General features: G+C 45.2%; 2 protein-coding genes across 3 annotated transcripts; one reads left to right on the top strand and one right to left on the bottom strand.

Moving 5' to 3' along the window:
• Positions 1-10357: 10357 nt before the first annotated feature.
• On the top strand, positions 10358-18304 carry LOC146342958 (vomeronasal type-2 receptor 26-like). The gene is made up of 4 exons (XM_084808096.1): positions 10358-10648; positions 13239-13460; positions 15063-15189; positions 17394-18304. Exons 1-4 carry the CDS (start codon positions 10358-10360, stop codon positions 18302-18304), a joined length of 1551 nt encoding a protein of 516 aa, XP_084664222.1.
• Positions 18305-28297: 9993 nt separating this feature from the next.
• On the bottom strand, positions 28298-51616 carry LOC146342957 (T cell receptor beta chain MC.7.G5-like). 2 transcript variants are annotated; one of them, XM_084806400.1, is made up of 9 exons: positions 51362-51616; positions 43670-44005; positions 43227-43253; positions 42141-42167; positions 41539-41565; positions 38224-38250; positions 34642-34668; positions 31116-31222; positions 28298-29196 (listed from the first exon to the last, which is right to left on the bottom strand). In XM_084806400.1, exons 1-9 carry the CDS (start codon positions 51399-51401, stop codon positions 29185-29187), a joined length of 630 nt encoding a protein of 209 aa, XP_084662526.1. In that variant the 5' UTR covers positions 51402-51616; the 3' UTR covers positions 28298-29184. The 2 variants fall into 2 exon arrangements, with proteins under 2 accessions (XP_084662526.1, XP_084662525.1); XM_084806399.1 differs by lacking the exon at positions 51362-51616 and adding an exon at positions 50153-50785.
• Positions 51617-59201: the final 7585 nt, after the last annotated feature.

Raw genomic sequence — 59201 nt, 5'->3', positions numbered from 1 at the left:
TGTACCCAAAACATACTGAAGTGCAAAAGGAACAAAGTTGCTACAATCCCTTTCTACACTAACTCTGAGATCATTTAACGGGTCGCACAATTAGATCGCTGTTGGAGAGGGACAGACTTAGTTTGAATCCACCATTGCCTTTTCTCTCTCAGGCCAACTAGGGATGTATGAAAGTTCCGCCATGGATCTCGGGGAAGACGAATGCCAGCGCATTCGGCCTCCCGAAATCGGTGGCGGAACGGCCCGCCACTCCCCCGCCACCCCCCCCGGGATGCGACTTACCTTCTTGGTGGTGGTGGCTCCAGCGGCGACTCCAGCGGCGGCTGCAGCAGTGGTTCGGCGGCAGCGGCTGCGGCGGCTGGTCTTCCGACCAGCTGCCGCCCGCGCCATTTCCAAGTTAAAAAACAAAACAAAACCTGATAGGCTATGTAAAGATTTACGTAGCCTATCATGGCTAGGTTTTAAAAAACACCGTGATAGGCTATGTAAATGTTTACATAGCCTATCATGGCTGACTTAAAAACAAAACAAAACGCGCATACGCAAATGGACGGGGACAGAGGGGGGAGGCGCTCCTGGACGGATCCTGGACGGGGGGGGAGGCGCTCCATTCCTCCCCCCCGGAATCCTGGCCAGCTGGCTGTGCTCTGCAGCGATTCTGCGGACATCCGACGCTGGCTAGCAGGGACAGAAATGGCGCTACGCTATTTGCATTCCCCTTATTTTCGCCGTCTTAGTCTACGTAAATGTTTAAGACGGTAAAAAGAAGGAATGCAAATGGCGGCGGCCATAGCCGCCACCATTTGCGTACGCGTTTTTGTTTTTTTTAAAACCCACCCCCAACCATGATAGGCTACGTAAAGATTTACGTAGCCTATCACGTCTTTTTTTTTCTTTTTTTTTTAAACTTAGCATTTTGGGGTGGGCTTGGGTAATCTTAGAAATGTGATGTTTTTAATGTTGAATTTTATTGTATGAACTCTTTTTATTGTTGTACATCGCCCTGAGTGGTTGGGTGACCAGCCAGATGGGCCATTAATAAATTAAATAAATAAATAAATAAATTCTATGTGGAGAGAACTGCCATGGCTATGAGGGGGCTGGGGAGGAGTGGGGAAGCACTGTTGCTGGGCTCCAACCTTGGAGCCCTGGTTCTAACCTCGGATCCCAGAAACTGTAATATCCATATCCTATGTCCCTCAGATGCTTTCTAGGGGACAATGGATTGTGCCCTAGGTTAATGGTACTTAGAAATTGTTGCATAGCAACTCCCAAGATGAAGAAATATAAGCAAGTGCTAAATGTTCCTAGGGATGAATGAGACATTCATTTCAGTTCTTTTCTGTTTGCCATTTGCCCTGCTTGCACCTCCCCAAACCAGATGTGAGTTCATTCCGTGGTCAGACCATACATTCCGGAGCTTGCAAGGCTGTTCACAGGGGGTGGGGGGGATGCATTCAAAGAATTTCTATATTGTTAAATATGCATTGAAAATGCAAACTTTTAAAATGCACAAAATGCCCTTGAATCAATAGTAGAAAAGTGTGTTGCCTTGAGTGGGCCCCCAAGTATGCCCCCAGGCACTTTGCGATTTTCATGTGAAAACCAAACCACAAAAGGGTCAGAATTTGATGCAGACTAAGTTTTGAGGTGGAACTTGCAGAACCTGGGTTTGGCTGATTGCGACATTCTTAGATGCCCTGTTAGGTTAGGTAAGCAATCATGTCAGAAGGTATGGTGGATAATTCGTATGCATGGCTCTACCCAGCTCTTCTACTCTTGGCTGGCAACCTCTTCCCCATTCCCAGATTTGGATATGCACTAAGTGACTGCAGAGACAATAGCAGAATGCAATGAAGGGTCTGTCGTCATGTTTTATCTTGTTCTGTGTTACGTGGGACTTTTGTCCCTAATCAGCATCACTGTGGCTTTTCCAGCCAGGAAGTTGCCAGACAGTTTTAATGAAGCCAAGTTGATCACCTTCAGTATGCTGGTATTCTGCAGTGTTTGGTTGTCTTTTGTTTCAACCTACCTGAGCACCAAGTAGGGGTGGACGAAAGTCCCTTACCTTTCACGGAAGCTTGTTCGCGGTGGGGGGGAGGCGCTTTGCTGCTCCCCCCACGAAGTTCAGGCCGGGGGGGAGGCTTCCCGCCTCGCCCCGGTCGAAATTCAGGCCGGGCAAGAGGCTTCCCGCCTTGCCCGGCCGCGAACTCGAAAGATTTTTTTTTTAAAAAAAAGGCCCCCGTGATAGGCTACGTGACAATTAACGTAGCCTATCACGGCTAGATCTGCAAAGTCAGCCGTGATAGGCTACGTTAATCGTCACGTAGCCTATCAAGGTGACTTAAAAAAAAAAAAGCGCGTACGCTAATGGCGGCCCCCATAGGGAGCAGCCATTCACGTTCCTTATTTGGTCGCTGTAGTCTATGTAAATCTTTACGTAGACTACAGCGACCAAATTAGGAACGGGAATGGCGGCTCCGTATGGGGGCCGCCATTATCCGTACGGGCTTTTTTTTTTTTTTAAGTCACCCGTCATAGGCTACGTGACGATTTACATAGCCTATCACGGGTGACTTTGCAAATCTAGCAGTGATAGGCTACGTTAATCGTCACGTAGCCTATCAGGGGGCGTTGTTTTCTTTTCTTTTCTTGGAACGGCGGCGGCGGCAGCCGGTCGAAAGACCGGCTGCCGCTCCCGCCCCGCACGAACACCCGCCGAACCGCCGGCCGGACCCGGGGTGCGGGGGGCAGGGGGGGTGCGGAGGATTTCTCTCTGAAACTTGTTTGGGGGGCCGAACACGTTGGCGCTCGGCCCCCCGAAGTTTCAGGGAGAAATTCTCCGCCATCCCTAGCACCAAGGGAAAATACACGGTAGCTGCTGAGATCTTCTCTATCTTAGCCTCCAGTGCTGGGTTACTGGGTTGCATCTTTCCCCCCAAATGTTACATTATTCTGATGAGGCCGGACTTGAACAACAAGGACCAGCTAATAAGGAGAAAAAATAGAGGAATCTAAAAACCCCGATGTGTATTTTTGTCTTCTGGCATGGAGATGGTAGGCCCACTCTAGGATCCAGCTGGGACACCATACATGCCCATCTCAGTTTCATATCACTGAAGAATGGAGAATATGGGTGCTTCTAGACAAGGCTTGTATTATGCATTTCAAGAGAGGTAAAGAAGGAACTGATCTCTAAACTATTTCCACAGAACTCATTAAACGCTCACAGTGGGGTGCATTTATGCAATGGCCAAAAGGTAGGGGTTACAGATGAAAAACAAGGATGACCATACCCAAAACGTACTGAAGTGCAAAAGGAACAAAGTTGCTACAGTCCCTTTCTATACTAACTCTGGGATCATTTAAAGTGTCACATAATTCCATCAGCGTGGGAGAGGGACAGACTGAGATTGAATCCACCATTGCCTTTTCTCTGTCAGGCCAACTGCCTTCTCCCAACTGACATGCCCCAAACTGACAATTCCCAACAGTCAGTCAGGCTGTGCTCTCTGCCCCTCCCCTCCATGAATCAATCATGGCTGTGATCTCCCTAATCCATAGCCTAATCCACAGCCTAACTCACAGCTGCTCAGGCCCAGCTGACAAACCTGCCACATCACTTTGGTTCACCTGGTTGTTGCTGAATGGCAACACACTTGAGTCCATTGTAATGGGACTGCTGAGTCTTTCAATAGTCCCTGCTTGCCTGTGTCTCTAAGCTGGCAAACGGAGGGCTTCTTTTCCCCTGAGAGAGGGGCTAGCAGGAGGGGGAAGACAAAGACAGATTAGATTTTACAGTCTGGGTCCTCAACTCTGTGGTCCAGCCACCTGGCGTTTCACCCCTCTCGGGGTGGCTTTGGGGAGAACAAGTGAAGGAGGCTAGGACATGCAGAAAGCAACCTCCATGGTGTCCTCCCCTGCCCGCCCCCAACAACCACCCCATGTTGACATCTCTGCACTGCTTTTACGAGCACGGAGACACATTCTGTTTGGAGAGAACTGCCATGGCTACAAGGGAGCTGGGGAGGATGGGGGAACCACTGTTGCTGGGCTCCAAGCTTGGAGCCCTGGTTCCAATGTTGGTTCCCAGACACCAAAATATCATATATCCCCCAGATGTTTCCTAGGGGACATTGTATTGCGGCCTATTTTAATCATACCAGAAAAATGATGCATATCAAATGACGACTGCAGGAGATGTGTGATAAGTCCCGAGATAAAGAAATATGAGGAAGTGCTAAATGTTCTTAGGGATGCATGAGGAATTCATTTCAGCTCATTTCTGTTCAGCATTTGCCCTGCTTGCACCTCCCAAAACCAAATGTGAGCACAACCTGTGGTCAGAGCTCATACATTCCTGAGCTTACAAGGCTGTTCACAGGGGTTGTTGGGGTTGGGATGCATTCAAAGAATGACTATTCTATTACAAGATGCATTGAAAATGCAGACTTTTAAAATGGCCCAAATGCCCTTGAATCAATAGTCCAAGATGGTGTTCTTTTGAGTGTGCCCCCAAGGATGCCCCCAAACACTTTGCAATGTTCATGTGAAACAAAAACACAAGAATGGTCAGAATCTGATGCAGACCAAGCCTTGAGGTGGAACTTGGAGAACCTGGGTTTCGCTGATTTCGACATTCCTATATGCCCTGTTAGGCGGACAATCATCTCAGAAGGTATGGTGAATAATTGGTATGCATGGCTCTATCCAGCTGTTCATGAACGTACAGATGGATTTGCTGGGGAGAATGGGGACATATTGTTTTGTGGACTGCCCAAAGATCAGTATATAAATTCAATAAATAAATACATTACATGAATTCATGATGTGCAAATGAGTGACCACAGACTTAAAAAGAAAGAAAGAATGAAATGGTATATTCCGTTTAAGTAAAATTGGAGCTCTGCCTTAGAGGGATTACTCAAAGACCACCTAATTGTCTGAGACACACACACAGATACACACACTTCCCCTGTTCATACTACTATCAGACTGGCTCTGTGCCACTTTGATCCCTGGCAGAGTAATGTCTGGCTCTGTCTGCAGCTGTCAGGGAGCTCAGCTGGAGAGAATATTCATTCTTGGAAGCATCACCTTAGACAGAGGTCCTGCTCTGGAAGGCCGAGCCATACATTTTTATACCAGGTGGAACCACTGTTGCATCCGCTCACAACCTATTCCAGCTGTTTCGTTGGTGCCTGGTGGACACAGCTCTGATAATAGCCAGCGCTGATAGAATAACCAGAGACATGGCAGGTCAGCCAAAAGGATACGCCGGCGTCTGCTGTTCTTACACCATACCCAGGCAACCAAATTTCAGAGGGAGACCTGGTAGAACGAAAACCCAGTTTACTCCGTGTTCAGTGAAGTTTGCAAAATTCCCTCCCCCCACGGGCGGATTCCCAAGGACCGGAAGGTAGGGAATCCGCCCAACGCTAGTTAGGCCTCATCTGCGGTACTTTGTCTAGTTCTGGGCACCGCACTTGAAGCAGGCTGCAGACAACCTGGAAAAAGTTTCAGAGGAGGGCAACAAAGATGATCAGGGAACTGGAAACAAAGCCCTATGAGGACAGACTGACAGAACTGGGCATGTTTAGCCTTGAGAAGAGAAGACTGAGGGGAGATATGATAGTGCTGTTCAAGTACTTGGAAGGTTGTCACAGAGAAGAAGACCAGCGTCTGCTCTGGATCATCCCAGAGTGCAGGGCACGGAATCATGGGCTCACGTTTCAGGAAGCCAGATTCTGGCTGAACATCAGGAGAAACTTCCTGACTGTTAGAGCAATACGATAATGGAACTAATGACCTAGGGATGTAGTGGGCTCTCCCACACTGGAGGCATTCCAGATGAGGCTGGAAAGCCTTCTGTCGGGGATGCTCTGACTTGGATTGCTCCATTGAGCAGGGGGTTGGACTCGATGGCCTTGTAGGCCCCTTCCAACCCCACTATTCTATAATTCTATGATTCTATGAACTTGAATGCCTCCAGTGTGGGAGGGGGGGGAGAGTCCACCTAGTTAATTGGTTCCACTGTCCACAGCATCAGCTTGCCATACCAAACGCACACACGCACCCCTGCGCGCGCGCGCACACACACAAAACAAAACAAAAACCATTCAGCTTTTTCTATTTCTCATTTCCATGTGGTCATGGCCACTAGCTTAGATGGCTGTGAAAAAGGACTTCACAAAAACATAGAGGAAAGATTGATCCACATCTACTAGCCAATTAAACCCTCCATATTCAGAGGCAGTATGCCTCTGAATGTAAGATACTGGAGACCAAACAGGGGAGGACGGTTGTTTCGATAGGGTAGGTGGACTTTGGGTCTGATTCTGTTGTAGACATGTATTCTACTCAAATGTATTTCATTTGAAATGAAAGAATTTCATTTCAAAATCATAAGAAATTTCCCTGGGCTTGTCCCTGAACATGAATGGGAGTGCATTTGGGGGAAAGTTCTCACATTCCCGAGCATGTGATGGTGTTTGAAAAATGCTTTTTCATGCTTTGGGTCAATGGAGGGAAGTGTGGACTATTGGAAAATGCTCACAGAAATATACACTTTTCCCATTTGAAATGCGCCTTTTTGGAATGAAAACAACGATGGCAACAAATAAAGATGTATGACACAGCAAAAGTTGTTTTCTCCAAAGTTCTCCTAATTTCCTGTTGAAACTGACTCCAAATAAACTCCATATCACATTATGAGAATTGTCTTTTGTTCTTGAATGAAAACCCCATACGTAGACTCATGCATATATTTTCCAAATATATGCAGCAACGGTGTGCATCTTTGAAAAGTACACATTCTTCTCCCATGCATTAAAGCATATTTGTTTACATTTTTCAAAAGCACGCATATTTCATGGGCATTTTATAAATTTACACATGCTGTTGAACGCCTTTTTTTTTCCTGTTTGCCCCTTACTTGCATTCCCAGCTTGAAAATGTGCAGACTTTGACCACTGATTGTGTCCAAACCCATTTTTGGTGTAGGGATGTATGGAGCCCCTACCTTTCGTTCCAGAGGGGGGTGTCTGGGGGGGGGAGGCGATCCGTTCCTCCCCCCCAGAATCCTCTGGAGTGTCTCCACATCAGCTTGATTCTGCGGTGCAGCAGTCCAGTTCCAACCGCAGCCAATACGGCAATGGCAGCCGCCCTTCACCATTTTACTTGGAGAAAGACAGCCTCAAATGGGGTGGTGGATGGCTCTGCAGCCATGAAGCCCTGAGTTTTACCTAATTCCAGCCATTTACGGCTCTATTTACGTAAAACTCAGGGTTTATGGCTGCAAGTGGCATCCACTACACCATTTGCGGCTGTCTTTCTCCAAGCAAAATGGTAATGGCAGCCGCCATTGTCGTATGGCTGAGGATCCGGAGCAGGAGTACCAGTCCTCGGGGGATCCTCGGGAGACGGAGGTGAGGGGTGCCATTCCGCTGCAGATTCTGGAGGCCGGATTCCAAAGAATCTGGCCTCATTTGTGTCCGCAGCAGAATTCTCCACCATCCCTAGTTTGGTGTGGAAGGTCTGAACTGGCTTAGTCCTGAGAAAAAATTAAGCCAAACACATATCTCATACTTCCCGAGTCACAAATGAAATTGGGAGTGGGTGAACTGAGGTTCGAAGTAGTGTTTGGGGAAGGTCATTGAGCTCAAGCAGCCCTGGTTCTCCCTTCCCTATCCTGCAGTAGAGTCAGAGTGGCTAAAAAAGGACAGGTCTCCTGGCCTTTTAACAGTTGCATGGAAGAGGGAATTTCAGCAGCTATAGCTCACTTCACAAATTACACCTGCTGGACAGAAATAGCCTAACTGCAGTTCTCCAGGCTCTGATAACCTCTCGTCTAATACCAGAACCAAGGTGCTGCTATTAACGTTCAATGCCCTAAAGCATATGCAGCCAGGTTATCAGAAGGATTGTCTCCTCCCACATGTACAAGCCTGGACACTAAGATCATCTTCAGGGGTCCTACTCCAGGAGCCCTTGCCAAAGGAAGTGTGGTGGGGGGCTACCAGGAAGAGGGCCTTTTCTGTTGTGGCACCCTGGCTGCGGAATGAGCTCCCTAGAGAGGTTTGCCTGGCACCAACGTTGTGCTGTTTCATTTGCCAGGTGAAGATCTTTTTATTTTCCCAACATTTTAGCATCCAGTTTTAGCAACAACTTTGCTGTTAAAAGTCTTTTAACGTTGCTGTGGCACTGGGGGAGGGAGGGTTTAACCCCCCCATGCAGAATTGGTGGCAGAAATCCCCACTCACCCCCTGATTGGACAAAACGTGGTGATGCAAAAGTCCATAAATTATTACCGGCAAAAAGAAGGAAAGAAAGACAGAGGGAAATTATTGTTATCATAATGAACATGATGGATTGAAAGGAGAAGCAGCTCAAAAGGAGGACTGCCAGTTTTAGGGTAAATCTGTCTTCCATCGGTCCAGTTTCCATCTAGGGCTTAGCTCTGCTTTTGGTGTTGCCCATGGTTATTCCCTTGATCCCATCCTTGAGTCGTAGCCACACAAGGGAGCAGAGGAGGAAAGAAATGTTTACTGTGGTGCCCCAGGGAGGTCGAGCTTTGCAGAGGGAATTATCTCCCCTGTCATTACCTGAAAGGAACTGATTCCTCATAACAATCTACAAGCAAGTTGAAAGAGGTACAATCCTCCCACTTGTGTCACGGAGAGCTGCAGTGAGGAGCAAGAGGTGGGCTGGACTCCGTCAGTTTGCACTCATACAGTGCCCCCCCTTCATTGTCTACTCCAGGCCTCAAGCTGTGTATCATTCAAGCCATGCCCCACCCCCCGCCCCAATCTTATGGATGGGTGTCAAGAAGTTATAATATGTTAAAGACAAGGCTTCTCTTTACGTAGAGCATTGGCACAGCTGGCTGCCATCCACTGCTGCTTCCTTAGATGAGGTCGCTGCCAGCAAGAAGGCTGCAGCAGGAGAGCACAGCAGTGTCTGCACCCAGAGAGAAGTCCTTGTCTCGGATGGAGATGATGTTGGTGAGGCTCTGGATTCTGCTGCCTCACATGGCACACAACGCAGACACTATGAACTGCCCTAAAAGTGATCCCCTCCCTGTGCCACATGGATGGTTTCAGCCAGGGGACCTCCTCGTTGGTGGGATCTCCTCACAGATCCTCTTTCTTTCCTATGATGTTTCCTTCAAGGAACACCCTTCTCAGGAACCAGGCTTTGATCTTCCAATGTAAGGGGATCTTCTTCTTCCTCTTCTTCTTCTTCTTCTTCTTCTTCTTCTTCTTCTTCTTCTTCTTCTTCTTCTTCTTCTTCTTCTTCCCTCCTCAATGTTTTAAATATTAACAAGATGGAGTCTTATTAAACAGCCACTTGTGTGCAATGGTCTTAATACAGATCATTGCAGCTGATGTCGGCTGTCCATAAAAAGAGAGAGAGAGAGAGAAACATAGGCTCCTTTGTTTAGCAACACATTCAGTTTGGCCATAGTGATCTGTTTTTCGTGGGGTTTTAGTTCTTCGCTATTGGTTCATTAATGGACCTACAGCAGACTCAGTGTTGAAGAGTTATGCGGGATTACGTTGGATCGCAACAAAGTCCCATCTAGTCCTGCATTCTGCTTACACGGTGACCACTCAGGTGCCTCTGGGAAAGCCACAAGGAGGACATGAGTGCAACAGCACCCTCCCACCCATGTTCCACAGGAAGTGGTGCAACTTCTTTCCCATGTAATAGGGCTCAATCGTTCTCCAGAACATTGTCTTCTCAATGGACTTATTACTATATTATTATCCCCAATATTGCGAATTGCTTAGGTGTACATGTATGTGCACAAACTGAATGTGAGAGATAGTGGGTTGAAAAGGGCACCTAAGGGAGTGTGCGGAAGAGGCATGTGAAGCCCAGCTCACTGTAACCAACAAAGAAAAAACCTAGAAGAGTTAAGGCACTTTTAAATTTACTCATGCCCCCCAAAGCAAAGAAACAGTGTCAGAACTGCTTGCCTTACCTTCCACGTCATGGAAGCAGTACGTCCATGTTCTTCTTCCCTGCAAGGGTGAAATTCCTTTAAAAACCAGGACCCCAGACACAGAAAAGTCCCATGCTGTCCTGCTTCATGTGTATATAGGACAACTGTTTTTAATTCAGTCAGCTCTCTCTCTCTCTCTCTCTCTCTGGATCTCCGTCTCTCTCTCTCTGTCTGGATCTGTTTCTCCAATAATGAGGGCTCCCCCTGTCCCAATTTTAGAAAGTTACTCGTCAAGTTGTACTTTAATAGTCCGGAATCTGTATGGTGCCAGATAGAACTTCTAAATGGTATAATAACCCTACACATTGTAACAATTCAAATGTGAAAGCAGTGTATAACTCTCTTTGCAGCATGACAACGAAGTTCTACCAGCATACCCTGGCCTTGGCATTTGCAATAAATAAAATCAATGAGAATCCCAAGATTTTGGCCAATGTAACACTGGGTTTCCACATCTATGACAGCTACTACCAGGAGAGGATGACATATCGTACCACTCTCGATCTGCTTTTCAAATCACACAGATTTGTCCCCAACTATGCCTGTGGCACCCAGAAAAATCTAATGTCCATTATCGGGGGACTTGCCTCCGATATCTCCTTCCATATGGCAGACATCTTAAGTCTCTTCAAGATTGCACAGGTAAGACCTTTGCATGGGGCAGTGGGAATTCACAGATCAGACATGTAACTCAAGATTCTCTTGATATTCTGGGAGTGAGTATATGGGTCACTGAGTAGGAGAGAGCTGACTGAGTGGAAAACAAGCCACATGTAAAACAGGCTCAGAGAGCTGGAAGAAGAGAAAACAGACTAGACTAAGGGATTTGTAAGAAATTATTGCTCATGAATGTTTCCCAGAAACTGCATCCACATTTCAATCTGAAGAGGGCTTGACATTTAATACACTATTTTTAACTGAAACTGGGAATTCAAATGGGGAATTTACCTCATCCAATATTAAAAGAGGAACATGCAGGTACGTATGCAGTCAGATATTTATATATAATATCTGTTCATTTCCTTTTAGCTCACATATGGGTCATTTGCCCCAGAAGAAATTGAGGTAACACAGTTCCCTTGCTTTTATCGCATGGCCTCAAATGAAAACCTTCAGTACATGGGGATTATTTCATTACTTCGTCATTTTGGATGGGCCTGTTTTGGACTCCTTATTGTGGATGATGACAGTGGAGATCATTTCTTGCAGGTCATGGAGCCATTGCTTTCCAAGAATGGCATTTGTTCAGCTTTCAGTGAAAGAATGCCAAACCAAGGTCATTTTCATGCCTTTCATGAACTTGATATCAGGGCCCAACGTATTTATGTACCTTTCATGGATACGAAAGCTAGAACATTTGTTGTCTATGGTGAAACTATAACTCTGATGTGGCTCATCGCTTTAATCATTGTAGCAGATCCTGATTATAAGGAAGACACATCTGTTGGAAAGGTGTGGGTCATGACAGCCCAGGTTGATTTTTCAGTAAACAGCCTGTTACAGAGTGGGTATTTTGAGATATTTGAAGGTACCATTTTCTTTGCAGTTCACTCCAATAAAACCTCCAGACTTCCAGGCATATCTTCAGAACTTGAGACTTTACAGTACAGAGGGAGATGGCTTTATCAAGGATTTCTGGGAGCAAGCATTCAACTGTTCAATTCCAAATTCCAAGGTGCCAGTGAATGTTGATAAAACATGTACTGGGGAGGAGAAGCTAGATTTCCTTCCTGCAGCCATTTTTGAAATGCGCATGTCTGGCCACAGTTACAGTGTCTATAATGCTGTCTATGCTGTGGCACATGCTTTACACAACTTGTATTCAACTAGATCCAACCACCAAGCAAAGATACGGGGTAACTGGCTTGAATTTCAAGAAGTCCAACCCTGGAAGGTAATGTCTTCATAATAAAATGTGTTTATTTTCATGAATGGTTTTGCACAAGGAGAGAGAGACAGCATCCAACCTCCTCCACTATGAAAAGGTGAATCAAAGCGCAGTCCCAACAAGATGGAAGAACTGTTGGTGTGTGGGTGGGTTGTTGCATGGTCTGTCCAGAGAGATGGTTTTCAACTTGTTTTCCCTTGGGTTAAATGCCCCCTAAAGAGTCAGCTGCACAGTTGGGGTGTTCAGTGATGCAGCTCTGTACTAGTGGTATATGCATCATCAGTGACATGGAACATTTTTCTCCCTCGAGAATTGGTGCACCTGCTACCACCGCAACCACTCCTGTATAAAGAAAGCCTAACCATAGCTATCATGAAAACAGATAGCTAAGGAGCACCTAGTCCTAACTAGTAGAATAATCAGTTTCACACAGAGGCCAACAAGATGCATCCAGGCAGAACATTTGTGATAGTAGAGGTAGCGTAAAGCCATCATTACTATTAGTCATTGATAGACGTATCCTCCTTGAGTTTGTCTAATCTGCTTCCAAAGCCATCTAAGGGTGCAATCCTAGGTATGTTTAGACAGGGGAAAAATTCTTGAAACTCCTAGCATTGACTTTTTTCTCTCTAGAAATGCATAGGATCATGTTCATGTCCAGACATGTGCAAGCCTAGACACTTCCTCCCCGTCCACCCCCAGGGAGGTTCACCTGGATAATGCTTATCCTGCAGGTGAAGACCTTTTTACCCCGAAGGGTTTTAATTTCGGAGATATATATATATATATATATATATATATATATATATATATATATATGCTGTGATCATTTGTAGTGCTTTCTTTTATGGTTCTCTGCTGTTGAATGATTATTCTAACATTTAGATCTCTTGCCCAAGTTTGCAAGTTTTCCTGTTTGCTCCTCATCCCCCTTTCCATTCATGTCATGTCCTTTTGCAAGCTGGAGGAGATGTTCTGTGTCATTTGTTATTGTTCTCATGTGAGCCATTGGAGGAGTGTGGGGGACAAAACCTTTAAAAAGAATGACACGATGTAAACTGCCTCGGATATTTTTAACTGAATGGTGTTATGAAAATAACAGATAAAATTGTGCAGCAAACATTATATTAGACAGTGATCCCTACTGAGAAAAGAACAGAATGTATCAATTTTATATACTTCGCTACTTAAAATTACCTGCGTTTGCATGCAGTGTATTGGCCAGCTGAAGCTTGATAAAATTGGATCAGCACTGAGAAATATGTTGTTGTTGCTGTTGTGGTTCAATTTAGTCATGGAGTCTCAAGAATGCCTTGTTACCCCTCCCTTTTTTCTTTCAATTAGCTCCACCCATTTCTTCAAGGAGTTTCATTTAACAACTCAGCTGGAGAAACTGTGTCCTTCAATGAAAACAGAGAAATGGGAGCTGGATTAGATATAACTAACATGGTTATGTTCCCAAACAAATCCTTTCATAAAGTGAAAATTGGAAGGTTAGATCCCAGCGAAGAACAGGGATTCATCATTAATGATGATATAATTGTGTGGAACAGGCGTTTTAACGAGGTGCGGATTATAGGATGCAGTAACAAGGAATGACTGCATAAATGGACTCTGTCATGGGGGGTTAGGCTCTGAAATAATTCTAGTTTGTGTTATGTTGAAGACACTGTTGTTGTTGTTCAGTCATTCAGTCATGTCCGACTCTCCGTGACCCCATGGACCATAGCACGCCAGGCCTTCCTGTCCTGCGCTTTCTCCCGCAGCGTGCTCAAGTCCATATTCATTGCATCAGTGATGCTATCCAGCCATCTCATCCTCTGCCATCCCCTTTTCCTTTTGCCTTCAGTCTTTCCCAGCATCAGGGTCTTTTCCAGGGAGTTTTCTCTTCGCATTAGGTGGCCAAAATATTTGAGCTTCAGCTTCAGTATCTGTCCTTCCAATGAGCACTCAGGGTTGATTTCCTTTAGGATGGACTGATTTGACCTCCTTGCAGTCCAGGGGACTCGTAAGAGTCTTCTCCAGCACCACAGTTCGAAAACATTAATTCTTCAGCCCTCAGCCTTCCTTATAGTCCAGCTCTCACAGCCATACATTACTACTGGGAAAACCATAGCTTTGATTAGACGGACCTTTGTCAGCAAGGTGATGTCTCTGCTTCTTACTATACTATCTAGGTTTGCCATTAGCTTTCCTCCCAAGGAGCAAGCGTCTTTTAATTTCATGGCTACAGTCATCATCTGCAGTGATCTTGGAGCCCAAGAAAATAAAATCTGTCACTGCTTCCATTTCTTCCCCTTCCATATGCCAGGAAGTGATGGGGCCAGATGCCATGATCTTCATTTTTTAATGTTGAGTTTCAAACCAGCTTTTGCACTCTCCTCTTTCACCCTCAACAAGAGGCTCTTTAGATCCTCTTCGCTTTCTGCCATTAGGGTGGTAACATCTGCGTATCTGAGGTTGTTGATAATTCTCCTGCCCGGCAATCTTAATTCTGACCTGTGATTCATCCAACCCAGCATTTCTCATGATGTACTCTGCATATAAGTTAAATAAGCAGGGCAACAATATGGAGCCTTGTCGTACTCCTTTCCCAAATTTGAACCAATTGGTTGTTCCATGTCTGGTTCTTACTGTTGCTTCTTGACTCTCATACAGGTTTCTCAGGAGACAGGTAAGGTGGTCTGGTACCCCCACCTCTTTCAGAATTTGCCACAGTTTGTTGTGGTCCACACAATAAAAGGCTTTAACGTAGTCAATGAAGCAGAAATAGACGTTTTTCTGGAATTCTCTTGCTTTCTCCATGATCCAGCGTAAGTTGGCGATTTGATGTCTAGTTCCTCTGCCTCTTCAAAACCCAGCTTGTACTTCCGGTAGTTCTCGGTTCGTATACTGCTGAAGCCTAGCTTGTAGGATTTTGAGCATAACCTTGCTGGCATGGGAATTGAGCACAATTGTACGGTAGTTTGACCACTCTTTGCATACAAAATCAAAGTGCCGATTATCTGTATTATGTACATCAATTGAAAACAATTATGTATTTTCTCTACACCTGGAAAATGGTAAATATTTCCTACGTCTTCTTAATATTTCTTTGGGCTGTGAGGGAGCCAGTTAATTTGTACCTGTGGACCAAAAATGAACTGTGTGCGTCTTGTTTATGGATAGGTGTGTCCCCTCTCTGTGTGCAGCGACTCCTGCCAGGCTGGAAAATGGAAAAAAAGTAAGGAAGGGGAAAAATTCCACTGCTTTGATTGTGTTACATGCCCAGAAGGGAAGATTTCAGACCAAAAGGGTAGGTGATAAGAGGGGTGATATATTCCAACATACAGCATTAATTCAGATCATCGCTTATGAAGTGAACATTTACTATGATTTGCAAGTGACCATTTAGAGGGGCAGTGGTCTTTATCACCCTAAGGAGGATTTCAGGGAAAGAGATCATGAGAAGTACAGTAATGTCTGTAGGTACAGACACAGGCCTGCTCCACACATAAGGCTAAGCTGTGGTGTGGTTTGTTGAAATTTGTCTTGTCGTTGTTTCTGCACCATCCCCACAAACAAAGCATGGTTTAATAATCAGGGATAAATCACAAATAGAAGCTATGGTTACTGTTGCCTTAGAAAGACTGACTGGTTTCAATAATGGCTGATTGTGATGCCTGAAGCCAGAACTGTGGCTTTTCCCTGGCTTGTTTGCACTTCTGTCTGCCCTGAAACAGAGGCACCCAGCAAGAGCAGCTTGAAGATGAAACTGCTCTGAAGGTGGGCAAAATTGGCAGGAGAGAAAGAAACCAGAAGCAGGGAAAACAAGCTAAAGTTTGTCTGCTCATCCGCAGGACAATTCATGGCTAAAACAACAAACCATGTTTAACACAAACCACAACCTAGTTTTATGTGCAAACACAGCCTCGGTCTGCCAATGAGTAAGAATCATCCCCCCTGTTGTTGTTGTTGTTGTTGTTGTTGAAGAAGAAGAAATGCATTTCCAGTGTACATAAGAAACTGGAATCTCTTCACAACTTTAAATTAGGGCGGATTCTGTTGACGTCATCCCATATGGCAGGCACAGGTGGCGCTGACATCCAGCTTCGTGTACAGAAGTCCTTGTATGCAGCCCCCTCATGCTGACATTTGCCATGGTGCTCCAAGTACTTTGCATGCCATGCTTGGAATGGTGTTCAGTAATCAGCCAAATGCAAAGTTCTCTAAAGACTGTCACCTTGCACATTTGTTCAGCGATTCACCCCACCTAAAGTTTATTGACTTTTACTACCTGTGAAACATGATGTAAAGAAAAGAAACATTGCACATCATTAGGCTTAATGATCTTAAACAAGTTTAAATGCTTTAAATCATGTCAAGAAGATAAACAGTGAAGCCAGCTAATTAGGGATGTACGAAAGTCACTTACCTGAACCTGAAAGTTGATTCGCGGTGGGGGGGAGGCGCTCTGTCCCTCCCCCCAAAATTATGGTTGGGGGGGAGGAGCCCCATCCCTCCCCCCAAAAATTCTGACTGGGGGGGAGGCACCCCGTCCCTCCGGCCGCGAATGCTGTCCTGCCGGGACGCAAATGGCAGCGGCCATAGCCGCCGCCGTTTCCGTCCCTGCAGTCAGCCGTGATAGGCTGTGTAAATGTTTACGTAGCCTATCACGGCTGAGTAAAAAACAACAACAACCGCGCGTACGCAAATGGCGGCGCCCAAGTGTGCCGCCATTTGCGTTCCTTATTTTGGCACGTGTAGTCTACGTAAACATTAATGTAGACTATGGCGAAAATAAGGGGAACTCTATTTGCATTCCCCTTATTTTCGCCGTAGTCTACGTAAATGTTTACGTAGACTACACGTGCCAAAATAAGGAAAGCAAATCGTGGCGCCCATGGGCGCCGCCATTTGCGTACATGCGGGTGGTTTTTTTTTTTCACTCAGCCATGATAGGCTACGTAAATATTTACGTAGCCTATCATGGTGTTTTTTAAAAATCTAGCCGTGATATGCTACGTAAAGCTTTACGTAGCCTATCACGTTTCTTTTTTAACTTGGAAATGGCGGTGGCGGCGGCAGCTGGTCAGAAGACTGGACGCCGCAGCTGCTGCTGCTGCTGCCGCCGCACTGCTGCCTCACCGCCACCAGAGCTACTACCGCCAGGGACATTTGCACAAGGTAAGTCCCATCACGGGGGCGGGGCAGGGGGCAAACCATTTCTCCACAAATTTCGGGGGGCCGAATGCGCTGGCATTCGGCCTCCTCGGATTCATGGAGAAATTCTCTGACATCCCTACAGCTAATACCATTGCTGATTTGGCTTCTAATAGGAATGAACAGCAGCATAGTTAGAAAATTCTATAGTCCCTTTACCAAGGTCATGTAGACAGAGGGAACTGAGGAGATAACAGTCAGCATCAGGTCATTCAAACCTCAAGGGCAATAACAACAGTGCTTCCAATGAACACGTTCATTTCAACTGAAATGGAACCACTTCCCTTTCCCACCCAGATATGGATGACTGTTTCCAATGCGAAGATCATCAATATCCCAACAAGAACCACAATCAGTGTATTCCAAAGATTATCGTTTTTCTGTCCTATGAAGAATCCTTAGGGATCTCTTTAGCCTGTGTTGCTGTTTTTTTTAGCCTCATCACAGCCTTGGTGCTGAGAATGTTTATTAAACACAGAGTTACTCCCATAGTCAAAGCCAACAACCGGGACCTCACCTACATTCTCCTCATCTCCCTCCTGCTCTGCTTCCTCTCTGCTTTGCTGTTCCTTGGACAACCTGGGAAAGTGACCTGCCTGCTCCGACAACCAGCTTTCGGCATCATCTTCTCAGTGGCTGTTTCTTCTGTGTTGGCTAAGACCATCACTGCGGTTGTAGCTTTCATGGCCACCAAACCTGGGTCCCGCATGAGGAAGTGGGTGGGGAAACGAGTGTCTGACTCCATCGTTCTTTCATGCTCCCTTATTCAAACCGGTGTTTGTGCTGTGTGGCTGGCAACCTCTTCCCCATTCCCAGATTTGGACATGCACTCAGTGACTGAAGAGACAATAGCACAATGCAATGAGGGGTCTGTTGTCATGTTTTATCTTGTTCTGAGCTACATGGGACTTTTGTCCCTAATCAGCATCACTGTGGCTTTTCCAGCCAGGAAGTTGCCAGACAGTTTTAACGAAGCCAAGTTTATCACCTTCAGTATGCTGGTGTTTTGCAGTGTTTGGTTGTCTTTTGTTCTGACCTACCTGAGCACCAAAGGAAAATACATGGTAGCTGTCGAGATCTTCTCTATCTTAGCCTCCAGTGCTGGGTTACTGGGTTGTATCTTTCCCCCCAAATGTTACATTATTCTGATGCGGCCGGACTTGAACAACAAGGACCAGCTAATAAGGAGAAAAAATGGAGGAATCTGAAAACCCTGATGCATATGTGTCTTCTCGAATGGAGATGGTAGGCCCATTCCAGGATCCAGCCTAGGACACCATACATGCCAATCTCAAAGAAATTTCCATATCTCAAACAAATCAACTAGCATGCCACAGTTCCATATCACTAAAGAATGGAGGACAAGGGTGCTTCTAGACAAGGCTTGTATTGTGCATTTCGGGAGAGGTCAACAAGGAATTGATTTCCACAGGACTCTTTAAACACTCATAAGGGGGCTCATTTATGCAATGGACAAAAGGCAAGGGTTACCAATAGAAAACAAGGATTAATGTACCCAAAACATACTGAAGTGCAAAAGGGGAAAAAAAATTGCTACAATCCCTTTCTACACTAACTCTGGGATCATTTAAAGGGTAGCTAATTAGATCGTCATGGGAGAGGGACAGACACCATTGCCTTTTCTCTGTCAGGCCAACTTCCTTCTCCCAACTGATATGCCCCAAACTGACTATTCCCAACTGTCAGTCAGGCTGTGCTCTCTCTCCCTCCCCTCTATGATTCAATCATAGAGAAATGGCCTCCCTTTTAATTCACAGCTCCTCAGGCCCAGCTGACAAATCTGCCACATCCCTTTGTTACACCTACATCTTTGCTGAATGGCAACACACTTGAGTCCATTGTAATAAGACCACTCAGTCTTCCAATATCGCTGCTTGACCTGTGTTTCTGAGCTGGAAAAGGGAGGCCTTTTTTTCCTTGAGATATTGTCCAGTAGGAGAGGGAAGACAAAGACAAAGAAAGGACTCTACACTCTGGTGCAGGTCTGAGAGCTGGTGAAGAAGCCATGGGGACTGCAAAGTAGAAGATCCTTCCTAGCGCTTCGAAAGCAGAGGTTTGTTGGCTTTGTTGCTGCACAAACTGACTGTGTGGGTAAAGCCCTGGAAAAGAAAAGCCTAACATTTTCCTCATGCTGTATTAACTGTAAAGCACTTCGAGTACGCTGTATATGGAAAAGTGGTATACAAATAAAGTGTCAGATTGACTGACACGTGCCCATGCCCAGTCCTTCTAACTTACCTAAGTTCTTGGAGGGCCCAATCCTCTCCCTGAAGTTAGAAGCTGCGAACTATCCAATGCAGGGTGGCCTTTCCTGGCTATGGAATGAGCTCCCTAGAGAGGTTTTACTGGAACCTACATTGTGCTCTTTCAGGTGCCAGGTGAAGACCCTTTTTAAAATTTTTCCAGCATGTTAGCATTTTAGTGTTATAGTCATAGAATAGCAGGGTTGGGGGGGGGGGGCTATATAAGACCATCGAGTCCAAACCCCTGCTCAGTGCAGGAGTCCCAAGTCAGAGCATCCCTGACAAATGGCTGTCAGTCTTTTACAACCAGTCTTTTAGCTCTGCTCTTTTAAATCTGTTACTGTATTTTAAATCTCTGCATTGTTGCTAGGTTTTATTCTGCTTGTATTTTTATACTGTAGTTTTAAGTTTTAAGATTGTATACTGCATTTCTTCTGTACTTTGTGATTTTAATTTTTGTGAACCACCTTGAGAACTTCGGCTATTGGACGGTATAGCAATCTAATGAAAAGATCAGTAAATAAATAAATACATAAATAAATAAATTCACTCTTCCACACAACTGTTACAGGTGCAGAGCCCTTTCTTGTTTTGCATCCAGCCAGCCTCTTAGAGGTCTTTTCTAAATTCAATCAAAGGCTTCATATGCTAAATTCCTGCATGCCATGCCGCTCTTAAAAGCGAAGGAACGGAGCTAGTAAAAGAGATGATAACCCTGATTGTGCATAAAGGGTTTTTTTTCCCCTGTCTTTCTTTTCTATTTATAGTCTGAGCTGCTAAACAAGGCCATTAAAAAATCTTAGTAAAGCATGTGAGAAAGAACTGAGCACTTGACTGCAACTTCAGACATGTTCACTAGGGGACAGTGTAAGAAGGTGTGCGAATGCAACAAAGAGAACTTGGTTAAGAAATGTGTAGACTGTAATGGCATGGAAGGAGAATTCCAAATGTGGGAGCAGGTCAAAGAAAAGTTTTCACATCAAGCATGTTGTGTTTCCCTTTTTTTCCCTTTGGTTTGCAGTAGGCATATCATGCAAGAAAATTGGCTCACTCATTTCATCTGCATCTGGGTATGTTAGCAATATGCGGCTTTGAGTATATAATATGTTGGAAGTGTTGTTGGGGCATCATCCTGAGCTTGTGTAATGTAGAGTGTGAGGCAGAAATCTGTGGTGCATTCAGTGGTCTGAGGCAAATGGCCATATTCTCTCTCAGTTGCTGCTCTGTAACATGCAGATAATGACACAGAATTACAGGCTTACCTTACAAGGAGGCTGTATGCATTGCTGAGATAATGAAGATGTGCCATTTGGGCTGCTTAAAATCTTCTATAGAAATAATATCACAGAGGTAGGGTCTGTTCACATGTTACTGCTACCCATTGTTGCTACCAAAAAGTCCTTTGTCACGGCAGGTAGTTAAGTTTAAAAATCCTCTCCTGTGTTTGTCAGTCTAAATAAAGGTAGAGATTGCATATCAGTAACCTATAACTCTTGAGGAAACCGTTGCTGGTGTAGGAACTCTGCACTTATTTCAATCGACACACACACACACACACACTAGAGGCATCTTAACCTTCCTCCCTGCCGCATGGATCATGGATCTGAGTAAGAGCTTTCAGAGGTATCTGGAAAAGAAACACAATGTGTAAATTGTTCTTCAAATAAATAACCAGAATTACTATTTCTTATTGATTCATTTACTTTTCCTCGTTTACATGGAGGGAAAAAACCTCAGTAAACTTCTAAAAACATCATAACTTGTCAAACCAAGGCAATGAATAACAAAGAGGTCACATTGCTTACTTGCTCTGTGTTGGGGTTTCCCGCCAGATTGAAAACTCAAAGTGGAAACAGAGGGGAGTCTCTAAGACGGTGGAAAGTGGTACAAGATTGTGATGCATGTTTCTTTTGCCCTGCTACTGTCTCTGGTCAAACAAGTATTGAAATGTGTGTGGGGGGCTGGGATGCAAAAACTCTCTGACATACAACCATAGAAGAGCTCTGCTGGATCGGGTCAAAGGTCCATCTGGTTCAGCTTCCTATTTCAAATAGTAGCCATCAAGACACCTCCAGGAAATTCCCAAAGAGGGCATGAAGGCCCTCTCTCCCTTCTTACTTGTCTCCCAGCTTCTAGTATTCAGAGGTATAGTGCTCTTGAACATGAAGGTTCAATTAGTTATCATGGCTATTGTGACCATAGTAGGATTTTTTTTAAAAAAAATGGTGTGCACATCACAACCAATATTGACTGTATTAGGCCTCCTTGTATCTATTGTCTGTCTTTACCCCCGATAAAAATGTCTGGGAAAAAGAACCAATCCCATAAAGCAAGGGTGAGTGACTTGGGGGCAGGGGTCTGGGGGCCAATTTCTCCTCCCCCCAATCCAGTGGGGACTGCACCCACACTCTTCTACTAAAATACCATTGGATTTTGGTGGCCTGATGGTGGAAAGAAAAGGACAAAAGCTGCATTTCCTCTTTAAAACAAGGCATGTAAGAAGCATACACCGTGCCCCCGGAGAGCACGTTTTTGCATTAAAACAAGGCACATTCTCCTTGCACACATTATTTTAAAGGGAAAATGCACCTTTTTCTCACCACTGGGTGCTGTCAAAATTTGGCAGTAAGGTGGCCATTTGGGGGAGGTGGGGGCTGCAGAAAAGGATGAGGGAACTATATGTGGCTTTCAAGCTAAATGTTGTCCACCACCACTGCAATTGCAATTGCAGAATTGCAAGTAAATAAAAGTTAAACAAAGTGAATCCATAAACAATTGATCATTAACAATATATTGCCACATGGAAATGATCATTAGTTTTTCATTAAAGCACTGAAGAGGGAGAGTGAGGTACCCACCCCCCGAGATATGTCTCTCTACTAGAGTTGCTGCTGAAATTTCAGTAAATGTGAAATTCAAAGCTAATTTGGACTCCTCATATGAAACATCTGAATAATTTTGAGGGAAGCCAAAATATGTGCATTAAGTCTAGTGATATGATATATCCCATAGAAGTGTAATAATCCTAACTGTGGGTTGGATCCAGATTCAGTCATGCTTAGAGTAGACCCATAGCAACCAATGGGAGAAAGATTCAATTGATTGTCATGTGTCTACTCTAAGCATGACTAACGGCACAATCCTATGCATGTATAGCCAGAAAAATGTCCTACAACTCCCAGCATTCCCCAGCCAGCATGGGAGATGCTGGGAGTTGTAGGACTTTTTTTCTATCTAAACATGCACAGGATTGCTCCTTAAATCTGGATCCAACATTATACTAACAGATTTTGCTTTATGTAGTGGATCATAGGTGATGCTTCTCCGAGCATTCTCTAGATACCAGAGGTGGGGGTACAGGAGCCAGGTAGCAGCACTCCTCTGGATCCAGCCCCAATCTCTACTGGTACAAGCAAATTCCTGGAGATCAGATTAAGATTCTTGCCTATTCAGTAAGTGCAGGATCCTCAACGAATTTGAGGCCAACCCACATCAAAGCTACAAGACCTGAAAGGGAAGATTATTTCATCCTGTTTTGAACATCAACTCTCAGAAGCCTCTCCCAGCATGATGGCCAGTGGTCAGGAATGCTGGGAGTTGAAATTCAACTCATCTGGAGATCTACTTTCTACACACTCTTGCTCTAGATATACTAATAGACCAGACTGCACAATTTATAGCATCACAGATGCTGAGAATGCCAGCAATTTTGCCCTCAAAGAGGGCAAACAAGTTACAGTAGGACATCAACAATGATTTCACACCTCCCTGAGGGCCCTGGAAAGGGCCACTTATCACAAGGAAAAGATCCACTGGACAATGTTCTGAGGACACAATGGGAGGGCAGAATTATTGTTTCTTTGCCACTGTTACTGACACAAACCTGTGTTCAGATGAATCATAGAATCATAGAATAGCAGGGTTGGAGGGGGCCTATAAGATCATCAGTCCACCCCCCTGCTCAATGCAGAAATCCAAGTCAGAGCATCCCTGACAAGTGGCTGTCCATCTTCATCTTGAATGCCTCTAGCATGGGAGAGCCTACTACCTCCCTAGGTCATTGGTTCCATTGTTGTATTGCTCAGGAAGTTTTCCCTGCGGTTCAGCTGGAATCTGGCTTCCTGTAACTTGAGCCCATTATTCTGTGCCCTGCACTCTGGGATGCTCAAGAGGAGATCCTGGCCTTCCTCTCTGTGGCAACCTTTCAAGTACTTGAAGAGCACTATCATATATCCCCTCAGGCCTCTCTTCTCAAGGCTACACATGCCCTGTTCTTTCAGTCTCTCTTCACAGGGCTTTGTTTTCAGTCCCCTGATCATCTTCGTTGAAATTCAGTCCCCTGATCATCTTCGTTGTCCCACAGAGTGACAAGGGCTTTGACAGGAGACTTGGACATGTCAGCTGGAAGATCTCCAAGAATTCTCAGGAATTCTTTGGTCTCTGAGGGTGAACCACCCAATAGGTGGTCCTTTCAGGAGAAAACAGTGGCCTGCCTGGACAGGAAGAGTTGCCCTGGATCCTAAAGGTATACCTAAAGACAGCTTTGGCTATGGGGCAGTATAGAAATGTCAATTTATTTATTTATTTATTTATTTATTTATTTATTTCATTTCTATACCGCCCAATAACCGAAGCTCTCTGGGCGGTTCACAAAAACTAAAACCAAACAACACACAATAAAACAATTTAAAATATATAGAACATTAAAACCACAATATAACAATACAACCACAATAAAACCTAGCAGCAGTACAGGAGTTTAAAATACAGATTTAAAACAGCAAAGATAAAAATTTAGAAAGCTAAAATGCCTGGGAAAATAAAAAGGTCTTCACCTGGCGCCGAAAAGAGTACAATGTAGGCGCCAGGTGAACCTCACTAGGGAGCTCATTCCAGAGCCGGGGTGCCACAGCAGAAAAAGCCCTCCTCCTAGTAGCCACCCGCCTCTCTTCCTTTGGCAGGGGCTCACGGAGAAGGGCTGCTGCTGATGATCTTAAGGTCCGGGCAGGCACATATGGGAGGAGGCGATCCTTCAGGTAACCTGGCCCCAAGCCGTTAAGGGCTTTGAATGTTAACACCAGCACTTTGAATCGGGCCCGGAAATGGACTGGCAGCCAGTGCAGCTGGAAAAGTACTGGCGTAATATGAGCTCGCAGGCCAGTCCCTGTTAACAATCTTGCTGCCCTATTTTGGACCAGCTGAAGTTTCCGGACCGTTTTCAAAGGCAGCCCCACGTATAACGCATTGCAGTAATCCAGACGAGAAGTTATCAGAGCATGGATAACTGTAGCTAGGCTATCTCTGTCCAGATAAGGGCGTAGTTGGTATACCAGCCTAAGCTGATAAAAAGTGCTCCGTGCCACTGAGTTCACCTGTGCCTCAAGTGACAGTTCTGGATCCAAGAGCACCCCCAAACTACGAACCTGATCCTTTAGGGGGAGTGCAACCCCCTCCAGAACAGGTTGAATATCACCTAGCCGGGCAGATGAACCACCCACTAACAGGACCTCCGTCTTGTCTGGATTGAGTTTCAGTTTATTAGCCCTCATCCAGTCCATTACCGTGCCCAGGCACTGGTTCAGAACAGCCACTGCCTCACCTGGTTTTGATGAGAAAGAGAGGTAGACCTGGGTGTCATCCGCATATTGATGGCACCTCAGCCCACACCTCCGGATAACCTCCCCCAGCGGTTTCATGTAGATGTTAAACAGCATGGGGGATAGAATAGAGCCCTGTGGAACCCCATGGCACAATTGCCATGGCACAGAGCAATAATCCCCCAGCACCACCTTCTGGAATCAGCTATCCAAGTAGGAGCGGAACCACTGCAGTGCAGTGCCTCCAACTCCCAACCCAGACAACCTATCCAGAAGGCTACCACTGTCGATGGTATCGAAAGCCGCTGAGAGGTCCAGGAGAATCAACAGGGTCACACTCCTCGTCCCTCTCCCGGCAGAGGTCATCCCACAGGGCGACCAAGGCAGTTTCCATTCCAAAACCAGGCCTGAAGCCAGATTGAAATGGATGTAGATAATCCGTTTCATTCAAGAGTGCCTGGAGCTGTCCTGCAACCACCCGCTCAAGCACCTTGCCCAGGAAGGGGATGTTGGCCACTGGCCTATAATTGTTAACATCCTCTGGGTCCAGGTTCGGCTTTTTCAGGAGTGGTCTAATTACCGCCTCTTTTAAAGCGGCAGGCACCACTCCCTCTCTCAAGGAGGAATTTGCAACCTCCTGGACCCAATCAATCATCATCATCATCATCGTCATCATTATCATCATCAAAAGCCAGAGAAGCCTCTGACCCAAAGCCCCAGTAGCTTGTCACAGAGGCCAGCCCCACAAGGATGAAGGGATTCCTATTCCCCCCCCGCCCCCCAGCATGTCCTTAATCTATTCCAAACTGTATGCTGGCAACCCAGTTGCTGTGTGTCTATCACTGTGTTCCCATGGCAAATTAAAACTGTGGATGTACATATCTGCATCTCTGTACATGCAACAGATATGTGGCACTGTCCTGCACCCAGCACAGGATGCACTTGGCAAGATGGACTCAGAAAGGGCTTTGTCTCTTTGTTAGGATGTTTCCTTAGTTGTGGTGGCGAATACTGCTACGTATACACTGCTACAGCTAGGCTCACTTCGTGTGACCAGAGTGCCAGGAAACTCATGCGGGTGACCTTGGCTGTCACTCTCCTTCTGCTTGTCTTCTTCACAGTGTTGTTTAAAATGGGACAACCCATTTTATAAGAACCCATATAAGAAAAGAAATACCTGGTATTCCCACTGCTATATAACCTATGCCCGATGCTACGGTGTGTCTCTTTTTTATTTATCTAATCCTCAAGCAGCTTTCGAAATAATGCTCCACGGGACAACTGCCCTGCTATCTCTCAAGCCGAATGCAAATTAAATTAAAAAGCAACATAGAAGACCGCGTGATGGGAACACATTCTTCTCACAATAACAGCCCTCCCAGCTCTTAACCACACTTCTGAGAGGAGTAAAAAAGAAAAGGCCAGATGTCACTGGAATCTAGAACATTCAAGACCGCTTTTGCCTCAGCAGTGAGAAGCAGGGGAGGGGTAGACCCAGAAAACCCGTGTTCTGCTCTGTTTCGATAAACAGGTCAATAATCATGCACCAAAAATACCCACAAACTTTTCATTTGAAACATGGTGCATTGGCCATAACCGGTGCACCTGCAGAAGCTTTTGGCTAAGAAGATTGTGAGATCACATGAGGTGCTAAAACCACCACTGGAAATGTTGCCACTTCTAACCATAGCAGGAAGGGTGACAGATCATCTAAGCTCCACACTGGAATGAAACATATACTGTGGTAACCACTGTTCGAAAGCGACCGTTGAGAAACCAAATGTCAAGCCACATCCTGTTGTGCCCCAAAGGCCCTCCGTGCTCCTTTTCTCAAAGGGAGGGTACTAAAGTTGACTGGTGGTGTGGCTTCACATTTTCAGCATGTCCTTTCAAAATGTCCTTGACCCACAACCATTGCTGGTGATGGATTCTAAAGAGAATTGAGTTGCACTAAGAGTTGAAGTGAACATTTGCAAGGTATACAAGACATGGCCTGTTTCCCAGTCTCGCCCCACATTTTCAGTGTGACATTCCGAATTCGAGTCACAATACGTATTTTGAATGTGACACTTGACCTCAGATTTCGAGCATTTTGGACTTCTTGGCACTGACAGTTATCGATTATTTAAGGAAACGTCAAGCAGAGTATCCATGATTAGCTGTCAAATGCAGTTAAAATACAAAAAAAAAAGAAAAAGACAATTGCATCTCTTCTACCAAATAGAGTGGAATTCTAAATAGTATTGCAGACTAGCTGTAAAATAATGCTCCTCCATACAAAAGATTGCCAACAAAAAGAAAATAAGCTTGCAAGGGAGAAGAATAGTAACATAGCCTTCGGCTCAATGTGCCATTCCACAACGCAGGGAATGCTTTGTTTTGTTTTGTTTTCACTGAAGAGGAGGATTCAATTGTCAGAGTCTCCATCATCTGCTAACTGGAGTGGTACAGCCTGGACACAGGTCAGCCCGAGTTACTGGAAAAGAAGAAGCTGTGATTTGGTATCCACGTCTTCCGTGATGATGAACATTCACATTCTTAACACATGAGGTATTGAAAAGGGAAACGTCCCATGTTCAGAATTGACACTCCTGTCTAATATCTCACTGTGCATGCACCATAATGTATATAGCACTGTAGTAGGATGACCAAATGCAAACATGGACAAGGTATCTGAAAAAGTTCCTCCTCATGTACATTCTCTCAAGTGCATTAAAACTGGAGGAGACTCTACTTGATCCTACCTCACTTGTGGAAAGGGAAATGAGAATGGCTGGCTCTTCCTTGTGCTGGCTCCCTCCTCTTTGGAACTCCCATTCAAGGGAAGTGTTCCAGGCTTGCAACTTCAGGAATGTAAAATATGTATGTTTGTATGCATGTATGTATGTATGTATGTATAGATAGAGAGACAGACAGACAGACAGATAACCTTCCTTCATAGGAAGGCACATTTTTGTTGTGTTTGTTTTTAGTGAGTAGTATCCAATATTAGTTTTATTTAGAGTAGAGCCATTGAAAGTAATGTGACATAAATTAGTTGTGACTAACTTCAGTCCCCTTCATTTCAATGGGTCTACTCTAAGTAGGACTAACATCAGATGTTACCTAATGTGGTTGAACTTGTTGGTGTGGCTTAGTTGTGCTGTGGATTTCAGATTTTTAACTATTGTTTTAATGATGTAAACATTAGTCTCTCGAGTGACTAAGTATTTGCAAGGTGCAAGTATAAAAGCAATTGTAATAATAATGAAAGTGCAAGGGCTTATACCCCGAAGAGCTGAACACACACAGAGAGAATTCAGGGGTGAGAATGCTCCACTTTTACACAACGCCAATGGGTAGAGGGAGTTTGCATTTATTTCCACCTAGTCACCCCACAGTCTTGAGTTTATGATGCCATAATGCTAGTCTTGCCTTTAGTTAAAAAGTAATAGATCCACATTAGACTAGAAACTGGTTCTCTGTGTTAGCAAGCAGCAACAGGAAAACCCTCAGCCCCCTTTCTGGAGAAAGGCATTTACCTCATAAAAGCTAGCTGCAACATTGTATTATCTTTGATCTGAACTACTGTGTGACACATAATAATGTATGTATACAATGAAACACAGGAAGCTCAGCAAAAATGTTCTGTAATTTTACTGAAAAAGGCATAGCAGAGAAGTGAATAAGTGTTACAGTAAAAGTTAAGCACTTAAAAGTCCACTGATTTCAATGGAAAAATTAAACACATTTGTAAGGCTGCAAACCTATGCATACATATTGGGAGTGAGCCCCACTGAATTCAATAGGATATACTTCAGAGTAAGTATCCATAAGGTTCTGCTGCACATCCCTACCCTTGATAATTATGGTACTTTAAGTCTGGAATCCTATGCCCAGTTACCTGGGAGTAAGCCCCATTTAACTCAATGGGGGTTACTTCTGAGAAGAGATGTGTAGGGCTGCACTGTAAGGCTGCAATTCTAAGCATACCTACTACCAAGCAAACATGACAAAACTGAAAAGAAACACAGGAAAGCATCATAAAAATGTTCTGTGGTTATCCTAAAACACAGCAGTTAAGAGTATCAAGAAGATATTACTGACAAAGCAACTTTTTTTTTTTTTTAAGTTTGAAGAGTGATCCAACATGCTACTTTGAACTTTTGAGGGTAGGAGTATACATCTTCCTCGTTCTCTTCCTGGAATTCACTCAAATCAGATGAGATATCCCCAGGAAAAATGCTTCTATGGCACTGGCTGGAAACCAGAAATAGAACAGAATAGATAGTTAGACCTGGGCTAAATGCCTTACCTTAACACTAGACACAAAAGTAAAAAAGATACTTTTTTTAAGACCTAGGGGCAAGTTTTTATTTTATTTATGTCATTTCTGTACCTCCCAATAGCCAAAGCTCTCTGGCTGGTTCACAAAAACTAAAGCCACAGAGTACAACATAAAACAATATAATATAAGAAAGCTCAAAATTACAATATAAAAGTACAACCAGAACAAAACTTAGCAGCAGCATAGAGATTTAAAATGCAGATTTAAAACAGCAGGGTTAAAAAGATGATGGTGGTGGTGATGATTACTGACATTTTTATACTGACCCATAGCCAAAGCTCTCTGGGCAGGTTACAGAAGTTAAAATATTAAAATACATTAGACTAGTGCTAACATGCTGGGAAAATAAAAAGATCTTCACCTGGTGCTGAAAGGAGTACAACCTAGGTGCCAGAAGAACCTCTCTAGGGAGCTCATTCCACAGCTGGGGTGCCACAGGAGAAAAGGCCCTCTTCCTAGTAGCCACCCACCTCACTTCCTTTGGCAGGGGCTCCCAGAGAAGGTCCCCTGAAAATGATCTTAGGGTCCAGGCAGGTAAATATGGGAGGAAGTGATCCTTCAGATAATCTGGCCCCAAGCCAATTAGGGCTTTGGATGTTAATACCAGCCCTTTGAATCAGGCCCAGACATGGACTGGCAGCCAGTGCAGCTGGGAAAGTACTGATGTAATGTGATCTCATTGCCAGCCCCCATTAACACTCTTGCTGCCTTGCTTTGGACCAGCTGAAGTTACCAGACCATTTTCAAAGGCAGCCCCCGGTGTAACGCATTGGAGTAATCCAGACAAGAGGTTATCAGAGCATGGATAACTGTAGGTAGGCTAACCCTGTCCAGATAAAGATGTAGTTGGTATATCAGCCTAAGCTTATAAAAGGTGTTCTGTGTCACTGAGTCCACCTGTGTCTCAAGTGACATTTTGGGTCCAAGAACAGGTTGAACATCACCTAGCTGGGCAGATGAACCACCCACTAACAGTACCACTGTCTTGTCTGGACTGAGTCTCAGTTTATTGGCCCTCATCCAGTCAGAATGAGCTTTGGCAAACCTGAGTTTTGCTGATTTGCACATCCCTTGTAAAATCTTGTTCTAAAACAATTTGTTTGTTTACTCGCCACATTTCTCTCCTACAGTATAATTGTTAAGCAGTCCCCCATCTTGGCCTGCACAGTTTCAGACATGATTTTGTATGACTCCTTAAGAACTTGGCAAAAACCAAACCCAGAGCACATATTAGATCAGAAATCTCCAATTCAATGGTACTTTATTGTTTTCTTCCCCGATGGACTGTTAAACACACATGCCTGTATATCAGGGATGAGGAAAAAGGTAGACCTTGGATCACTGAACAATTCCCTTCTAGTGGACCACATAGTGACTGCTGGATGCTGGGATTCTTGCAAAGATGGCTGGCCTGATCACTTCAACCAAGCACTTCTTTCATTTTCAGCAAAGGTGTATACTCAGGATCACTTAATACACGGTAGTTATCCCTCAACTTTAAAAAGATTCCAAGGTTGCCCTCTTGATTGCAAATTTGTTGTTGTTTTAAAAAATGGTCCTGTTAATTGTATAGATAGTTGAGGTTAAAGCACCCTACCTCTGCACCATGGTCCCAGTCTGGATTAGGACTCCCTGTGCCTGCTATTTGAAAAATGTAAAGAGATAAGGAAGCTGGTCATGGGTCTCCATCTTGTCTAGATGGCCCTAACTAACACTAAGTAAAAGATAAACAGTAGATTGGAATGCTTATTCATGGCAGAATTTTTCATAAATTGTATTTTCATAAGAAATCAGTGGGCCTAGGGTATAAAGAATTAATACTGTACATTACCTTTTTTCTTAGCTTCAAGCCCATCACAAATGCCCCATACAAGGTACTCTTAAAAATGAGAAGAATGTACAGGAACTTTCCAAGATTGCCGTCTGTGAGATATTTCTCTAAATATCAAGGGCAGGAAAGAAAGAAATACAAATGATCATAGGGTAAGAAGCACTTTTGGAAGGCTGTAACCAGCATGGGGCCAGTGGGTACACGCAAACCCTCCTGTGGCACAAATCCACCCCACTTGAGAATTGTGTCTATGAGGGCCACACGACACGACACACACAAACATGTGTATCTGTAGTCAAACAGCCCATCTTGAAGAGGAAAAGGCTGTTGCGGGCAGATATGGGGTGGTAATAAAGAGACGGACAAGTGCTTGGATTAAAATTGGGCCACATTTATTGAAATATCTGCAAAGGGGAAACCTAGGACAGGCACTGACTGTACCAGTGGCTAGCTGGCACTTTCATGGGCGAAAACATACCCAGCCTGAGGGGTGGCGTGTCATCATTGCCGCCCATCCGGACTGCCCCTTAGGGGGGAGGTAGACCTTTCCCTGTCACCCCCTCCCGGGCCGCAAAGCTCCTGGGTGAGTGAGGTGAGTCAGTCTCCCAGGCAACCCTTATCCCCCCGCCGAGCCGCAAAACCCGTTCCGGAGGCCTCAGGCGTCACCTGTCACCATAAGGTGCCTCTGAATGCTCACTATCCCTAAGCTCATTCTCCTTTGCCCGTCCTAGCCGCCATCTGAAATGTGACCTAGACTGAGCAAGAATTAGACCAGATTTATCTAAGGGACATGCCCAGCGAGAGGCGATTGAGAGGGGCACTGAGTGTAAAAGGCCTCTCCGGCCCCTCCCATCCCCAGTGGCACCGTGGGGTTCCACGAATGGCAGCCTGCCACGTCTGTGCAACAGCCCCCTCCCATGGCCATGCAAGCCAGACATGGGGGCAGGGCATTTCTGGAGGGATATATGAGCAGCTGAGGTGCTTCAGGTGGGGAGGGGTTATTTCTCTGCTGGCTGTTTTTCTGTTCCAAATTGGCCCAGTGCAAACCGCTCAACCCCCACCCACTGCTGTCTTCCAGCGTTGAAGCACATGTTTGCCATTGCAAACCTGCCTGGAAAACACATGCAGGGGAAAGCTATTGGGAGAGGGAACATCATCTACTTTGACATGGGATTTGTGACATGGCAGTTTCCATTTAAAAACAGTCAGCTTAGTTTCAGAACGGGAAAATGTCTGGTAAAAGTAAATCAAGGGCGGCTGGTGTTCCCCTTGCTACAAATGACAGCGCCCCAAATTCTGCTCACCCATGGTTCCTCCTAGCTCAGAATACATTTAAAAAAAGAAAGAAAGAAGATTGCTATAACCCTTTCATCGTGTTTAAGTGATGCTGGGGCTGGATCCTCCTTTAGCTAGTACGACTGTGAGCACAACAGGGTACTTAAAGGAGATAAGGCAGAACATATTTTCACAGTCTAGGGTCATAGACTCATAGAACCATAGGGTTGGAAGGGGCCTACAAGACCATCGAGATCGAGTAACCCCCTGCTCAATGCAGGAAGCCTGATTCCCAGGCAGTCTCCCTCCCCCATCCAAGTACTAACCAGGGCTGACCCTGCTTAGCTTCTGAGATCAAACGAGATCAGGCACATCCAGCCCTTTGCTCGGTCCTTCAAGCTGCCTGACTCAGAGGCATCAGCTTCTCCCACCCACCACCTTTTTTTTTTTTTCCTTTTATGGAAGCCACCTGTAGATGCATATAGGCAGAAACTCTTAGTCATTCAGATAAAGCTCGATGAGCTTTAACACAAGAAAAGTGATGAATAGTGCGGGACGGCAGTGTGCATTTGCCCATTGTGTTGCACCAGTTTATATCCTGATTTGGAGTGCACAAAGCAGCTTTCTGGTTATACATTAAAATTACATTCACACAGTGGTGCAGCTAGTCCAGGGCCCCACAGATGGGATGCCCCTGAAATGACCACCGAGTGGGCAGGTGCAAAAGCAAATCCCATCTTATTTCAGTGTTCACGATCGTGCTATAATTTAAGTGAGTTTAAAATGCAAAAGTGCACATACTCAGAATGTTTCTTTCAATCAGGTATGGAAACACTTCTGTAGTTGTTCTAACACAGCCGAAATGGAGAAGCCGTTTTAAAGCATGAATGGAAGGGGAGTGTGAAATATTCGTTCTGTGCTTCACAACGGAAGGAACACGCATGGCCGGCTAAAGAGAGAGCCCACAATACGATTAAGTCCAGGGTCTAAAATTACATACGTGTACCACTGCATACAGGACCAAATATTAGTGCTGTGCCTAAAATCTCTCCCACCTTTTTCTGACCATTCTCATTCAATTTGATAGAAAAGAAATTGCTTTCCAAAAGAAATTCAAAGGAGGAGAAATTTCGGAGAAATTCTCCTGGGTTGGGTTTGGGGTTCTTGTGCTTACCTTACTTATGAGGTGGCTGAGGAGTGTGCATGAGTGTCCTGTCTGTCACTATACAGTCATCTCTGTGGCAGCCGGTAGCCTCCTCGGCTTCCCACACTTCAGTTAAAGCCATCATGAGGAAGACATCGTGAGGCAATTCCTCCCATGGGGCTTTTTCAGTTCAGAAAGTGCAGGTGGCCTGGGAGGCTGCAGAGCAATGGAGAGATGTGTAACAGAGAAAGAAAACACACACAGCACCCTCGGCCACCTCACAGTGATTAGGTAAACTCAAAGATACCACCAAAAGAAATTCAAAATTCTGCCTCAGAAAAGTGGAAGCCTCAACCCAGTTGAGGCTGTTGCCATCTACAGAAGCACTGCAATAAACCAAAAACCTTTAGGGGAAAAATAACTAACCTGTGCTACAACCCCTGCCAATAGTGAGCCCTCTCTGTGAGAAACTGCTGGAGAATTTCTCCTCCCCTAGGAGAAATTCAGTGACATTTTTTTTTTTTGTTCAGTCGTGTCCGACTCTTCGTGACCCCATGGACCATAGCACGCCAGGCCTTCCTGTCCTCAGTGACATTCCCCCCCCCCTAATTTCTCTGCCCACAAATAGGCTGGAGAATTTTTGAGAGGCCATTTGTGCACAGCTCTACAGTAACACAGAGAACAATTTTTTAACTGGACTTATGGAGATAGTTACACTAACAGATCTGTGTCAGTGGGCAAAGAAATATAGATACAAATGTAGATGTTTCCTAGCCACAACTGCACGAATGTAGACAAATGAGATGGAAAAGCTGTGCCCAAACTTCATGGGGCAGAACCAGGAAAGGGTCCTGCTAATTCCCAGTCTCAATGAACACAAACCGAGTCCTGGTAATCTCCTGTCTTCTGAGGCATGCACTGGTCACAGACATGTACAGATAATCTGCACTTCTAAACATATTTACCAGGGATTTGAAGGCGTTGTACTCCACAGTTCAATACTTCATTTTTGAGTATGTTTACTGTTAGAGCTATTGGAGAAGTATCCAGGCACGTGCTTATTTCAATGAAATATAAACTTGGAAAGAGCATGAGACTTTGACTTACCGTTTACAATGTCACTATCCTCATATTCTGAAAGCAGAAGGGAAATAATGCAGATTAGTTATTTAGGAGCCCCCACCAACTAGACCACATCCTCCCCCCTTCCTCCCCCCCCCCCAACAATTAGGATTGCCAAATTGCAGTGGGCAATTTAGGGGGAGTCTCAGCTGTGAAGGAAAGGGGTTAAGTTTCCCTCCCCTTCATTTGAGCCCCCCCCCACTAGACTTTCTGTGCTGCAGTCAGGTTGGAACCATCTGAAGGCTTTTTCAGGCCTAATTGCTCTGTGTGTGTGTGTGTGTGTGTGTGTGTGTATAGGAATGTGTGTTATGTGTAAGCATATATGAAAAAAATTGTTTCAGTTTGGTTTTGATCAGGATTTACCCAGCCAGTTCACACCTTCCAGACCAAACACAGACTTGGACACAATCTGAGGTTGAAGTCCATACATTTCCGGGCTTGCAGTGTGATTTACAGACACCCAAAATAATGCATTCGACAGCACGTGTACATTTCAAAAATGCACATGAAAAAATGTGTATTTTTGAAAAAATTGCACAGATGCACTTCAATCAATGGGAGAAGAAAGTGATCATTTCAAAGATGCACACAACTGATGTGTACATTTGGAAAAATACACACACATTTTCTTGTACCCCCACCCCCCATCAAAAACAAAGCTCACAATCTGATACAGACTTGAGTAGGGCCGAGCTTCGAGGTGAAATTTGTAGAAGGTCTGCAAGCTTGAGTTTTTTCTGATTCGCCCATCTCTAGTAAAGTGTGAGAAGATGTGTGTGAATGATTGTGTGCGTATGTGAATAAATGGTTATGAGTGAAAATAGATGTGTGCATGTGTTACATGCAGATGTCTATGAAGTAGTGCTATGCCGAACCCTGCCCCCTATTTTATTTTTTTTTCCTCTCTCCCAGGAAAAGAGACATTGTTTTTTTTCTACAGGAAGGCAGTGTGTGTGTGTGTGTGGGGGGGGGGGGGGGGTTGAATAATTTTCTCCTTGGAGATGGGGATAGTTTTCCCACATACCATTTTTAAGTTTAGGAGGTGGCTGAAGGATCATCTTTCTATGTATATTTCTTTTCTTTTTTACTTTAAAAAAGTCCCGTGCACTTGCAAGCAGCACGAGAATCTTTACTGACAGGCTATTCCAAACTGGCAGCACTTCTTGAACACCCATGAGACCACGGGATGTCGCTCTCTTTCGTGGGCATTCAGGAAGAGCTTCGGCTGGGCTGCAGAACCTGCTTTGCAAAGAATCCCAGGTAAGGATGTCAGAGAATTTCACCACGAATCTCGGGCGAAATGGTCTGCCACCTCCCCCACCCCCGGGATGGGACTTACCTTTGGCGAATCTCCCTGGCAGCGGCGGCTCCGGCGGCGGTTCTGCGGCAGTTCGGCGGCGGTGGCTGCAGCGGCCGGTCTTCCAACCGGCTGCAGCTAGGGATGGACGAAAGTCACTTACCTGTCCTCGAAGCTTGTTCGTGGTGGGGGGGAGGCGCTTCGCTGCTCCCCCCGCGAAGTTCAGGCCGGGGGGAAGGCTTCCCGCCTCGCCCGGCCGAAATTCAGGCCGGGGAGGACGCGCCTCGCCTCGCCCGGCCGCGAACTAAGAAGTTTTTTTTAAAAAAAAACCCGCCCCCATGATAGGCTACGTGACAATTAACGTAGCCTATCACGGCTAGATCTGCAAAGTCAGCGTTGCCCTTATTTTCGCCGTAGTCTACGTAAATCTTTACGTAGACTACAGCGACCAAATAAGGAACGGGAATGGCGGCTCCCTATGGGGGCCGCCATTATCCGTACGCGCTTTTTTTTTTAAAGTCACCCGTGATAGGCTACGTGACGATTTACGTAGCCTATCACGGCTGACTTTGCAAATCTAACCGTGATAGGCTACGTTAATCGTCACGTAGCCTATCATGGGGGCGTTTTTGTTTTTTTTTTCTTTGATTGGAATGGCGGCGGCCATTCCCCGCCGAACACCTGCCGAACCGCCGGCCAGACCCGCCACTGGGAGGGACATTCGCCAAAGGTAAGTCCCGTCCTGGGGGGGGTGAGTGGGGCAGGGGGGTGCAGAGAATTTCTCCCTGAAACTTGTTCGGGGGGCTGAACACGTTGGCGCTTGGCCCCCCGAAGTTTCGGGGAGAAATTCTCCACCAACCCTAGCTGCAGCTGCCGCCATTTCCAGTAAAAAAAAAAAAAAGTGATAGGCTACGTAAAGATTTACGTAGCCTATCACGGCTAGATTTCCAGAAAATACCATGATAGGCTACGGCCACCGCCATTTGTGTTCCCGGCCGGCCGGGATTCTCAGGGGGAGGGACGGGGCGCCTCTCCCCTGGCCAGAATTTCAGGGGGGAGGGACAGGGCACCTCCCCCCCGGCCAGAATTTCGGGGGGGAGGGATGGGATGCCTCCCCCCTCGGCCAGAATTTCAGGGGGAGGGACGGAGCACCTCCCCCCCACCGCGAAGCAAATTTCATCAAAGGTAAGTGACTTTCGTACATCCCTAGGCTGCTGCAAGCAAGGACACAGGGGACTTTTGGAGCTTTAGAAAAACTCTTATCTTGCTTGCAGGACAGAGCTTTTTGCAGAGAGGTTTGCAGCCTGGCATGAGTTCCCGAATGTCTCTCTGCAGAAAGCCTCTCTGCAAAGAAGTCGGTGTTGCTGTAAGGAAGAACAGAATTGTTCTAAAACCCCCAAAGCCCTGCTTATTCTTGCTTTGGAGAGAGGGTTCTGCAGCCCGGGGGCACTTCTTGAATGCCAATAGGAGAGAGGGTGAGGTCATGTGGTCTCATGGGGTTTCAGAAGGAGCTGCTGGACCAGAGAAGGCTCTTTATAATGGACCCTGGGCTGCTGCAAGCATGTGTGTGGGGGTGTTTTTAAAGGTTTTTTTTTTAAAAAAAATAGGAAGAAGATTCCTCAACCATTTTCTACACTTAAAAAGGTAAGCAGAAATCCTGTCCTCCTACCCAAGGAGAAAATTATTTGAAATTGTCACCTTCCCAGCCTCTTTCACCAGAGTTTTCATTACTCCCCACAAAAGCCAAAAATGGAAAAATCATAGTATTTGGCACAGTATGTATAAAGCACATATAAATATATACAGCATGTATAAATATATAAAGGCATGTGTGTTTGTGTGTCTATGGGAGAGTGTGCGGGGTGACGCCACACACTTAAGCTTTGATCCGCTCAGTTTTTGTGGGGTCTACCCACCTCTGGCATGTTACCCTCAGACCAAAAGTGGTTCCCCACTAGTTCAGTAGTTAATGGGGCCTACCATGGACCAGCTGTGCCAAATTTTCTAGAGCAGAACCAAAGGGTTCCACCAATCCCCAGTGTCAGTGAGATCAAAGCTATCCATGTAACCTCCTACCTTCTGTGATGTGGTCACAGCCATGTACAGATAATCGGCACTCCTAAATATATTTACCAGGTAGTTGAAGGCATTGATCTCCATAGGACTTCATTCTGAGCATGTTTACTGTTAGGGCTATTGAAGAAGTATCCAGGCACATGCTTATTTCAATGGAATATAAAACTGGAAAGAGCAGGGTGATTTTGGCTTACCTTTTGCAATATCAGTGCCATTATATTCTGAAAGCAGACAGGAGAGAATGCAGATTAGCTATTTAGGAGGCTAACCAACCAGCCCACATCCTTCTTCACCACCCCTCCCCATGTAGTTAGGTATTGCCATTTGGTGGTGATGGTGGTGGTGAATTTAGGGGGTGTCAGGTGTGAAGGAAAGTGGATACCTACCCCTCCATTATCTATGTTCCCTTGCCAGATTGACTTTCTATGCTTCAATCAGGCTTGAAAAAGTGTGTCTGTGTTTGTCAAGCCAAATTGTAGGGGTATGTCTCTCTGTGTGTGCATGTCTCCATGCATGTGCAAACCACATGTATTTCTGCATGAGTGATTGTGTGTGTCTGAATGAGTGTGTATTATGTGTCAGAATGAGTGTGAACATTTGTATATTATATTGTTCTTATATTGTTATATTATATTAATTATAATAATTACAATATATTTTATTACACATATTATATTAATTGTATTATATGTTGTTATATTATATTGTTCATCATTTTTAAGACTGTTTTTTATGAATGTGTTATATTTGAGAATGGTTGTGTGTGTATGTATGTCTCTTTTGTGTGAGAAGGTGTGTGTGTATGTGTTTGAATGAATGGTTATGTGTCATGTGTGAAAATGGATGTGTGCATCATGTGCAGATGTATATGAAGGTGTGTGTGTTAGGGATGTTGGAGAAATTTGTTTGGGGGTGGAGTTTGATGAGTTTTCTTAAGCTCAGTCCCCTGGACTTCATTTTAGTTTCTGCTGCAGGACCCAACGTGATCAGCAGTGAATTGAGGCAATTTGCAGATTTTCTGGGAATTTTGTGCATTCTGGGGGTGGGGGGGGAGGTTCTACAATTTGCATGAATTTCTGAGCAATTTGTGCAAATTGCAACTGAATTTGCTCAAGTCACAGCCACGTGTGTGCAAATTATGCAAATTACAACCAAATTTGAGTAATTTGCACACATTCCACCATAATTTGCAGAAATTGCTCCAAAATTTGCACAAATTGCACAACCTTCTAGGGAAAAAAATGTGCAAAAAAGTTCCCAGAGTTTGGGGAACAGCCCGCAGCACTGCTCATAGACACAAAGGGAGTCATACACACTGCAGAACTCTGCTGAGCCAAAAAAGAACCAGATTGTCAGGAGCGCCCTACTGGCCTCTTTCAGTACACTCCAATAGCCAACTCAAGACACAGAAGAAAAGATTATTTTTAAGGCTTTAATCCTTTAACAACTTAATGACTGTTTCAGAATGCTATCACCAGCGACTAAGCAATGAACAACAGAGTAGCCTATGCTCCAGGTAGGCAGTTGGTCCCCATTTGAAGGGGAATCACTTGAAGGCCCTGAACTTATGGGCTAGGGAGAAATCCTCCCTCTTTCCCTTGGGTCCACGGGACGCGACCGTTGCTTGCACGCCAAACGGGCACTACACCTCCTTTCCGTGCCCTCCATCGCTCGTTGCTCACTGCGTCTGTGCCGAGCATCCAGCAAAACCCCATTCCCCACTCTCTCACTGCCAGGGTCACTATCTATCTCAGGAATGCCGGCAGGAGGAATCTCTGCCAGCTGCTGTGCCTGTGAGGGATGAGCTGGCTCCTCTCCAATGGATTACTGATCCTCCTCAGAATCAGAACTGCTTTGGGGATCTATCAGCTCAGTTTCCACCCTGACACAGATCTCCCAGTGGAAGACATCCCATGTGTGGGTGGAGGAGGGGGGCTGCCCCCACCCACTTTAGCTTTGACCAACTGTGTGTGTGTGTGGGGGGGTCCCACCTCTGTCATGTGGTCCTGAGGCCACAAGAGGTCCCCTGCTCCTGCTTTAAGGATTAGAGGATATGTTGAAAATATGCAGGGAAGGCCTGATGAAATCCCAGAAGTAGGAGCAATTGGTGAATAAGATTTCTATTGAGTGGGTGGTGGGTGGTGGGTGGGCATGAATATTTATTTATTTATTACATTCCTTAATCGCCCATCTGGCCAGTCATCCAGCCTCTCTGGGCGATGTACATCAATACAAACAGTTTTAAAACACTAAGATTTTACATTAAAACATTATATTTCTAAAATTACCCTAACCCACCCCAAAAGCCTGGCCTGAACAACCACATTTTTAATACATGGAAGAAGCTCATTAAAGAATTCCCTGTATCACTTATAACACCTATGTGTAACTAGCCTGATTGGAATAAATTATGGAAAACAAGATCAATCTTATTAATTGGCTCAGTTTGTATCATTTATATATGTTGCTTCTTGGTGCAGAATTGGAGTAATCATGGTGCAGAATATTAACTTTAAATACACACACACACACACACATACACCAACTGATGCCCACTGAATACCTGGCTGGCAGATTTTCTAAAAAGCCTGCAAAAGATCATTTCTGTGGCTTAGGCCAAATCAAAGACATAGTGCATTATATCTTATACTGTCTTCTACATAATTCACCTAGGGTTAAGTTCATTCTCCCTTTTCTAGGGGTGTATGGAACCCCACTTACTTCTGTCCACTGGAGTCCAAGGGAAGGGGGAGGCGATCCGGTCCAGTGTGCTGGGGTCTGTGGAAGGGGAGGTGATCCGTCCCTCCCTCCCCGGAATCCTTCCCCGCCCCAGAATCCTCCCCGGCCGGCTCTGCTCCATGGTTTCTGGCACCTCTTGAAAACAGCACTCTTCCAAGAGGCATTCCTCATCTGACCAGTTATGGTTTTAATTGGCATTGTGTTCTTCAACAAACGTAATTGAAATGTGGTGGTTTAATCTTTTTATGCTCTTAGTATTTTATCTTTTGTGTTCATCACTCCAAAATCATCCCTAGTTGCATGTAGATGTGTACAAAAGCATGTGGATTTGTACATGTATGAGAAAGAGAACAAGAGTGTGTGTGGAGTGTCCCACCCACTGTAGCTGCGATCAGCTCACTTGCTACTCACTTAGGTACTCACCTCTGGCATGCAGCCCTCAAGCCAAAAGTAATTCCCCACTTCTGCCTTAATTGGGTCCATCATGGACCAGCTGTATCAAAAATTCCTGGAGCAGAACTAAGGGATCCCACTAGTTCCCAATCTCAGCAAAATCAAGCCTACCCATGTATCCTCCTATGTGATACAGGTCACAGGCAGGTACAGGTAATTCGCAATCCTAAACATATTTACCAGGGAGGTGAATGCACTGAACTCCTCAGGACTTCATCATGAGCATGTTCAGTGTTAGGGCTATTGAAGAAGTATCCAGGCCTGTGTTTATTTCAGTGGAATATAAACTCAGAAAGGGCAGGACGATTTTGGCTTACCTTTTGTAATGTCCCTGCCATCAGGTTCTGAAAGCAGAAGGGAAAGAATGCAGATTAGTTATTTAAGAACCTAAACAAGCCACCCTCATCCTCTTCATCCCTTGCCCCCCCCACCCCGAAATTAGGAGATGTGTGTTTGTGTGTTTGTGTCTGTGTGTGTAATTGAGGGGGTCCCAGCTGTGGAGAAAAGTAGTAGCTGTCACCTCCCCTCCCTATAAACCCCCACCAAAAGCCTAATTGTAAGTCTGTGTGTGTGTGTGCGTGCGTGCACGTGCACGCATCCATGAGCACAAAATGTGCATTTGGGTATGAGTGATTGTGTGTGTATGAGTATTTGTGTGTATGAATGAGTCTATGTGTTAAATGCATCAGAATGGGTGTGTGTGAATGAATGGCTATGTGTTATGTGTGAAAATGGACGTGCAGATGCATATGAAGGCATGTGTGTTTGTATGTGTAGGAGAGAGAGAGGGAGAGAGAGAGGGGGGTGGCCTTCAGTGTTGACTGAAGTCCAAGGTCTAATGGCTATTGGAAAAGTATCCAGGCACATGCTTATTTCAATGAAACATAAACTTGGAAAGAGCAGGATAATTTTGGCTTACCTTGTGTAACATTACTTTCATCACATTCTGAAAGCAGAAGGAAAATAATGCAGATTAGCTATTTAGAAGCCTAATGCATCAGCCTGCATCCTCCCCTCCCTTCCTCAGCCTCCTCCAGCAAAGAGGGATTGCCCCGTGGAGATGGGAAATATAGGGGTTTCAGCTATGAAAGAAAGGGGGCACCTTCCCCGCTGCCCACCACCAGATATAACCTTCCTATGTTGCAATCAGGGCTGAAAAATGCTTTCCACTGGAATCAGTGGAAGGCTCTTTCCAAGCCTAATTGCAGTGTGTGTGTGTGTGTGTGTGTGTGAGAGAGAGAGAGAGAGAGAGAGAGAGAGAGGGAGAGAGAGAGAGAGAGAGAGAGAGAGAGAGAGAATGTGCACAGACAGCAGGTGTTCTTGTATATGAGTGGGTGATGGTGTGTGTATGAATGGGTGTGTGTCTTATGTATCAGAATGTGTGTGTGTGTGTGTGTGTGTGAGACAGAGAGATGGTGTGTGTATGAATGTGTGTGTGTCTTATGTATCAGAATGTGTGTGTGTGTGTGTGTGTGTGTGTGATAGAGGGACGCTGTGTGCTATGAATGTGTCTTATGTGTGATAAGGTGTGTGTTAATGTGTGTGTGTGTGTGAATGAATGGTTATGTGTGAAAATGGATATGTGTCTGTGTTATGTCATGTGTAGATGCGTATGAAGGCATGGGTGTTTGTATGTGTATGAGAAAGAATGTGTGGGCTGGCCCCATGCACTTTAGCTTTGACCCATTCACTTTTTGTCAGGGCTAACCACCTCTGGCATGTAGCCCCCATGCCAAAAGAGTTTCCCCGCTCTAGGCATATAGACCAGCTGGTCCAAACTTTCTGGAGTAGAACCAAGGGGTTCTGCTAATTGCCAGTTGCAATGAATGTGAACCTATGCATGTCACATCCTATCTTCTGTCTCACAGGTCACAGCCATGGCTCACTCTAGCTTTGACCCACTCACTTTGTGTGAGTGTGTTTAAGGGCTATTGAAGAAATATCCAGGGATATGTTTATTTCAATGGGATATAGACTGGGAAAGAGCACAGTGATCTTCTCTTACCTTCTGGAATATCCCTGCCATCACAACCTGAAATCAGAAGGGAGAGAAAGCACATTGCCTATTATTGAGGTGGGAGCCAAGTATGCTTGAAAGTACGCAGGCAATACCAAGTGAAATCCAAGGAGCCAGAGGAATTGCTGAATAATGTTTCCATTGATGGGTTGCAGGAGGTGTGTGTGTGTGTGTGGGGGGGAGGTTCACATTACTTGCATCGTTCATAACTGCTATGCATACCTAGTCAGAGTAAAATGATTTATGGAAAATAAGATAAATCATTGGCTCCATTTGAATAATATATATGCTGCTTTGTGGTGTAGAATTGGTGTAACTTGAGTAAAAATTGTTGATATTCATGTACAAACACATACCACAGCTTACGTTATTAAGAACTTGGCATGGAGTCCCCTCAGCCCTGCAAATAGCTTTCCTGCTTTTTCACTCACCTACACAATTTGCGGTACCCTCATAGGCTGATTTTCCAGTCTCATCATGGAACTCGACGCTGCACTTGAAGTTATTATCTGAATTCAACCACTCTTGACTGGTGATTCGTAAACGGCTGAACAGCGAGTATTTCTTCTTTGTAGTTTCATATTTGGGGTCCTCTGTCTTTACGCCCTGTGTTCTGACTTTCCCATTCACAGACCACTGAAGTTTGATATAATCTGGGAAGAAATTGGTGACCAAACATACAATTGTGGCCTTCTGCTTTTGCTGGAGCTCCTGAGTGGATGGAGAAAATACCACCAATCTTGGGGGGCTGGAAACATGTCCTCTTTCTGGAAGAGAAAGTGACACATGGCATACAGAGTTGACATGCCTCCTCGAGTTAGGGGTTGGCCTGCACATGTCAATTCGCCACATGAAGTGGTAATCTGCATATCTGAATGGACCATTACAGACCTTTCTTTTTCCTCATGGTCACCTGAAACACAGCACTTCTTAATGGAGTTCACATATTCAACAGCCAATCATCAAATGCTGAGCAATGAGAGACCAGGCAATGTGTGTGCATGTGAATCAGCCTTAAAGATGGTGTAACTTCTGTGGAGAATCAACATGCAGAGCGGCGAGCAGGATTCCACCCAATGCCCCCGCTCCTGTCCTCTGTGCAGTGGTCATTCCTTTGTCCACAAAACACATAGGCTGTGAACAGAAGGGCTGATGAGAACATGGAGCTTGGGAGCAGGGACAGCAGGCTTAATCCTGCTCTCCTTTGCACATATTAGTTAAAAGTAATGCCGTCCGAATGGGGTTCTATTCTCTGTGTGTGTTTATGCTTTCATGCCTAGCAAATGCATTTGTCAGCACTAGAAATCACTTTGAACTTTAAAAGCCTTCCTAAGGGCAGTTTTCACACCATATTTTCTAAATTTCCACCCTAAGATTTTTTTACGTGTTCTTCTAAATGTAATGTATGAATGAAACTAACATTCATACAGGGCCCAGGCAGGGCCCATCAGAATCAAAAGCTTTCCTGCCCACTCCCAACACTCACCAGTTCTTCAGTCCCCTCCCCTGGCAGGAGACATGTGCAAGTGTAGGGATGGCAGAGAATTCTGCCACGGATTCCAGTGAGGCCAGATTCTTTAGAATCTGGCCCTCCAGTATCTGTGGCAGAATGGCCTCCTGCCCCCCCCCCATGGAATTCCCCCAGGATGGAACGTACCTGGGGCGGATGCGGTGGCGGCAGTGGCTCCAGTGGCGGCAGCTGGTCTCCTGGCCGGCCACCATTTGTGTCCTTGCAGCTGTAATAGGCTACATAAATATTTATGTAACCTATCACAGCAAGCAAAAAAAAACAGCATATGCAAATGGTGGTGGCTACGGCGGCCGCCATTTGCGTTCCCTATTTTTAGCCGTTTTAGCCTATGTAAATATTTACGTAGGCTATTACGGCGAAAAAAAGGGGAACACAAATAGCATAGTGGGCACCATTTGCACTCCTTTTTTTCCACCTTTTTAGCCTACGTAAATATTTACATATGCTATTATGGCGGGAAAAAAAGGAACGCAAATAGCACCCACTACACTATTTGCGTTCCCCTTTTTTCCGTCGTAATAGCCTATGTAAATATTTACGTAAGATAAAATGGCGAAAAATAGGGAACACAAATGGTGTCCGCCGTAGCTACCGCCATTTGCGTACGCGTTTTTTTTGGCCTGCCCTGATAGGCTACGTAAATACTTACATAGCCTATCACGGCAGCCTGGCTGGATGCAAATGGCAGCCGCTATGGCGGCCGCCATTTGCCTCTGCAGCAGCCCGTCCGCGGCAGGAACTCCGGCTGCGGACGGCCCTGGCTGGCTGCTCCATGGAGCCGCCGCGGAGCGGAGCCGGCCAGGCAGGATTCCGGTGGGTAGGACCGGATCGCCTCCCTCCCCGTCAAGGATTCCAGGGGGAGGGATAGAGCACCTCCCCCCTCATCATGAATCACATCCGCGAAAAGATAAGTGACTTTCGTACATCCCTATGCAAGTTCTAGAAATGTCAGAGAAATCATAGGGATGTCAGCGAAAATGTGCAAATTCCCCCCAGATGTACATTGTCATGCTTTAGCCTAAGGGGGAAATGTGCATTTTTGGCTGTTTTTTTTTTTAATACATATTTTTTTAATGATTACATTTGCACAAAATTTAGGAAGGTTCGAAAAATGGTCCTCAAATCTGTGGAATCCAACCGACAGGGGGAAAGCCAGTCTGCTGTGGAAGCCGCTGGTTAGATTCATGAAAATCTGAACTCATTTGGTTCCGTTGCAGATTTCTCTGACATCCCTACTTGCATGTTGGCCAGGGATGTCACTTGGGCTGGTCCCAGGGGCATGTGCCCCAAATCTGGCACAGGGAAGGACAGTTGTAGCTGAAGGGCACTGAGGGGAGCCTCTCCAGGGCCTGAAAAGTTCAGAAGAAGGGCTTGTGTGTTTGCAAGCAATATATCATAGAGGACAGTGTTCAGGGAGCTGGGATTACCTTCAGCCTCCTGTCAAATGTACATTGGTGACAAGCCAGCTCCATAGTGTGTGACATGGCTCTTATACTCCTTCAGTGTACATGATTACTGTAGGAATACAGAGACAGGGCTTGTACATAGCCCCTATTGAAGGGGCTTCTTAGCTTTCATTCTGCTGTTGTGGAGTTTATAATTTTTGTTCATTGTTTGTATGTATTCATAGAATCATAGAATAGTAGGGTTGGAAGGGGCCTACAAGGCCATCGAGTCCAACCCCCTGCTCAATGCAGGAATCCAAGTCAGAGCATCCCTGACAGATGGCTGTCCAGCCTCGTCTTGAATGCCTCCAGTGTGGGAGAGCCCACCACCTCCCTAGGTAGTTGGTACCATTGTTGTATTGCTCTAACAGTCAGGATGTTTTTCTGGATGTCCAGCCGGAATCTGGCTTCCTGTCACTTGAGCCCATGATTCAGTGACCTGCACTCTGGGATGATCAAGAAGAGATCCTGGCTTTCCTGTCTGTGACAGCCTTTCAAGTACTTGAAGAGCGCTATCACAGTTCCCCTCAGTCTTCTCTTCTCAAGGCTAAACATGCCCCATTCTTTCAGTCTCTCTTCATAGGGGTTTGTTTCCAGTCCCCTGATCATCTTTGTTGCCCTCCTCTGAAGCCTCTCCAGTTTGTCTGCATCCTTCTTAAAATGCAGTGCCCAGAACTGGACACGGAACTGGACACGGTAACTGGACACGGTACATGAGGCCTAACCAGTGTTGAGCAGAGGGGAACTAGTACTTCCATATCTTGCTGTGACTTTATGGGCCAGTTTGCATGATCAAACAAGCCACTTTGGTGGATAATCAGAAAAATGATGCCCAGGATGCACCAAGAATTAAAACAAGCCACATGGGCTTCCGTAAGTCACAAGTGTCATGTTTTAATTCCCAGCATGTGCTGGGCACCATTTCCCTAATTACCCTCCGGGGTGTGGCTTGTCATGTCATCTGAACCCACTCTGCATGACTTGTTTGAGGGGAGAAACAACCCTCCAATAATCCTACAACAGCCCATGGTTTATTGGAAGGTTGTTATTGCCTCCATTAAGCCAGGCCATCCAGGTTCAGAAGATACGACAAGCTGCGTCCAAGCAGGTAATTAGGCTAATGGTGCCAGACACAAGGTGGTATGCTCCGGGGATTAAAACAAGCCACCATAGCTTATTTAAACCATAGTGGCTTGTTTAATCATGCATCCGAGGTCAACATATAGAATGGATGGAGTTTGCCCATACTGTAGTTGACTTGTAGGCAGACAAATGTATTTCACTCATACTTCTTGTTCCAAAAATATACACTTGAGGAAAATATGCAGGGGGGGGGGTGTTTATTGGTCCATCTTGCCCACTGTCGGTAATCTGACTTGCTGTCTCTCCTCTAGATCCCAGCTACCCAAAATCCTTTTAATTGTTGACAGCAGGGTTTAAACTAGTATGCCACGGATGGGTCTGTCTCTATATCTGCCATTAAACTATGGGCTCTCCAGCCTTCTTTGTTGCTTCTGGAGAGAGCAAAGAGCAAACGAAAGTATTATTGGTGAGTGGAGGAATGGAGGCCAAGTTGTTTGTTTGTTTTGTTTTTCTAGAAATTAATGCATTGAGTTATTACTGATATCATGACCATTCCAAATCCCAAAATTACTGTGTAGTAAATGTGCAGCTCAATCTTATGCATGTTTACTCAGAATTAAGTCCCATTTACTTCTGTGGAAGTTACTCCTATGTGGATGTGCATAGGACAGCGGCTTTAAAGACTGTTATTGACTGCTAGGCATTAGTGCTGTGTTTCCAACTCCATATGTAATAATTCATTAAGGGTACAATTGTATGCAAAAAAATCCTACCAGTTCCATCATTCCCCAGCGAGCTGGGGGAAAGCTGAGAGTTGTAGGACTTTTTTTATCTTTCTAAACATGCATAGGATTGTGCCTTAAACAATGTAACTGTATCCTAAAACTATTTTATGGTTGCAAAAACCCTCCTGGATATCCTATTAACTCAGTACCCATTGATATCAAGAAAGGGTCGACCATCCATATTTTGCAAAGTTAATAGATGATGAAACCTGTTGCTCGCCATGTACTCCTGACAACTTATTTGCACAAAATACCTTCGTGTCTTATTTTCTCTGTGTGTGTGTGTATATATATATATATATATATATATATATATATATATGTATGCCCATGTGGACTAAAATATAACATTATAAATATGGATTGACATATAAATAGGGTATGAGAAATTTGTTTCAGTTCATTTTTGATCAGGATTTACCCAGTTAGCACTGCCTGGAATGAACATGGTATTCAGATGCAATCCGTGGTTGAAGTCTCATACTTTTCCTAGCTTGCAGTGTGATTCACAGACCCACAAAAATGTAGTTGACAGCATGCGTGCATTAGAAAAATGCAACTGAAAAATGTATACTTTTCTAAAATGCATAGAAATACACTTTAATCAATGGGAGAAGAATGTGTGCATTTCAAAGAAGCATGCAACTGATGTGTACATTTGAAAAATCAGTACAAAAATATGCATGGATTTTCATGTCAAATAAAAACAAAAAGCAAAGCTCACAATCTCATACAGACTTGGGTCAGAATGACCTTTGAGATGGGATTGAAAGAACTTTGCAAGCTCTAGTTTTGCTGATTCTCACATTTCTACAAATACAGACTAATTTTCTAATAGTAAGAAGAAGAATATATTATTGAAGGGGATCATGATGGAACTCATCTTTGTGCAAGATGAAATATTCCAAGGAATGGGTTTATTTCTTCCAGAATTCACACACTACACTACACTACACACACACAAATTTCTGTGGCTATGGAAACAAACAGACAAACAGAGAATTCTTCAAGAAACAAACCCATTCCTTGAAATATTTCCTCTCACACAAAGATGAGTTCCAACATGGTCCCCTTCAATAATATCTTGGGCTTTTTAATATTAGCATTCTTGATATCAGTGGGGACAAAGTAGTAGGACATCCAGGAGTTGGTTTTCTGTTTTCTTTTTCTTGCAACTGTAACATAATAACATTGGTTTTTAACAAATTATTACGTATGGAGTTGGAAATACAGCATTAATGCCTAGTAGTCAATTACAAAAACAATTTTAAGCGGCAATCTATATACACACCTTTCTTTCCTCCCATAGTTGCTTCTGGTAAAACAGAATTTGCAGGTATTTGAAACAATAAAAATTAACTAGAAAATTGGTTGTGAGTGTACACATTACTACCAGTGCTTCCACTTCCAAACTACCTCCAATGCTTGTGGTGGGGGGACCCTTAAATTCAATCTCCAGCCTTACAGCTTAATCCTACGTATGATAGGGATGCATGAGAAATTCCTTTCAGTTTGTTTTTTATCAGGATTTGCCCCGTTCACACCTTACAGACTGAACACAGACTTTGACACAATCTACATTCAAGGTCCATATATTTCTGAGCTTGCATTGACATTTGCGGACCAAAAAAATGCATTCAACAACATGCAAACGTTTGAAAAATACGCATGGAAACGGGCATACTTTTGAAAAAAATGTGCACTAACATGTGTTAATCAATGGGAGAAGAATGGATACATTTCAAAGCTGGGTACAATTTATGAGTACATTTTGAAAAACACCCACAGAAGTGTGCATGTATTTTCATGCAAAAAGAAAAACAAAACTCGCGATCTCATGCAGACTAGAATCAGAACGAGCTTTGAGAGGTAATTTGAAGAAGTTCAGTGAGTTCGCATTTTGCTAATTTGCACATCGCAAATGTATGATTATTCAGTGGGACTTGAAATGAGACACAAAGCATTACTATAAATTCAAAATCTTATACCCTGCCACTCCCCAATCAAAGATATCTTAAAATAAGCATGCAAATGTGTCCCCCGATCCCCCAAATCAAGTGAAGATCCTACCTAAGACAGTGACTTTGGTTCCAGATCCAAAGTGCCATCCTTCATCTGAATAGCACAGAGGTACAAGGCAATATGAGAATCCTTCTCCTTCTAATCTGGGCTGCAAACTATAGATCTGTAACTTTACCATGTAACTTCACACTCAAGACTATATCCCTATTGCAGTCAGCCTGGGTTTTGCTTGAAGAGGTTTTGGAAATCTGAGTTATATCCTACAAAGCTAGAACGGAGAAGCAGATGGAGGCTGCAAGGCCAAATCTGGACACTTGACGGGTGCCACCATGGCCCCTCTCCAGTTTCGCTATCCCAGAGGTTGGACTGGAGAATCATGAAGCAATGGCTGACTGAGCCTGTGGGACTTGCCGGTCATCCATTTTAGGGGTGACAGTGGCACAGCTCTGATCCAATGCCCTTCCCTATCTGCAAAGATCTAGTTTTCAGTGTGGTGGTCAACCTGCATCTGGGATGTACCGGGTGAGGGATTCATATCATTGAATGCTCCCCCAGCCAAACCCCCAAAGCCTGAAATCCTCCGAACACCCACAAAACAAGAATGTCATGCCTAGAACCTTTCATCCTGAAGGACTAGTTACCTATACGGAGGCTTTCATTTAAAGGTCCCATATCCTCAAATACTTTTTGCTTTCTGACTAGAATCTTAATTAAATTAATTATTGAATTTATATCCCACCTTTTTCCTCTTGCAAAGAACCCAAGGCAGCTTACATGATCCTCCTCCTCTCCATTTTATACTCACAACAACAACCCTGTGAGGTAGGTTGGGCTGAGAGTCTGCGACTGGCCCAAAGTCACCCACTGAGCTTTCATGGCTGAGTGGGGACTAGAACTCACATCTCCCAGCTTCCTGTCCAACACTCTCACCACTACACCACACTGGCTCTCAGGACACTAGACAATATGATGCAAAAATCACACCAAGTGGTTTCATTTAATCCTCATTTCCCCTTAATATTCCAGTGCCTAATCTCTCATCCAAAGAGCAGACTACATTTTTCTGATTCTTTCTTCCTTTGTTATCTGTAGATGACACCCACCGATGAATAGTTCACCACCCAGGGTTTGCAGCAGTTGCACAGAAATGTGCATTTTTGCCTTTCTCTCTCTCTCTCTCTCTCTCTCAATCTCTCTCTCTCTCTCTAATAGCCCTGTCTCCTGCAGATTTATGCCCGCTGTTCACATCTTTCTTACCTAGCACAGTAACGCGTGTTCCTTGTCCAAAGGAATCCATTGCAAACACAGTATGACATCCCTGTAGGTAAACCTGCTCAATAAGAGCCTAAGGAATATTAGCCAACCTTACACACATGGAAACAGGGAGCATCCTGCATTTGTCACCCCAGTTCTCACATCTGATCTGAGCCCCTCCTCTATTTCACATTGCTTACGGCTCTGATTGCATTTACTAATTCTGCACCAGCTTGCCCTGCACTGCCTTGTGAAACTGGGTGTATTAGTAAACTGAGCTTAGAGCCAGATACCAATTTGAAGGCAACAAAGGATCCCCAACACAGCATTTCCCCTTGCAGTACTAACAGGGCGGGCTGGGAAGGCCCTTTGCAAAGGAAAATCAGCAAGTGGGAAGGGACATGTAACCTCACCTATGCTTTCAATGGCAAGATAACACTCATGATGTCTAGATTCATTAACCTGGACAAAAAGGAATGCTAGATTTACCCATTTTCAGTATGGAGGTTTAATAGAAGATATATTTTCTTACCTAAAACAGCTTGGACCCTGCTCCAAAATATATCTGCACAGTGGATGCACAGCCAGTGATCTCATTCAATGAATCATGATGGACTGCCCAGAAGGAAGCTAATGGCTTCCTCCTCTGTCTACTACAGCTAGAAAGCCATTCCTTCAAAGTCCCCCCCCCACCGGCCCTTACTACATAACTTAGCCAACGTTGGTAAGACATGAAATTGAATAACAAGGCAGAGCCATTTGTTTCCTCCTGATCTGTCACAATTATTTGTTACTGGGCACACTTTCTCTAAGGCATCTGTTTCCTGACAACATTTCTTTCTCTGTGTGTGTTTTAATTCCTTGAGGCTCCTAGGAAATGAGAGAAGTGCTGAGGTTGTGACTTGCATGGTCTGAGAGCATGGGATTTGCTGGGGAGGTATGATAATTTTGTTTCAGGTCACAAATCACTCAAAAATGCAACATTTGCCATCCCGAACATGAACATGAATGGAAGTGTATATTCTCCGAAAATATTCACAAATTCCCGAACTTGCATTTGTGTTTGTGAAATGTGCACTTTATAAAAAATGCACAAATTTATCAAAATACACGAACACACACACACACACACTGTTTCAGGATGTCAGGGGTGTTTCTGAGTGTAGGGAGTGGGATAGTAATTCAGATTCTGAAGAAGAACCGCCAGACATGGGGGAGGTATTTTCTCAGGCTAGTCCAGACATGGCTAGGCAGGCGCTTCAGGCTTCAAAGGTTCAACTGAAAGAGAAGGGTCCCTCTTCAACCACCCCTCAAGAGATAGCAAGCAGGAAGAGGCGGGGCTTGGGGATCCTGATGCCAGGAGCAGACAGAGAGCCAAGAGAGAGAAAGCCAGGGTGAAACTTAGACAGTCTACCTGATTGACCCTGCATGAACAGCTGTGCTTAGAAGCCTCACAAGAGAGACAGAGACCTTCCCTCACCCCTTAAGTTAGGCTAGTTAGCCCACCTTACTTTCAAACAGTGGGCAACTTTTGTAGCTACCTTTTGAACCCCTTGGAGGCATTTCCTTGCACACTGAGAGTCACTGAGAATTTGCATCTGTATGACTCTTTGACGTAATGGATTAAAAGCTCTAGATGGAAGCCTCTCATCTGTGTTTGATTTGGCGTTTGAATTTCAGTGGGGGCAAAAGGAATCCTGACACAGGCGTTCACAGCAGCAGACTAGCTATCTAGCCTCTTTTTTTTTTTCCTATTCGCAATAAGGCAGTTTCATAGAATCATAGAATAGTAGGGTTGAAAGGGGCCTACAAGACCATTGAGTCCAACCCCTTGCTCAATGCAGGAATCCAAGTCAGAGCATCCCTGACAGATGGCTGTCCAGCCTCATCTTGAATGTCTCCAGTGTGGGAGAGCCCACAATCTCCCTGGGTCATGGGTTCCATTGTTGCATAGCTCTAACAGTCAGGAAGTTTTTCCTGATGTTCAGCCGGAATCTGGCTTCCTGTAACTTGAGCCCATTATTCCGTGTCCTGAACACTGTAGGGATGTACGAAACCCCACTTACCTGGCTCCGCCAGGTTCTGCTGGGGGGGAGGCACACTGTCTCTCCCCCCGGAATCCTGGCCAGCTGGCTATGCTCCGCGGGGTTCCACGGAGCTGCTGGCCGGATCTGCCAGCAGCCGGACATCCGGCCGCTGGCTAGCAGGGATGCAAATGGTGGCAGCCAAAGCTGCCGCCATTTGTGTCCCTGAATTCAGCCGTGATAGGCTACATAAAGACTTACATAGCCTATCATGTCTGGGTTAAAAAAAAAAATCACGTACACAAATGGCGGCAGCTACGGCTGCCGCCATTTGCATTCCTTATTTTTGGCCATCTTAGTCTGTGTAAATATTTACATAGACTAAGTCAAAGACAAGAAAGGGGAACGCAAATTGCGTAGCGGACGCTATTTGCGTTCCCCTTTATTTTCACCGTCTTAGTCTACGTAAATATTTATGTAGACTAAGACGTGCCAAAATAAGGAGGAACGCAAATTGCATCCGCTACGCTATTTGCGTTCCCCCTTATTTTTGCCGTCTTAGTCTACAGAAATATTTACGTAGACTAAGACAGCCAAAAATAAGGAACGCAAATGGCGGCGGCCGTAGCCGCCGCCATTTGCATACACGTTTTTTTTTTTTAAACCCAGACGTGATAAGCTACGTAAGTCTTTACAAATGGGGGGGGGAAGACTGCAAATGGCAGCAGCGGTGGCAGCCAGTCGGAAGACCAGCCACCGCTGAAGCCACCGTTGGAGCTGCCACCATCCGGAACATCCGCCCTAGGTAAGTCTCATCCCTGGGGGGATCCGCGGGGGGGGGGGTGGCAGGCCGTACCGTCATGGATTTTGGGGGGCCGAATGCACTGGCATTCGGCCTCACTGAGATCCATGGTGGAATACTCTGACATCCCTAATGCTGGGATGATCAAGAAGAGAGAATGGCCTTCCTCTTTGTGATAACCTTTCAAGTACTTGAAGAGCGCTATCCTATCTCCCTTCAGTCTTCTCTTCTCAAGGCTAAACATGCCCAGTTCTTTCAGTCTCTCTTCATAGGGCTTTGTTTCCAGTCTCCTGATCATCTTTGTTACCCTCCTCTGAACCCTCTCCAGTTTTTCTGCATCCTTCTTAAAGTGTGGTGCCCAGAACTGGACACAGTACTCCAGATGAGGCCTACCCAGTGCTGAGTAGAGGGGAACTAGTACTTCCTGGGATTTGGAAGCTATGCTTCTATTAATGCAGCCCAAAATAGCATTTGCCTTTTTTGAAGCCACATCAATTTGTTGGCACATTGTGTCATTCAGAGAGGGGAAGGAGAGGGGCAGCGAGTAGCGGGAACCAGCAGCTGTGGTATTTCACAGTATCATTACTGAAAACTAAAGAATATACGGAGGGGAAGAAGGGGTGGCCAATTGCGAGAGCATGGACAGGGCAGGGAACAAGCCTCTCTCATTCATTGAGCAGCAACTCTGCAATTGATGATGTTCACTTCAACTGGTGGGACTCCGCCCAACCCTAAAGTAGTTTGAAGTGTTCTTCTATGACTTGTGAAAGCGGATTTTAAGGTGGTGTATACCTAAGGGTGTACAAAACCCCACTTACCTGGCTTCTCTGGGTTCCACAGGTGGGGGGAGGCTATCCGTTCCTCCCTCTGAAATCCTCGACGGGGGGGAAGCGATCGGTTCCTCCCCCCTGGAATCCTGCCCGGCTGTCTCCACTCTGTGGCCAGTCTGCGAAGCCGCCGGTAGGGCCAACCTACAGCAGGGCCTCCAGCCGCTGCCGGGCTGCTATGGACACAAATGGCGTCCTGTGTAGGGGGTGCCATTTGCGTCCCTATGCCAGCCCGTGATAGGCTATGTAAACATTTACGTAGCCTATCACGGCTAAAGCAGGAATGCAAATGCCATTTACGTAAATATTTACGTAGCCTATCACAGCAAAAAAAAAGGAAACGCAAATGGCAGTGGCTACAGAGGCCGCCATTTGAATTCCCTTTTTTTGCCGTGATAGGCTATGTAAATATTTACGTAGCCTATCACAGCCTCCGCAGGGATGCAAATGGTGTAAGTACATAAATATGTATTTATGTATAAGTATTTATGTAGCCTATCACAGCCATTCGAAAGATGCGAATGGCGGCTGCAGACGCAGCCGCCATTCGAGGAGCACCGGAACGGCCGACAAAGGTAGGCTCCATTCTGGGCCCATTTCGCGGGGGGGGGGGCTTCGTTCCACCACGGATTTTGGGGGGCCAAATGCGCTGGCATTCGGCCTCACTGAGATCTGTGGCAGAATTCTCTGCCATGCCTACGTATACCCTGCTTTTCTTGCCTCATGTGCCGCTGACGGACCAAAGCCGATTCCATGATAATACGGATAAAAGCTGAAAACGCTTCTGCATGAGTTTCCATATAGATCTGGCCCCCAGTCTACCTCAAAATGCTTTGAGTCCTTAAGGATTATAGTTGGTTAAAAAATAATCACATGGATGCTGATTCCCAGAATCCTGAATTTCACTTCCAATGTTTTGTGCTTGCATCGCGTAGAAATCCGCCATACATCATACAGAATTTGTGTTGACCATGTGCTGGGCTGGTCCCCATCAGCTGGTGGAGTGAAAGATGGGACTGAAGTTCCTAATGTTTAGTACTCTTGAAGTAGCCTTAATCTGAAGGTTCTGAGGCACTGTCTAGCCACGTGCTAAACTTCTATGTCCTTTATACATCCCTTAATTCCCACCAGGTAAATGTTTTTTGTCAACCATTTGCTCCTTGGGAGGAAAGCTATGGTAAACCTAGACAGCATAGTAAGAAGCAGAGACATCACCTTGCCAACAAAGGTTTGTATAATCAAAGTTATGGCTTTCCCAGTAGCAACTGATGGCTGTGAGAGCTGCACTATAAGTAGGGATGAACGAAAGTCACTTACCTTTTTGCAGCGTGGATTCGCGGTGGGGGGGAGGCGCTCCGTCCCTCCCCCCAGAATCCTCCCTGGGCCAGCTCTGCTTCACGGTGGCTCCGCAGAGCCGCTGGCCAGGGCCATCCGCAGCCAGAGTTCTGGCCGCGGACTGGCTGCGGTGGACACAAACGGCGGCCGCCATAGCGGCCGCCATTTGTGTCCTGTGAAGCTGCCATGATAGGCTACGTAAGTATTTACGTAGCCTATCATGGCAAGCTAAAAACCCCCCCAAAACCAGTGTATGCAAATGGCAGCGGCTATGTCGGCTGCCATTTGTGTTCCCTATTTTTAGCCGTTTTAGCCTACGTAAATATTTACATAGGCTATTTCGGAGAAAAAAAGGGGAACGCAAATAGTGTAGTGGGCGCCATTTGCGTTCCTTCCCCACCCCTTTAGCCTACGTAAATATTTAGGTGTCCTTGCATTAGCCGTGATTTACGTAGTATTTAAGTATTTACGTAGTATTTAAGTATTTACGTAGCCTATCACGGCTATGATGAAGAAGTGAATGGTGGCCACAGGGCAGCCGCCATTCACAAGTCAGCGCAGAAGGCAGCAGGTAAGTGCTCCATTTCACGCAACTTTCTTGGGGGGGAGGCTTCGTTCTGCCATGGATTTCAGGGGGCCGAATACACTGGCATTCAGCCTCACCAAAATCTGTGGTGGAATTCTCTGACATCCCTAATAGGGATGGACAAAAGTCACTTACCTGATCCCGAAGCTTGCTTCACGGTGGGGGGGAGGGGCTCCGTCCCTCCCCCTGAAATTCTGGCCAGGAGGGGAGGCGCCCTGTCCCTCCCTGCCGAAATTCTGGCCGGGGGGAGGCATCCTGTCCCTCTGGCCGTGAAACATCATCTCCTGCCGGGACGCAAATGGCGGCGGCCGTAGCCTAAATGCTTACGTAGCCTATCATGGCTGACTTTTTTTTTAAAAAAAGCATGTACGCAAATGGCGCCCATGGGCCCCGCTATTTGCGTTCCTTATTTTGTCACGTGTAGTCTACATAAACATTTACATAGACTACGGCAAAAATAAGGGCGCCGCCATTTGCGTATGTGCTTTTTCCCCCCCAAAGTCAGCCGTGATAGGCTACGTAAACATTTACGTAGCCTATCATGGTGTTTTTTTAAAAAATCTAGCCATGATAAACTACATAAATCTTTACGTAGCCTATCACGTTTGCTTGTTGTTGTTGTTTTTTTACTTTGAAATGGGGTTGGCGGCAGCCAGTTGGAAGACCGGCCGCCGCTGCTGAACCGCCGCCGAACCTCTGCCGGAGCCGCTGCCGCCAAGGACATTCGACAAAGGTAAGTCTTTTTCTTTTTCTTTGGGACATTTTTTGTTGCCGCCTCCTGAACAATGTTGCGAACTTCTGTCCATAGTTCTTCCGGGACCCTTTCTACTAAATCTAGTCCCTTAAATCTATTCTTCACCTCCACTGCATATTCATGAGGAATATTAATGAGCTCATATCTAACTGATCTGTGGGTCTTCCCTATTCTCTTTAGTCTGATTCTAAATTGTGCAATAAGAAGTTCGCGATCTGAACTACAGTAAGCTCCAGGTCTTGTTTTTACCAACTGCATAGATGTCCGCCACCTTTGGCTACAAAGGATGTAGTCAATCTGATTTCGGTTTCGACCGTCTGGTGAAGTCCATGTATAAAGTCATCCCTTAGGTTGTTGGAAGAGAGTGTTTGTTATGCACAGTGAGTTGTCTTGGCAAAATTCTATCAGCCTACGTCCTGCTTCATTTTGTTCTCATTGTTTAGCCATGCACTAAATGACTATGTCCTTTATATTTCTCTTAATCACAATGTTCTGAGGTCTGGACATACAGAAGACTTCTCTGACCTTTATACATCCCTTGTTTCCCATCAGGTGAGCATTTTGCACTTAGAGGAATAAAGAGGCAAGGCAGTAGTTTTAAAGAGGGCCACAACTTTATTAAATGACATTAAAAGATTTGCAATGGAATAAGTCCATCGACTTTAAGTACACTTCACACAGTCCTGGTGACTCCATCAGCTCAGAATTCAGATGCTAATTTTCCACTCATCTCATATCCACCATCTTGGCCCTGAGCCCAGGAACGGCTCCTAGCTCCTTGTTTGCTATGCATTCAAGGGTAGGTTGGAAGAGTCCTGTTTGAATCTCCATCTCTGTTGTCTGCTAGCTCCACGTGGGTGAGGTTGGCATTCCCCAAGTGGGGTCCATTCCCCACCTTTCATAACCCTGTCTACCTCTGATAGATTGTCCAGTGGGAGACCCCTTCACCCTAGGTTGATGCCTTACAGTGTCACTAATGATATCCATTTCTTAATCCACTCTTAACTGCACAGTTCCCGCTAGCTGAGCCTAAAAAAATGTAGCTCTTTGTCACACCTGTCCTGTTGAGGAATACTGCTACTCAGATGCTACAGTGAAGAGCAGGTGGGAAATAAATATATCCCAAGGCAGGACAGAGGTAAATATTTCCTTTTCGTTCTGAAGCAATAAGCAAAATTCCTGACCTAAAGAGTGGGGAGGCAGATGAGTTTCAAGGTAAAAGAAGTCTGGGAGGTCTGCTTCACACTCCTTATAGGAAGCAGAGCTGTTCCTCTCCATCTGACAGACTGCATGAGGCTTGTGCTACAAGCTATCAATTTCAATGCTAGCTGAAAAAATAACCCCCCATAGGGTACAAAGCTACTTGCTGCATGGGGGAGAGGGTAGGGATGGCAGAGAATTCTGCTGCGGACTCAAATGAGGCCAGATTCCAAAGAATCTGACCTCCAGATTCCCCGGTGGAACGGCACCACTTACCTCCAGCTCTGGAGGATTTCGTATGGTGCAGCTCTCCAG

Source organism: Heloderma suspectum, chromosome 6 (genome assembly GCF_057233095.1).
Source record: "Heloderma suspectum isolate Gila_16-S chromosome 6, 16-S_ref, whole genome shotgun sequence".
Classification (NCBI taxonomy): domain Eukaryota; kingdom Metazoa; phylum Chordata; class Lepidosauria; order Squamata; family Helodermatidae; genus Heloderma; species Heloderma suspectum.
This window is presented reverse-complemented; position numbering and strand designations above follow the sequence as displayed.

Coding starts and splice junctions, on each gene's coding strand:
- LOC146342958 (XM_084808096.1), top strand. CDS start 10,358: ATGACAACGAAGTTCTACCAGCATACCCTGGCCTTGGCATTTGCAATA. Junction 13,461..15,062: donor GGAACAGGCGTTTTAACGAG/GTGCGGATTATA, acceptor GTTTATGGATAG/GTGTGTCCCCTCTCTGTGTG. Junction 15,190..17,393: donor GAAGATTTCAGACCAAAAGG/GTAGGTGATAAG, acceptor TTTCCCACCCAG/ATATGGATGACTGTTTCCAA.
- LOC146342957 (XM_084806399.1), bottom strand. CDS start 50,282: ATGGTAAAGTTACAGATCTATAGTTTGCAGCCCAGATTAGAAGGAGAA. Junction 41,566..42,140: donor TGAAAGTAATGTTACACAAG/GTAAGCCAAAAT, acceptor TTCTGCTTTCAG/AACCTGATGGCAGGGACATT. Junction 38,251..41,538: donor TGGCAGGGACATTACAAAAG/GTAAGCCAAAAT, acceptor GTCTGCTTTCAG/AATATAATGGCACTGATATT.